The sequence below is a fragment of the Papaver somniferum genome, chromosome 2 (assembly GCF_003573695.1).
Source record: "Papaver somniferum cultivar HN1 chromosome 2, ASM357369v1, whole genome shotgun sequence".
In the NCBI taxonomy this organism is placed as follows: domain Eukaryota; kingdom Viridiplantae; phylum Streptophyta; class Magnoliopsida; order Ranunculales; family Papaveraceae; genus Papaver; species Papaver somniferum.
The window spans coordinates 55,297,860-55,369,948 of NC_039359.1; the positions used below are offsets into that span (position 1 = coordinate 55,297,860).

Here is a 72,089-nt window from a genome sequence, read left to right on the forward strand (position 1 = left end):
TAACATAGCAACAAGCTGGGAACCAACACCTTTTTGAATAGCAACACCTAGCCTATAGAAGAAAAAAAATTACCGACGCCACTACTAACATCATTACAAACTAGACAATTCTTCAATCTCTTAAAAAAACACAAAATATCATCACCTATTTCCTCCAACGTGGTAAAGATAGGACACCCAAACCTTATCCATACGAAACAAATTGATCTAAATATTTGTTACGTTTACGCGATATAGCGTTGGAAATAGCTTGTCCTGGGACAAAAGAGCGAATACCTTCATCTGTGAAAGATGAGACCCTTGTAACATCCATACAACCATCCTGACCATTTTCCCAGTTAAGAACAAGGATATCAGCAGGTCGTAAATCTCCATTATCATCAGAAAGAAGCCCAAGGGCGGCTTCCTTACGTACGGACATGCCAGCTTTGTAAAAGATGTCAACGATTACGTCCCGCACCAAGTCATGTCGAAACTTGATCCCAACATGCTTGGCACAATGAAGAGCATGATCACCAAAAATATCCATGTGTCTATTGCAGCTAGAGCATAGACTTCCATCGACAAACAAAGGGATACCCAGACGGTAACAAACTACAGCTCTAAAATTTCTTGGTCCAAGACATTGATTCAGGCCACTAATGGGTATGGTCACAAGGTAATCTTGAGAACGCTTAACACGGTTTCACTGCCAAAAAATGGAATCTCTAGCAGACATAGAAATTTTTTTGGGATTTGCTTCTTAACTGCGTCAAAATAAGTGACTTCCAGAGAGTGCATCGATGGAGGGACAGTATTATCAACGCAATAATTAAAAGGTAAACCACATACCTGGATGAAATTCTAAAGTGCCGCCTGATAAGAAGAACCTTTGTATGAAGAAAATAAGTTACCGAGAATCACCTTTTGAACCAAAACCGTTTGACTCTGAGAAGCTAGGTAACAATAGTTACTGATATCTTCCATAGTGTAAATGCCAAGGCCACCTTCCCAAAACCTGCCCCGTACCCAGTAATAAGTAACCGCAAATGCTGAAGTTATTATTTGGTGGTTCCAGCCAACGGAGATAGTTGTTATTCTGTGATTATTTGGTAGTGTTATGAAGGGCAGTTTATTATATTAGATGTCCACTTTAGTGGAACCCTATTACTTGAGAACCAAGTATGTAAACTCTGTAAATAGAGTTTTATACTTTTGTATTCCATACACATGAATATGAAACCTCTCTCTTTTTTTTCCCTATTTTATATCTCCTTCTTCTCGTTCTCCTTTCACGAGAAGTTATCATGCACGTTGTTATACCAACTGATCTATAAAACGGAGAAGATTCTCTATACTTATATCTAAATTTTTCTTTTAGTTTGATTTGATTCTTCTCTAATTTTTTATGCGACTAACTAAGTTTTTACTGGCTTATTTTAAGTATACGCCGTGAACTAATCTCGGCCTAGTGTTACATAATTACAGTGTCTTTAGTGGATGACATGGATTAAAGCGGTAACAATCACTTCATAAAAAAAAGAGAGAGAAAAAATAATTTTTTTGGAAAGTCTAGTTAGTCACCAACATCTTGTACGGTGATGGTTTCTTGTACATGCGCTGTATGATTTAGCTTTTAGCGTTTTATGCTTTGAATACAGTTGACGATAGATATCGTATATCTTTTTTTTCTAGTCTTTCTTTAACTTACATGGTAATTCCATTTTTCTAAGTATGGATTACCAAATATTTACGGCCATATTATTCTCATGTGGTGTATACGGGTGTTTCCGAAGTTCCATGGGCTATATATCATTGCGCAACAGGATACAATATCCATTATTAAAGGTTTCCTTTGAGTGCCCACAACTACGTTTATTTTTTTCCACGTTTAGTGATAACGATATAGATTTCTATCTCTTAAAAGATATCTTGATCTTGGCAATTTTCATGGATCTTCAAAGATATTGGGATCTTCTCAAATATTGAGAAATATTGTTTCTATTTCTTTTTACAAGAAACAAAGTACTAATTACTAAATGGATTTTCCATGGAACTAGTACTTAATGATGCTTCTCTTTATCTATGAGCATCATGATAAATTCATTTATGATGGATTTTATATATCTATGCAACCCCGACTATGTGAATACAATTATGGTTGTTCTGGAAGTTTTTTCCTTTTTATTTTCTTTTTGGTGCAACTAAAATCCATTGATTGGTCCTAAAAGATATAGTCCATATTTATCGGGGTGATCAACTTCGCCGAAAAGTTTGATCTCCTTTGTTCTCTAATTCTTTTCATGGAGAAAGAAAAAATAAATCCATCAAAAGATGGTGTATAGTTTCTATTCTCCTAATGAAATGTAATCACCAAAAGTTAGTGTTATGGAAATTTGGTTACCTTTACGGTTAATTTCATGCATGGTTGAAAACCTACGGCCAATTAATTCTGGTATTTTCGTCCATTCGATGAAGATCATGTTATTTAGAAACCAAAGTCAACACAAAATGGATTTTCCATATGCGATGACTAATGCGATATTTTTTTTCTTATTTGTCGATGCAATTTTGGTGTACCGTATAGACTAGTCGGGATTGTTTTTTCTCCATCATTTTTATAAGATGTGAGAAAATAACTTGTCATATTATCTAAATTATTTCCAATAAGGAGTGAATTTTTCAACCAATAATGGATTTTTGCTTCTTCCAAAATCGATAACGACAATGATATCTTCATTTTTACAGAAGAATCATATATGCTAATTGAATCATATTGCATTCCTGGGGGATATTAAGCAATATTTATTTTTTCTTCCTAATATTAGTCTCTCAAATTGGGACAGTTCAACTTGATGTTGAGATATAGTAGCACATGAAAGATCAATGGGTGCGTACCCGGCTTGTTAACCAATATTATAGTCCTTGTAGTGACTATATTCTATATTTATCTAATTTTATTTATTTTTATAAAGAAAGTGTCCATAATTTCATATCCCCTGGCCCTTGAAGTGACGAAATTACTGGAGATTTGTTTGCATATTTTTAATGCTTTTGGTCTTAACGTATCATTTTATTTTATTTTTATTTGTGTTCCGAAAGTAATCCATGGTTGGTGGAAAATATGTATGTCTATTAAGACTACAATTTTTTTTTATGTCAAAGACATATTTCATAATGAGTATATGTCTCGAATAAATCGGATAATACTTTACAAAATTTGAAGTTTTCATATATGAGATAAAAACAAAATTTCCACCATGATCTGGGGGAGAGCATACACTATTAGAAGCTTGTGTTAATTAACTTAAAAGTTATATCAATTTCTCTTACAACATGATCAAATCGAGAAAGGATATCACAAATAGTAGGTGTCACTACACCAAATTCATGGATTAGCAACATCTTATAAGTTGTTGCGAATTTTCAGTTGCGAATTCAAGTTGCAAAAATTTCGCAATTGTTTAGAACACTTACTAAACTCGCAACTGTTCGATTCTGTTGCGTTTTGCAACTAAACCATGTTGTACGCGTGCCAATAAACCGTGTGGATGCCTACACTTCTAAACAAATTTTCAACCCATCATGCGAAAGTCTAGTGTGCAAGATATTTTACCCTAATACTTTTGGGCGGGATATCTCTTTCCTTTCCCCTTCTTTTTTCCTTATACGTCCTCTTCTCCTCCACTCGTTCTCTATCTCTTTTTGTATCTCTTTCTTTACTCTCCCCTTTAAACTAGCTAGATCTAGAGTGAAGAAGATACTTCGTTTTTGCAATCATATTCTCACCCACTCACTGTGTAACTCTCTCTCACTTTACCCTCTGTTAGATTCATATGTTGTTTTTGATTTTCGTTTTACCTTTTCAATTGTTAGGTCTAACTTATATTTGGTGTACTGTTGCAGTTGGAAGAACTAGTCATCAGCATCAGCTAACAGCTAATCGTGATAATCTTAGGTATAAAGTTTCCTCTTTTTGTTCTTCTTTCAAATTGAAATTTAGGTCAGTTGAGATTTGGGTGTTTAGTAGTTGCTTGTATGTTAGATTTGGGTGTTTGATAGATGAAATCAGATGTTGCATGTGGTTTTATGTTAAGATGTTTTCAATTTGGGTGTTTGATAGATTTAGGTATTTGTTTATTTTCAATTTTGATTTGGATTTTTTTCAAAATAAGAAAAAAATCAAATAGAAACTAAGATGTATCAAGATAAATCTCTTTGAAATAGAAAACAAAATAAGATTAAAACCTTTCTTTAGGAATAGAACACTGAAAGTACCCTCTCTCTCTCTCTTTTTACTTTTTTTTTTCCATATTTGGGTGTTTGATTAATGAAATACAATAAGTGTTTTATGTTAAGGTGTTTTAGATTTGGATCTTGAATTATTTTCAATATGAAAAGGTCACATCGAAACTAACAAAATCATCAAGATGAAACTCTCTGAAATAGAAACAAAAGAAGAAGATTTTATAAAATGAAAGCACTAACCGAATCGAAACTAGGTGAAAGATTTTTCAATATTGTATCTTTGATATCTTGTAGTCAGTTACTAGGTATATGGTATTTTTTACAGTCTTAAGTATGTTGTGGTTATTTAGTCCTGGTGGTTATACATTGGCTACTTGTAGCTAACTCTATCGCATACATAAGACGATAGTTATTATGTTAACTATTAAGGCCTCGGCAACCCTTAATACCACTAGGGCTACTTAATTTAATCTTGTAAAATCTGTATCTTGAAGGGTGTCATGTCATTCATAAGCACGAAAGTGCGACGTATTTTCACCCATAAATACATTAGCTGGGACTCTTTTTATGACTAATAAACTTGTTTTAGTTGTTTTTGGAAGAATAAGCTCTTGTGGAGAATTGGCTCGAAAAACTGTAATTTGCACCCGGAGGACACATGTTATTCGAACTCTCGATGTAGGTTAAGGGGCACCTCAATTACTAAGGGGCGTCCAGTCGCTAAGGGCCACCTTCCTTACTATTTACACCCCATAAGACAAGTGCTAAAGGGACACCTATACAGGATTAAGGGGGAGTTCATCTTCAACAATTCAAATTTCAGTTTTGGCGGGAATTTTTGGCAGCAGCGAACCAGATTAGGGTTCGTGTTTTGGAGGTAATTTAATCAGATTCAATGGCTGAAACTCCATGGGATGACTGGATTAAACTCAACAAGGCTGGTAATGGTCTTTTTTTGGACCAGAATTGGCTAGAATAGTGGATTTAATGATTCAACAGATTCTTGGGTTTATCTTCTGGCGGAAACCCTGTTAACAATTTGGACAAGTTTGAGTAAGACTCGAGCGCTGGATTTGGTTGCTTCGGGCCTGTTTGGACAAAACATGGATGGTATATCTGATGGTTTCGATTCAGTTGGGATGGATACTCAAATTCGAACAAAACAGAGAGAGTTCAAACAAATTGGTTTCTGCGGTATTCCCTAGATTTGGTTTGCATGATTTCTACATGGATTCAGTTGCTGATTTGGTTTGCTATTATCCTGTTGCACTAAAACAGGACCGGTAAGTGACCTGGAATCGAAGAAAAAAGAAGATATCGTGTCCACATGATACAACATGGAAGGAAAGAATATCTAGTATTATTGGATTCTATTTCATTACGGAAGGATTTCGATATATCTTAAACAAGGAAAGATATCTTGAGACAACTCAGTCAACAGCGCACGAAGAGTATTCCCATTCCAAACTCGATCCGACAGGGTATGAGATATTCCCGTGTTTACTGTGTAAATGGCCTGTGACTGCACGTGTTTGACTCACTCTGTGACTTATTGGAGTTTGTTTTCTGCGAGAATAATTCGTGTAGAAGATATTTGACAGCAGCAGAAGCCGTGCAGAAGTAAAGAAGGAAAGAAAATCTCAAGTTTTTCCAAGAAAATAATGAGAATATATTTGCATTTAATCGGAGGATTTGAAGGTGTTATGAGTATAAATAGGCTTCACAGGATTCGTAGAAGTAACGTCGAGAGTTTGGGGTTGAGAGGAGAGCTCAGGAAGCAGAAATCACGAGTTGCAGAAACTCGGTTCATGCTGCTGCTGCTGAAGAACGCGAAGAACATGAAGAACAGACGTCCAGGAACCGTCGTTCTTCAACAGTGACAACGACAGGTCAGCGTGGGTCATAGGTATGGGTCTTAGAACCACAGCGACAATAGCACTTCTCTTTTATCGTTCTTCTGTGACGCTTCCTGTGGGTCGCACATTAGTTGTTTACACCATTTTATCTTCTTCTCTTCATTGTAAACACCATTTGAGCAATAAATAAATATTTTGAGCGTGTTTTTATCATGATGAGCTAAACCCAACACTGGGACGACGGAGGAGTGTGAATTTCATACAAGGGTAAATTTATTTTATTCTTTTTTATGACTTTTGCATTAATTTAAAATTGAAATATGATTTGAATTAATTGGTTGTTATTTAATTTGATGATGTATGCTTATCTTAGGTGTTTTGATACATCATGCTTAGGACTTACAATCGATGTTTTGAGAATCTATCTTGGAAAAATCAGAGTCCATGTTAATTTTATTGAGTTTTAAATTGTCAAAAAATATATGAATGAACCCTGTGTAGTGAATTCGGCCAAATCCTTAGTCTCAGTACCTCTCGCCCATTGTTAATATTTTTGTATATATATTTTTATTAAATCTAAAAATTCCATTTCCTTCACAAGTCTGAAACGAATCTCTTTACCACTATCACTACAACAATTCTGAAAATTCCATCAAATTTTGGCGCCGTTGCCGGGGATTTGTTTTTAGATTAATTTTTAGGTTTATTTTTTTTATTTTGTACAGTATTTTAATTTCATTTTAGATTTTATTTTTTTTTTCCTTTTTATGCGTTTCTTTTTGTATTTGTTTTCAGGGACTTTTTGATGATGATGACTTCTTCTGAGGAGACGTCATCTGCGATGACGCTGGCGGAATATATGCGTAGAAATTCAAATTATTAGGAAACCTCATCTGCGATGACGCTTGGTGAATATATGCATAGGCAACGGTATGGAGTTTTTGATCCACATGCGGTAAGTGAAGAATCTCTTGTAGAGATATACGAGAAGTATTATAAACAGACACCACCTAGTTTGGAACAAAGATTGAGAGTTCTTAAATGTAAAAGATTATTTGCTGATGATGATGATGAATCATGTAGTGACTCTCTGTCCCATACTGAATATACAGATGACCCTGTGGATGATTGTGCAGAGGATTTGCTTAATTCTTTAGATGAATCTATCTCGCAAAAACATTCACCCGACTTACAGGTAGTTTATAGACCCCTAGACTTCCAAAAATTACCTAATTTAGGGTTAGAATTGTGTGCTTCTAAAATTTTATTGGAGTAATTTGTATCTAAATACCCAGAGGAATTGCCTATTCCTAATACAGTGCATGAGTCAATTGATAATTCCCCAGTCTCAATAGAATCCCCATATTTTGTTCTTTACGCACTTCCTTGTGCAGTAAAAACATGGTTTAGGGGTAAATCTTTGTTTTTCATAGTTTCAGTGTCTCCGCATCGTTATAACATAAGTGTGAAGCTATCATTTACAAATGTTGTATTTTGGGCCGATCCCCAAATTTTCAGGTTGTTAATTTTTGGGGATCCTTTTTTGTACATTCCAGTAGGTGTATTTTATTTTCTTTTTATTTTTATATTTTCGTTTACTATTTTTCATCTTATGGATTTTCCATCTTAAATTTTGCATTGGATGACTCAATTATATTCAGGACAATGTAATGTTTAAGTGTGGGGAGTGGTTAACGTTTTACTTTTCTTTTTCAGGATTTTCCTTGCATTATATGACCAGCTGTATAGCGGGTCTCCAGAAAAAAAATAAAAAAATAAATAATAATAATAATGATCAGTTGTATATCGGGTCTATATAAAAAAAATGATTGTTAGGGTTATGACCAGCTGTGTAGCGGGTCTTTTCTTTGTTCTTGCATTATATGACCAGCTGTGTAGCGGGTCTCCAGAAAAAAAATAAAAAATAATAATAATGATCAGTTGTGTATCGGGTCTATATAAAAAAAAATGATTGTTAGGGTTATGACCAGCTGTGTAGCGGGTCTTTTCTTTGTTCTTGCATTATATGACCAGCTGAGTAGCGGGTCTTAAAAAAAAAATTATGACCAGCTGTGTAGCGGGTCTCTCTATGTCTCTTATTATATGACCAGCTGTGTAGCGGGTCAGTTTTCTGTTTTGCTCGAGGACTAGAAAAATGTAAGTGTGGGGGAATTTGATAAGCACGAAAGTGCGACGTTTTTTCACCCATAAATACATTAGCTGGGACTCTTTTTATCACCAATAAACTTGTTTTAGTTGTTTTTGGAAGAATAAGCTCTTGTGGAGAATTGGCTCGAAAAACTGTTATTTGCACCCGGAGGACACATGTTATTCGGACTCTCGATGTAGGTTAAGAGGCACCTCAATTACTAAGGGGCGTCCAGTCGCTAAGGGCCACCTTCCTTACTATTTACACCCCATAAGACAAGTGCTAAAGGGACCCCCATACAGGATTAAGGGGGAGTTCATCTTCAACAATTCAAATTTCAGTTTTGGCGGGAATTTTTGGCAGCAGCGAACCAGATTAGGGTTCGTGTTTTGGAGGAAATTTAATTAGATTCAATGGCTGAAACTTCATGGGATGACTGGATTAAACTCAACAGGGCTGGTAATGGTCTTCTTTTGGACCAGAATTAGCTAGAATAGTGGATTTAATGATTCAACAGATTTTCGGGTTTATCTTCCGGCGGAAACCCTGTTAACAATTTGGACAAGTTTGAGTAAGACTCGAGCGCTGCATTTGGTTGCTTCGGGCCTGTTTGGACAAAACATGGATGGTATATGTGATGGTTTCGATTCAGTTGGGATGGATACTCAAATTCGAACAAAACAGAGAGAGTTCAAACAAATAGGTTTCTGCGGTATTCCCTGGATTTGGTTTGCATGAGTTCTACATGGATTCAGTTGATGATTTGGTTTGCTATTATCCTGTTGCACTAAAACAGTACCGGTAAGTGACCTGGAATCGAAAAAAAGAAGAAGAAGATATCGTGTCCACACGATACAACAGGGAAGGAAAGAATATCGAGTATTATTGGATTCTATTTCATTACGGAAGGATTTCGATATATCTTAAACAAGGAAAGATATCTTGAGCCAACTCAGTCAACAGCGCACGAAGAGTATTCCCATTCCAAACTCGATCCGACAGGGTGTGAGATATTCACGTGTTTACTGTGTAAATGTCATGTGACTGCACGTGTTTGACTCACTCTGTGACTTATTGGAGTTTGTTTTCTGCGAGAATAATTTGTGTAGAAGATATTTGACAGCCGCAGAAGCCGTGCAGAAGTAAAGAAGGAAAGAAAATCTCAAGTTTTTCCAAGAGAAATAATGAGAAGATATTTGCATTTAATCGGAGGATTTGAAGGTGTTATGAGTATAAATAGGCTTCACAGGATTCGTAGAAGTAACGTCGAGAGTTTGGGGTTGATAGGAGAGCTCATGAAGCATAAATCACGAGTTGCAGACACACTCGGTTCTGCAACAGTGACAACGACAGGTCAGCGTGGGTCATAGGTGTGCTGAAGAACGCGAAAAACATGAAGAACGGACGTCCAAGAACCGTCGTTTTTCAACAGTGACAACGACAGGTCAGTGTGGGTCATAGGTGTGGGTATTAGAACCACAACGACAATAGCAATTCTCTTTTATCGTTCTTTTGTGACGCTTCCTGTGGGTCGCACATTAGCTGTTTACACCATTTTCTCTTCTTCTCTTCATTGTAAACACCATTTGAGCAATAAATAAATATTTTGAGCGTGTTTTTATCATGATGAGCTAAACCCAACACTGGGACGACGGAGGAGGGTGAATTTCATACACGGGTAAATTTATTTTGTTCCTTTTTATGACTTTTGCATTAATTTAAAATTTAAATATGATTTGAATTAATTGGTTGTTATTTAATTTGATGATGTATGCTTAGCTTAGGTGTTTTGATACATCATGCTTAGGACTTACAATCGATTTTTTGAGAATCTATCTTGGCAAAATCAGAGTCCATGTTAATTTTATTGAGTTTTAAATTATCAAAGAATATATGAATGAACCCTGTGTAGTGAATTCGGCCAAATCCTTAGTCCCAGTACCTCTCGCCCATTGTTAATATTTTTGTATATATATTTTTATTAAATCTAAAAATTCCATTAATTTCCTTCACAAGTCTGAAACGAATCTTTTTACCACTATCACTACAACAATTTTGAAAATTCCATCAGTCATCTGATATGGACAAGAGGTGGATGAATTGTGCCCGTAAGTTCAGAGAATACATAGAAGGTGTCAGGTCATTTATAATGTTTGTCAAGAATAATGGTGGTGGGAGTACGTTTTTTTCAGGCCCTTGTAAGCGTTGTATCAACTGTAATGGTTTAGTACCACTTGGTGAGATTTCCTTACATTTTCTCAAACATGGGATTGAATCTTCATACACAATGTGGCGTTTTCGTGGTGAATGATCTGTGGTAAAAGCACATAGGGGTAATACTTCAACAGAAGGGGTGGGTGTCAATGTAGAAGATGCATCTGATAATTTTGAACCTGTAGTCGATCCTTAAGTTAATACTACTACAACATTTGGTGAAAATGAGAATGTTCAAGAAGGTGTTGGCGTGAATGATGGAGATGGAGTAGATGAGAATGCTGTAACAAGTAGAGTAGATGAAAATGCTGGAACAAGCAGGAGTAAGAGAAGACAGTATCTGCATGAGTGTGCAAGACAACCGTTGTATGATTTATGTCCTAAAGGAAAAACAGCTTTGTATGCTTCTATATGTCTGAATAACATCAAGACCCAGTATGGAATTTCATATAACAGTGCAACCGCAGTCTTAGAATTGATGAAAAATTTGCTTCCTGAAGGAAACACGTTGCCGTGTAAGTTCCCTGAAATTAAGAAGATGATTCAAGAACTAGGTATGGATTATATGACGTATGATGCGTGCGTAAATGACTGCATATTATACTGTAAGGATATAAGTACATTGGTGAAGTGTCCTGTTTTTCAAGAACCAAGATATATAAAAGTTTTTAATGATGAGAAGAAACTTACCCAAGTTGCGCAAAAGACATTAAGAAATTTTCCAATAATTGAAAGGATGAGAAGGTTTTACAGTATACCATGGATAGCAGAGGCAATTCTTTTGCATTCTAAAGCACAGTCAGATATGAATGTGATGCGACATCCAGTTGATTCTGCAGCTTGGCGGTGTGCGGATAAGTTTTCTCCAGACGGCTTCAACCCGAATGGATTTTTTGGTCTGAATTATAGTTGTTGGCCGGAAATTCTCCAGCCTTACAACCTTGCTCCTTCGTACTGCATGTTGCGGGATTTCTCGATGTTGGCATTGTTGATATTAGGCCCAAGAGCACCAGGAAAGGATATAGATGTCTATTTAGAGCCATTGATAGATGAGATTAAGCAATTATGGAATTTAGGTGTTATAACATACGATGCCTTCGGTAAGACGAAATTTATGATGAAAGCGAGGTTGTTGTGGTTTATCCATGATTTTCTGGCTTTGGGTACGTTGTATGGATGTGTGACTCATGGGTATTATGCATTCCCAACTTGTGGATAATATATACAGTTGGTGAGTGGCTTCCGTTCAGCAACAAGATCTATTACTTGGGACATCGTAGGTGGCTGAATTATAGTTGTTGGCCGGTAATTATCCATCCTTACAACCTTGCTCCTTCGTACTGCATGTTTCTCGATGTTGGCATTGTTGATATCAGGCCCAAGAGCACCAGGCAAGGATATAGATGTCTATTTAGAGCCATTGATAGATGAGATGAAGCAATTATGGAATTTAGGTGCTATATCATACGATGCCTTCGGTAAGACGAAATTTATGATGAAAGCGAGGCTGTTGTGGTTTATCCATGATTTTATGGCTTTGGGTACGTTGTCTAGATGTGTGACTCATGGGTATTATGCATTCCCAACTTGTGGATAATATACAGTTGGTGAGTGGCTTTCGTTCAGCAACAATAGCTATTACATGGGACATCGTAGGTGGCTGCCAACAGAACACAAATATAGAGATGATAAACTGAATTTCGCTGGAGGGGCCGAACGCGGTACAAATCCATGGCCACTAACATGGAAGCAGGTTCAAGAGATGGTACATAATTTTAAATGCAGACAAGGGAAAGGAAAACAACAACCAGCAAAAAAACGTAAAAGAGGATCTGAATATCGTGTTGATGAAGAAGAAGAGGTATCTGAGAACTCTTTGTTTTCAAGAAGGTTCATTTTATATAATTTTCCAAACTGGAGTTCAAAATCTATTCGGCATTGCACTAATGTTATGCGTACGGAGAAAAATATAACATAGTATATTATAAATACTATAATGGGGAATAACAAGTCAAAGGATGGTCCTAATGCGTGCAAGGATTTGGAGGTTATGGGAATAAAAGGAAGTTATGGATGCAAACAGATGAAGTGACTGGTAAAACATCAATGGCATATGGAAGTTTTTCAATGACGAAAAAAGAGAAAGTTGCTTTTTGTACTATCTTGAAGAACTTGGAGGTCCCTTCAAATTTCTCTTCCAACATTTGCAACAACATCAGCATCAATCCTCCGGAGATAAGGAATCTGAAGTCTCATGATTAACATGTTTTTAATGTAACATATATTTCCTTTACTGGTTCATATCGCTACATCACTACCTAAAGATCTCCGAATTGCACTTTTGCGGATAAGTATATTTTTCAAAGTTCTATGTGCGAAGGTAATTAATAGAGAACATATCTTAAAAGCAAAATCAAGTCTGGTGTAAGCAATGTGTGTACTGGAAAAGCTTTTTCCGGATGAAGCTTTAATCCGCGGTTCGGTCAGATTTAGGTGGATGTACCCTTTTGAGAGGTAACTACCCAACTTACTTTGTTTTAAAATTTAAAATTTGAGAATTTGGCATTATTAAAATGCGATATTGAACACTAATTAAAAAATTTTCCACCGATTTTTACAGTTTAATGAAAGGTTTCAAAGGATTGGTGCGTAATAGAAGGTACATTGACAGGTGCATTGCAAGAGGCTATACGCTGCGAGAAGCTAGCTTATACTGTATGAAGGACATATCAGGAGATGGTGGTGGCACTCATAAACATATTCGACAGGCATTTATGACTGATTCTGTAGAGTTCGCTGATGAGATGCCGGTCAGTAATGTTAAGGACTTTCACCTGAACCAAGTGCAGCTTGAAAAAGATCGCAGATGGATACTTTCTAAGTTTGTTGGAATCAAAGACTGGCAAGGTTATAAAAAAATTAGTTTCACATCGTTGAGTTGATGTTGATAATTGGGGTCATTGGTCTAATATTGCTTAATTGTTATTTTTAGGAAATATGACTCCTATGTTAACCATGCCAAGTCTCATGCGTCCAACAAGACCCCAAATACTTATCATTTATGGTTACGCGACGAGGTAATGGAACACAATGTCTTTTGCAACTTATTGTGTATTTACAAAAATATAACCAAGTTACAATCTAAAGGTTCATAAGAATCATAACATTTTTCTAAACTTATTATGTACAAGTGATATTGTAATAAGGTAGGTATTTTGCTTATCTCATACTTGTTACGTCTTAGATGCAATCTTATCATGATCCATGGTTAAGAACTAGGATCGTCATGTGCATTATCTTTCACTACATCTCTCCGCATCTTTTAAAAGTTTATAAGTTGACATTGATAGTGTGGTGTTATCTCAGTTAATACAATATCAATTGAGATTTTTTAAAAGTTTATCAGTTGAAAGTTTGTCATTTTGTCCTACACATGGTAGTGTGTGTGAACCAACAATGTACTAGGGTTTAGATGGAACCAGTATTTCCCTTGAATTCTCAATCCTGGGTGCTTTTGTTGTCTTCTTTGTATTATAACCTAATATTATTTCGTTATATTGTTTTTCTCTTTTTCCTTCAGTATATTGACTTCTGAAAATATGTTTATGGTTTGTAGTAAAAACCTTGTATTGTTTTGGTTATTCAACTAACTTGAGCATGATCTTTTACAGTTGCTAGAAGCCAATGAAACTGATTCAATTCTCTGGCGACTCGTGCAAGGACCTCTCTTCAAGGCACAATTATATACAAAATACTAAGTCAATGGCTTTACTTTCTCCCCACAAGATTGTGATGCGAAGCGGGTATCTCAAAATATTGGTGTGTCAATGAAAGCTATTACAAGACAAAGAGCTAAGTCGACGGACACATATTACATCGAATCTGAAATAACCTATTATGGAGTCATTAAAGAGATTATCAATTTGAATTACTTGGATTTTGAAGAAAATGTTTTCTACTGTGATTGGGTCAGAGTTGAAGATAAAAATAATGGGTACTAAGTTGATGCAACCTCAAGTGTGATAAATGTTTACTTCTCCAAGATGAAAAGTATAAATAGAGTGGTTGATGAGCCGTTTATACTCTCATCTGAAGCATACCAAGGGTTCTACTCAACGTATCTTTCACATTAGGGATGGTCTGTGGTGTTACATTCATCTCATATGTTAACGTCCGCAGTAGATAAGCTTGAATCTTCGACAGTTTGTCAGTCAGCTCTTACTGATAATGAGAGTTTAGAAGATCTTATTTTTGTTGATTCTGTAGTTTAAATTGGAAAGACTGCGCTACACTTCAATCTTCCAATCTTTCTTATCTATCTTTAAATTAAACCCTCTTTTTTTGAATTGTTTGGTTTGATCACTTGTGCTATGTTAATACGTTATATTTATGTGGATAGTTTTATTCAATTGATGCTCTGTTTTAGCTTTTGTTTTCTACTGCGCGTTCTTAATCTTTTATATATGGTATTTTACACGTTATTATGGCAGCACCAGTGGAGGTCGACGAACATGGGCTACCCATTTCTGCCAACGAAACAAAACTCGGCCACGAGAAGGGTGCCTTGGTTCGTACCCATGTGCCTATTTCGTACGAAACTTATAGGAAAGTGCCTGAAAAGTACAAGGACTTTCGGAAAGAACTTAAGGTACAAAATCTACCTCATGACATGATTTCTTCTCATTATTTAGTTAACTTCAGTTGAGGGAGATATACGTTTAGGATGCCACTGATTAGATCTGTATTTTTAGTTGGCATTTGATTTACCTGAGATTTTCAAGACTATTATGGTGAAGGGGATGTCTGATACGTGGAGGAGATTTAAGTGTGAATTACGACAATACCATTATGATATTTGGAATACTTATCAAGAACGGAATGATAATACTCCTCCAAGCGTAAAGTCAGAGGATTGGATAAAATTCTGAGAACATGAGAACTATGCCGCTGTCCAAAGTAAAAGAGATGCTAAAAAGAGGAAAAGAGACTAATATGATTACTCCGATACCTCTGGTCGCAAGCCACATTGTTTGGTGAAAGCTGAACTGATAGGTATTTCATTTCAATGATGCAACTTACCTCTAACTTTTGTCAACAATGGTTGATTCATACTCATTGTATTTTTAAATATAGGAGGCGGCAAACCCTGAAGCAAAAAATCACTACCTCTGATGTGTGGATTAAAGCTCATTCACAGGAGGGTGGGGTGATTTTACCTAATGCGCAACCATACTATGTAAGTCAATTGGTTGAGAAGTTATATGTAGTCATATTTAACTGTATATATGCTAGCTAGTGATTAGTATTATAAGCAAGTGATTCTTATGCTCAGCACTATAGGAACAACTTATGAAAATGTTAGAGGACATCAAGGGAAAACTGGTAGCAGGTACTCCAGTAGAAAAATCTTGTGCAGTGACTCAATTTTTTGGGAAGTATTCAAGAGGACGGTTCGTGTTGTAGGTCTTGTTTCGCGTATGCAAGTTGATTTATCTGCTTCCGCTCGTGCTAAAGTAACTGAACTGAAGTCTAAAGATGGAGTTCTTACTAATAAGGTGGATGATTTAGGTTGCAAGGTGGGAGTTCTTATTGAAGGCTTGGGAACAATATGCCTTATAGTGAAGGATATTCAAGATGCAATGCCATCATCAGTTGTTTCCTCAAACATGTGTAGCAAACTTCACATGGTCAGGAATGTTCACTAGGTCATGTTGCTTCACCTCATTCAGGTTCAGTTGCTCACATAAATTCACCTAGCCATGCCATATCACCAGCTGCTGGCCCAAGTTCACCTAGCCATACCATATCACCAACTTTTGGACCAAGGTCACCTAGCCAGGACATATCACCAGCACGATCAGCAGTAGGGGGTATGCAGCAGTTTTTATTGATGAACATAGAGGATGAAATAGTTGCAACTGGTAAAGTTTGTTGTACTGGTGCGTCTGCACTTATAGCTCACGGCTCACCTGTACCTGCTACTCATTTGAAGGTGTTGATCGACGACATTCTCATGCCAGATGAACCAACTGTAAAAGCTAACAGGTTCACAGAGACTTTTAAAGATGTTGGAATCGGAGGATACGTGGTTCATCCAAAGAGGTCCATCAGTTATAATTAAGACGACTTCACTACTTTTTTGGAGATATGCTATGGAGTTCTTCATGGATATCTCAACTATCTTTTGCATCACATATATAAATGTCTAGCTAACACATGGCTTTAGTTTCTTTTTTTTTGGCTTCTGTTCACACTTTTTTGTATGTATGTTGGACACTCTAATATGCATACTCTTATGTTTTTTGTATGTATAATGAACACTCTAATATGCATACAGAAGAGTCTTATCCTATTGTGCTTAAGGAAGACTATTATGCAATTGCGCATAAGAGGTTTTAACTTTACCTAGGGACAACTGATCTTTTTGATATATGTATATGTGAACAGAACGGTTTATGAATCTATATTTACTTTTTATTGCCTGGTTTCTATTAATCGTATATATGTATGTGTGGGTGGTCTTTCTGTTGTATGTGATTGCGGAGATGGCTTCATTTAAAGTCAATTGAAGAAGTAGTAGTCACCCTAGGAAATATCAACCCCTGGTAAGTACTCCACTTGATTTCACTTATATTATTAGGTTTATGTTTGTGAAATCTGACCTTGATTTTATATTTACTTGCGAGGTCTTATACTTAATGTTCACTTTTGCTGATTGAGAAGTGCCCTGCAGTAGGATCACCATTAACTTGTGCTGGCATAATTTTTATTTACGTTTCTGAATTCTTTTTAGGAGTCATTTAACACAACTATCTCTACTGAAGAACTTATTTCTTTCTTTTGGATGTTTAAATAGTGGCCCAAGGTCCGATAATGAACAAGGAAAAATTCCCTGCTCACTGGTAAGTCTTATGATTTTCTTTTTTTTTTTTGGTTTCATATTATTCCACTTGATACAATTTTTAGGGTCCATTCCTTAGCATATCTGAGTTTTCCATATGACTTGAATAGTTTTTCTTCGTAATGCTGTCATGGATTGTATCTCATGAATGGAGGTTCATTCTGCAGGATGTAGAATGAAGTTGGATCTTCTGGATATGAGAAGAGCACTATTATAGTTTATATGATGGTAAGTTTTCTCTAATCATTGTTATATCTTCTGGTTAAAGTTGAGGATGTAGAATATGAGAAGAGCACTATTATAGTTTTCTCTAACCACTGTTGCATTGTTCAGTTTGTTATGTCTTAGACAAGACATAAGTTGTTGGTTGAATGCAGTGAGAGTTATAGTAGAAGTTAGATGAATTAGGAGAGGTATGAACTGTCACAGGTGGAGTAGAACGAGACATAAGAAGGAGAAAACTCAGACATAAGAAGGTATGAACTCAGACATAAGAAGGAGACATAAGAAGGAGAAAACATAAGAAGGAGATGTTGCATAGAACGAGAACTGGTTTTGTAGGTGGCGAGAATGTTGATATGTTGAATGTTATGAATTGCCTGAGTATTAAAATAATATTGTTATTGAATCTAGATGTGTCATGGATTATGTCTCATGAATGGAGGTTCATTCTGCAGGATGTAGAATGAAGTTGGATCTTCTGGATATGAGAAGAGCACTATTATAGTTTATCTGATGGTAAGTTTCTCTAATCACTGTTGCATTTTTTAGTTTGTTATGTCTTAAACAAAACATTCAAGTGTATCTTAATTTATCTATCGAATCATCTCTGCATTTAACTTAGTTTGAAATCAATCTTTCTCATTTCCCATAAGAAATGAACATAGTACTTATATCTGTTTTTTGTTGTCTAGACAGAGTATTTCAGCTGGACGATAACCAACTACTCCCTGCTCACTTGTATTCTCCTCTACCGAGATTTCATTCTTTGGTTGTTACTTGCCATTATTTTAGAAAAAACAACTTAGGAAATGACTCTATATGTATCTAGTTACATCCTTTCACAACTTAGGAACTGACTCTATATTTTGCGAGTTACATGCATTCACATTCTTTATGAACTGCTTATATTTTATGAACTGCTCATATATAAGAATTGAAAGATTTATTTGTTTAAACACCCAAATGGTGAGAGTGGTTTGCCGAAAAACTTGCATGGAAACTCTGGCATATACTGTTGCAGGAACCCTAATTTTAACCAGGTCAAAATTGACCTAGAACTATTTTTTTCAGGTTACAAAAATTTCGCAACTGCTTGGAACTGTTGCAAATTTTATACCGGAATTGTTATAGCCGGATCGGAAAATATTGTCCATTCTTTTAAAAAACTGGGTAAAAATTTCGTAACTGTTTGAAACTGTTGCTATGATTCATACAGTTTAAAGTTTCGCAACTGTTTGAAACTGTTGCGACCAGCTTGTTTCGCAACTATATCAAACTGTTACGAATTTTTGGCGTTGCAACTGTTGCGTAAAAAATTGCAACGGTAATGTAGTCGTTGCGAAAAACTGCAACATCGACTATCGCAACAGGGGATAACTGTTGTAACACCACTTTGCCATTGCCACTTACCGTTGCTAATCCCTAAATTTGGTGTAGTGTGTGAAATGTTTCATTTTACTTTTATATAAGTTTTTGCCTCTTGAAAGGAAAATCCAAGCACATGTAGCAAAAAGCAGTATTTAAGATAAGCTACAGATAGTACTTCAGTAGAGTCTATCGGCACAAGATCCACATTTTCATAGTTCATATCTCTTTATTGGAAGATGGGGAGATTATAATGCCTGCGGGGACTGGTACCAGTGTTTTTATGAAATTTTCAAGATATGCATACACTTGAGAATGTGGGATCCTTGTTAGTTAAAATTGTCGAATATTCATTTACTGAAAATATAAATGATGGTGGTTGTTAACCCCTATGCAGAGAAATATCGACATATGTGATTGCTTGAAAAACAGTCCAAATTAGATTGGATTAATTTCTCGATTAACGTGATTGTGGATCCAAGACTTAACACCTTAAAATTGCCAAGCCTATTAAGTACAACTTGGTGTAGTCATATTGCATCGTTGTACGAGAAATTTGTTCGTTGTAAAACGATTTGAGGGTTTATTTTTTCTTAAACCCTCAAATCGTGGTTGTCCTTATAGGATCCATATTGCATTCACACAATAAACGTGTTAGGGGAACATATTCTAATTTATAATCCTTGTAGCATTCAAATTATATTCAGGTTTAACAATCCTTTATGTGTTTTTAGAAATTTGGTACAAAACCACGAATCCAGATTAATTAGTTGATGATATCAGTTAATTATAGGTCTCTTGAGGAGTTCTTAAAAACACCAAAGATTTAGTAATATAAATTTCATTTTCTTTCTTAAATCTGCAGTTAGAATTATGCTAGCTTAAACCCGTCTTTGAGATAAACTAGAGTTATTGGTTTGATGCTTATCTTCTGTGAAACTCATATGGTTGAGTTAGCATCCATATTTACGTCAAAAGTTGTACTCTTTTCTCTTCGTTCAAGTTTTATCCTGTGTGGTTTTCGCGACAAGGTTATAACGAGGCAACATTTGACTGACATTTGTTTTATTTATTTATTTTGAAAATGTTGATATTTGTGCTCTTTTTCCTTTGTCCAAACTTTTCCCATTGGGTTTTACTAGAAAGGTTTAGTGAAGCAATTTAATTCAAATGGTGGTCATCCAAGGGAGATTCCTACCATTAACTAGGTCATTTTGTTATAAAAATCAACATAACCATCTCCTAGGAATTTGGATGTCCTTATGAACCACTTACGGTTTAATCACAAATACGCTTTTTCCCACGTATTATAGTATATTCATATCTTCTGCAAATAATTTCCGAGAAGCTAGCAATCCAAGACAAAAGTCCTCAATGTCTATAAAAGAAGCATGAAGTATCGATAACACTACTATTAAAGACTAACATGAAAGAAGACTTCATCAACTAGCATATTTCTCATGAAAGCATTGATATCTCCAGCTTTCAAGAAATTCGTTCATCGAAATTGAGAAGTCTCGACTCGAAGATTTGCGAGCCAAGATTTAATTCAAGTACTTATCAGGGGGAGCATGATAAGAAAAGGTATTTTACTGAAGAATCTCATTATACTCTTTTTCCTTCGTCAAGATTTTGTCCCATTGAGTTTTCCTATTCAAGGTTTTAACGAGGCAACATTTGTGTGTCCAACTCTGTTCTAAGTTTTCTCAATTGTATTCTTTTCCCTTCGATCAATTTTTGTCCATTTGGGTTTTCTTGAAAAGGTTTTAACAAGGAAATTAGTTTGGATACAGTGGTCATCTAGAGGTAATGTTATAAACGACAGTTTGTTATAAAGTGGAACCTATTACTTGGAACCAAGTATGTAAACTCTATAAATAGAGTCTTATACCTTTGTTGTTTTCTTTTATTTTTTTCTTGTTGGGTTTTTGGGTTAGGTATTTTAATATTTTATACTCCATCTGTCTTTTTTTTATCTGTCCTCTATTCTATTCTAGTTTGTCTATCTATTCGTTTCTGTTTATAGACATATTTTTTCATCAAACTATCAAATATACCCTTAATTTTTCATAGTTAGAAATCATTTTTAATATAAACCCAATCCAAAATATTAAACATGACATCCTTATATCAAGAAAAAAATATATTTAATATATTTCCTATTAATCTTCATTCTTTTTTTTTTAAAAATATTTAGTTCTAAATTATTGGGAAATATTCTTTTTTCCAGACACCTTATGACTATACATATTAGATTCCTAGTAAAGTTTCTTAAATTATTGGTAAAATATTTGTTTCCATCTTCTTTTAAAAGCTTTCAAAAATAACAAAATTCATCGGTAAATATTCTTTTATGTTATAAGGCCCATGGCCCATGGATGTGCGGTCCATTAGTATAATAGGGTTTAATCCTTTACTCTTATATAAATAGAATACTTACCTATGTAATGGGGTTTTTTCCCTTTTCTGGTTAATGAAAAGTTCTTCTCTCTTTTCTCTCTCTATTATTCTTATTCAAATATGTCATCAGCAACGAGCTCTACCCTGTTAAAAGTTTTTTTTTTCATTTCCCTAATCATACGTTCGTAGTACAATTTTGGAGATCCCATCTCAATACGTTCCATCGGTGCCTCTGTTCGTTTTTGTTTCTCTCCGATCAAACATCAAAAGAAACCTCCCTTGGATTTTGGTACTACTGTTTGGTTCTTTTATGTTTTTAATCAATTGGAAAGGAATGTCATCCTCAGAAGAGATTGAGTGTGTAGCTGATAGTGGCACCACACACACTATTTAAGAAATAGGAAATTATTTGTTGACTTAATTCCTTATAAATCCTCTATGACTACGATGATTGGATCATCACAAGTGATCATTGGGCGAGGTAATGCTCAATTTTTGTTTCCAGATGACACGATGATTAAAGTAACAGAAGCTCTATATGCACCAAGAGGTAACCGTACCTTGTTGAGATTCAAAGATATCCGTGCAAATGGTTATCACTTGGAAACTCACTGTGAAAATGGAATTGAATATATACATATTATCTCTAATACATGCGGAAGAAAACGCATTTTAGAGAAATTAATGAGTCACTATAGTGGTTTGTACACTACTACTATTCGGATCGAATCACATATTGTTACCAACGATGAACTGTTGAAAAAGTGACTTATACAAGATTTGGCACGACCACTTAGGGCACCCAGGTCGTGATATGATGATCCGTGTTTTAAAGAACTCACATGGGCATCCTTTCTTTCGAGTGAAAAGTAAAATGAGACAAAAGACAGTCATAATGCAAAGTAACAACGTTTGCCATCCACTGCCATCTAAAGAAAGTGATGATCAACCTCTCTCTCATTCTACTTCGTGGACTTTGTCAAAAGCACACCACTCATTTTGCAAAGCTTGTTCTTTAGCAAATAGAGGATAGAGACCATCATATGCTAAAGATACAAAAAAAAAAACATTCCATTTTTACAAAGAATACAAGGTGATATTTGTGGACCTATACATCCAGAGTGCGGATCATTCAGGTATTTTATGGTTTTGGTAGATGCTTCGACCCGTTGGTCACACGTTGCATTACTGTCCACAAGAAATGCTTCCTTTGCAAAGCTCCTAGCACAAATTATACGTTTGAGGGTTCACCACCCCGATTATCCATTCAAGTATATCATACCTGATAATGATGGAGAATTTACATCTAAAGGATTTGATGATTTTTGTATGTCTATCGGAATTGATGTAGAGCACCCTTTACCCCACGTACACACTCGAAATGGTCTTACAGAAGCTACCATCAAAAGGTTACAGATGATAGCTAGGGCATTGGTTATGCGTTCCAACCTTCCTATTACTGCCTGGGGGTACGCCGTATTGCATGCAACATTACTTATTCGCTTTAGACCTACTATTAGCCAACAATTTTCTGCATACCAGTTGGTAACTGGATATGAGCCTGATATTTCACATTTACACATTTTTGGTTGTGTTGTATACGTGCCTATTACGCCCCCACAGCGTACTAAGATGGGTCCCCAAACACGACTAAGTATTTATGTTGGATATGAATCCCCAAAAATTATCCGCTATTTGGAAACTTTGACAGGCTATCTCTTTACCGCTAGATTTGCGGACAGTCACTTTGATGAGGCAACCTTCCTGTCGTTAGGGGGAGGTATGGAAAAGGATTTCCTAAGGGAACAACAGGAATTTTCGTGGTGTGTCCCCACTTTGTGTCATCTTGATCCTCGCACCTCACAATGTCAAAGTAAAGTGCAATGAATTATTGATCTTCAAAATGTGACAAACTCAATGCCTGATGCATTCACTGATATTGCTAAAGTGAAAAGATCACACATACCAGCTGTAAACGTGCCTGCAAGGTTAGAAATCCCTAATACGGGAAAAGGCACCCTATATAGAGGTGTCAAACCTACACTTGGTGGAAGTGTAGCTGAGGCCGTGGCCCCCCAAAGGGAAAGGGAAGACCACTTAGTTCGATGGATACTCACCCAAGGAAGAAATTAGTGAGTAAGGCACAACCCGATCCATTTATTATCAATACAGATAATCCCTCTCATGAAATTGTCTCTCATTATAGTTATATCCATGAATCAATACTAGAGGACGCTCCGATGTTTGAAATGATTCCAGAGAACAAAGAAATCTCTATGGATTATGAGAGTGCATACGTGTTGATGGAAAGATCCTCCACACAGATTGATGATGCATTTGCATACACTGTTGCTCAAGATATCATTGAGCATGATGACATCGAACCACACTCTATTGCAGAATGTAAAAAAAGAGAAGACTTGCCTAAATGGGTAGTTGCAATCCAGGAAGAATTAAATTCACTGGAAAAAAGACGGGTATTTGGTGAGGTAGTGCTAACCCCACTAGGTGTAAAGCCCGTAGGTCATAAATGTGTATTTGTCAGAAAGCGTAATGAGAAGAATGAAGTCTTGAGGTATAAGGCTCGCCTTGTGGCGCAAGGTTTCTCACAATTCCCTGGAATTGATTATGAGGAAACATACTCTCCCGTAATGGACGTCATAACGTTTCGCTACTTAGTTAGCTTGGTAGATTCAGAAGGACTTGAAATGCAGCTTATGGATTTGGTTACAACATATCTCTATGGGGATCTAGATTCAGAGATATATATGAAAGTTCCTGATGGCCTTCCATTGCCCAAATCAAGTAACTCTAAACCACGGAGTGCGTTTTCGATTAAGTTGAGACGCTCACTTTACGGATTAAAGCAATCCAGGAGGATGTGGTATACCCGTCTAAGTGATTATTTGATTGGTAAGGGATATACAAATAACGAGTTATGCCCCTACGTATTTATAAAGAAAAAAGTTTTGTATTTGCAATTATAGCTGTATATGTTGATGATATGAACATAATAGGTACTTTTGATGAAATAAGAGAAACCGCAAGCTACCTGAAATCCGAATTTGAGATGAAAGATCTTGGGAAAAATCGGTTTTGTCTAGGATTTGAGCTAGAAAATCGAGCATGTGGAATACTAATCCACCAGTCTGCATATGTCCATAAGATACTCAGGCAATTCAATATGGACAAGGTGCATTCTGCTAGCACTAGATGTACAAAAGGATCCATTTCGTATGGCGAAGAGGTATTGAGAGATGAAATTCCCTACCTAAGTGAAATAGGCGCATTATTGTACTTAGAGCAATGTACTCGACCTGATATATCATTCTCAGTGAACTTGTTAGCTAGATATAATTCAGCGCCAACGCAGTGTCATTGGAATGGTATAAAGAATGTATTTAGATACCTTAAAGGAACCATTGACATGGGTCTATTTTATCCCTATGAGGACGAAAGGAGGATTGCTAAAGCAACCCCCTACACTGAAACCCCAAATAATGTTTTGGTTGGTTTTGCCGATGCTGGGTACCTCTCTGACCCACATAAAGATCGGTCTGAAACTAGTTATGTATTCACCATAGGGAACACAGCGATATCCTGGAGATCGACCAAGAAAACTCTTGTAGCTACCTCCACGAACCACTCAGAGACCATTTCCCTACATGAAGCGGTTCGTGAGTATAGATGGTTAAGGTCTATCATTACACATATTCGAGGGACTAGTGGTTTGAATTATACCACTGAAGAGCCAACATGCATTTATGAAGATAATGCAGCTTGTATCGAACAAATGAAGCAAGGATATATAAAGGGTGATAATACGAAACATATTTCACCAAAGTTCTTTTACAATCATCAACAACAGTGTCTCTTAAACATTCAAGTCAACAAAGTACCATCTGATGGGAATGTGGCAGACTTATTCACTAAGTCACTTCCTAAGTCCTTATTTTAAAAACACGTAAAGAGTATTGGACTAAGGAAATTGTCTGAACTCCCTTGATTGAAATGAGGGGGATATGGCGACATCAGGGGGAGTATCTAATGATATAATGTCGATATCAGGTGGAGTGTTTGTTGAACTCTTTTTCCCTTTACCGAGTTTATTTTTTCCCAATAGGTTTACTTACTCGGAAAGGTTTTTAATGAGACAACAACAACACCATGGTTATGATTCCCCGATTGAGGTTATCTTCTTCCCACATGGTTTTTATATTTTAGGTTTTTTCTGAAGAGAGGTGGCCAGCTTTATCAACACGTTGTACTCTTTTCCCTTCGTCAAAGTTTTGTCCCACTGGGTTTTCTTTTTCAAGGTTTTAATGAGGCAACACATCTGAAGTTCCGCTTTTGAACCGCACAAGGGGGAGTGTTATAGGGCCCATGGCCCATGGATGTGCGGTCCATTAGTATACTAGGGTTTAATCCTTTACTCTTGTATAAATAGAATACTTACCCATGTAATGGGGTTCCTTCCCTTTTCTGGTTAATGAAAAGTTCTTCTCTCTTTTCTCTCTCTATTATTCTTACTTTAATATTTTATATGTTATACATGTTATTTTTTATTGATAACCTAGCATTTAATAGAGGTAACCATGACATATTTTCAGGTCCCTTTAATATTTTAACTTAGACAAAGAAGAAAGATAAAAGAAGACGGAAGACTATTATTTTTCTCCCAAAGGTAACCAGATATATAATTAACTTTTACTCACTTAACGTCATATGTAGTATTGTTTTTTTATTATAAGGTGTCTGAAAAAACAAAAACTAAAGAAATCTGACTATTCTCGGGTAAGACATTCCCTGAATGTCCGCTACAAGATTATTAATTATTTCATCAGGTGGATTACGAAACCACTTCCTCTAAAAGTCTCTTAGTAGCTTTTCTTGACAAAATGTCAACAACAAGGTTTTAAAACTCGTGCGATCCAACTCGTGACTCGTACGATTCGCGTCATTTAATCTCAAATCGAGTTGAATCGTGCATCTGAAAAGAAACACCACATAATCGTATTTTTTTGCCTTTTCCTGAATCGTTGACCAAGTCAGCGTATTGGTTTCCACTGAAAATTCAGAAATTAATGTTAGTAAAAACTTAAACGTTGGAGAGAATCGAACCTGAATCCAGAGACGGAGGGAAATGGGAACAAATGGTCCCCAGCCCCCACTTGATTTTGAAATTTTTTGGTATAGGCTTACCATTTTTGTAATTTACGGATCTTGCAGGGGCAAATATGCTAAATAGAGTTGAATTTTCATTTCTACTGGGATCAATACTGTAAAACTAATATCAAATTAATAAAAGTACATCAAATATGTGACTTCAAAATAAAAATTCATCTAAATTTCTATGCTTAATGTAATTAAAATATTTTGTAACTTCAGTTTCTCTTAGTAAAAACTAAAAAGTAAATAAAATTGTCAAAAAATAATCGAGCCGCCTTTGGCCGCTTACACGCTATTATGCTCAGAAATTCACTATATGAATTCGCCCCCATTTGAGAAAATGTCTGGTTCCGTCACTGCCCAAATTCTCGAGCTTGTAGGTGAGCAGCCTTTACCACTGAACCATGTTGGCTGCTGGTGATTATGTTGAACGTATTTTCAATTTATAAGATCAAAGGTCAAAACTTATAAGTTTTTACCAAGCATTTTATTTTAGTTCAGTAATATTTATAAGCATACATATTAAAATATAGTGATTCAGTAATCAACCATGAATCTACATTTCACGATTCAATATATGATTCGATTCATAAAAATATAAAAACGATTTATGATTCGATTTATGATTTAAAAACCTTGGTCAATGACATAGTTAGATTCTCTATTTTGATGAACAAATACAAGATTTTCGCTCCCTCAACTCTGTGATGTCCTGGACAGGACCCTTGAGGTACCACGTAGGAGGGATTTCGCCTTTACGTAGTTGGATGGTATAGGTTGGATGGTATAGGTAGAGTACAGTTAACTTCAAGTTTCCTGACTCCCAATTGTATAGCAATTTGCAGACCATCTTTAACGGCCCAAACTTGGCGCACATTAAACACGTAGTAACTGTGTCAAATATTGAGGAAAAGAAAAAAAAAAAAAGGTGGGTCAAAAATCAAAATTTAAACAATTTCACAATAGAACGAGTTAAGAGTAAATAGGGGACCGGTTCGTCTTCTTCTCTCTCCACAAAGAAATACCAAATCACTCTCTAGTCTCTCGTATCTCTCCAACGAAGTAGAGATCTTAAAAATTTAATTATGAAGCACAAACAAGTCAAGAAGGATGATGAAGATGAGCAGACAAAGAAAGGTGTACATGGAACTGAAGAAGAACTAGCATGGTATTGGTAAGCCATGCCCTAATTCTTATTTTAATTTTTTTTTTCTTTTGAAATACTTTGATTAATGAATTATTAAGGATTGAAATATCAAATCTCACATGAATTCTTCATCTCATATTGATCGTGACAAACGATGAAGACACTTACCTACTTTCAGAACAATCGAACATTATTTAAAAATCGATAGTCGAGAGAATATATATTCTTTCCCGTACTTACTGGCATAAAATTTGTTCAGAAAGTGGACTTTTTCGAAAGAGATTTTAAAGGATAATATCAGTTACTAATTCATGTGTTCTACCAACTTCAATTGGCCACCATACATGTAAGACACTAAAAATATATTACACTTCCTTAGTGGCTGACAAGCAAATTAACATTGTTCCATTCCATAGATGGTCAGATACAGTTTCGTTCTAATTGGTCGGAGTATTTGAATGTTGTTATTACCCACGATCTAACTTCGTGAACATATCTACTGACCGATAATACAAATAATATTTAGGCGATGTAACGATTCTGTGTATCTTTGATAATATATTCAGAGTTTTCCTTGGAAGTGTTATATCCTCTTTATGCTTGATGTCCCTGTTGCATATTGAATGATAATATAGGAATTGAGTATTGTTGAGGGAATGCTACAATAATTCCTTTGAGCTACTTACCGAATCAAATCCAAGATAAAAAGCTGGCTGTGAATTGGTCACTTATGTCTTGGTATTGTGAGCATAGCATATTTGTGATAAACTAGAAATAAGTTGGTGGAATGCATGTCAACTCATGTATTTTAGTGAAATAAATTTATGTTGAATGGTTTCTTAATTTATCTGCTCAAGTAACAAATGAACTTCTACAATATTTAGAATTCAAATTTTTGAAACTCGTAACTGAGCTGCGTGGTTCAGTTTTTAGAGTTCCTAACATGGATGAACACCGTGTTAGCGGATCAGCTCGTGATATACCTAAAACAAAAAGAGATAGTAGGTCACTTAAGAGAGACGATCCACAAGATCCAGAACATAGTGATGGAGAAGGGGAAATTATTAAAACAGTTCCATTTCTCAAGCTATTTTGCTTTGCTGATCCTAAAGATAAAGTGTTAATAGCTGTAGGCACAATTGCAGCTTGTGCAAATGGAGCGACATTGTCCCTTATGACCGTTCTCCTGGGAGATATGATCGACTCTTTTGGAAAGAATCAAGGCACCAATGAAGTGGTGAAATAGGTTTCTAAGGTACGTTGCATGCATCTGCTGAATTTTTATTTTTATCAGTGTGGATAGACTGAAAAGGCTCAAAGAACTAAAAACATACATTTGAGAAGTTCACAGATTGTATGACCAATAAACATAATTAAGACTGACCAAAATTTTATTTGGAACTCCAGAAAAGAAAGCAAATGAAGTTCCATACCAAACTCGTAAGTCGTTGCATATACCCATCACTCCCTCTAAAACAAAGAAGCTAGGCAACCCCTTTAGCTATATAATAGTACAGAGACTTCATACTTTTAAGAAAAATTTCCATATACAAACTAAACTCTCCATTACACACCCCAAACCCCACTGATGATCAAAGAAGAAGAGTTTTCCAACTCACCATAGATTCCTGATAGTTATAATCCTCCAAGTAGATAACACAATGACACCTTGAAATACAAGTCCGCTTGATTATAAAGAAAATTTCTTCATGGATTGAGTTCTTTTCTCAAATACACGGCATTTCCTTTCCATCCATATGTGCCATGCTCCCGCTAGAAACAATGCATTGTTAGAAAGGGACATATCGATGACCCAAGCGACTCTAGAACTGAAATAGAGAACACGCATTTCATGTTGCACGGGGATAAAAATGTCGCCAAATCCCCCAGCGTACTTAAAATGGAAATTGAAGGTGTATGCTTTCTGCTATATAATTTTGGCATATGTATCACAGACCAAATTTATCATTTTGATATGTTCAGGTAGCACTAAATTTCACCTATTTGGCGGTGTTTGGCCTTGTGGTTTCATCCCTCCGTAAGTTTTTACGTCATTGTAGTTTATAATAGTAGGAAGTTCTGTAATCTCCGTATTGTTACAGGTAGAGGTAACTTTGAACTATTTGGCACTGAGAAAAACTATTAATTGTTGTTGTCAGAGGTGGGTTGTTGGATTGTCACTGGGGAGAGACAGGCTGCACGAATACGGAAGTTTTACTTGAAAACAATTTTGAGGCAAGATATTGCTTTCTTTGATACAGAAACAAATACAGGAGAAGTTATTGGAAGGATGTCAGGTGACACTGTTCTCATTCAAGATGCCATGGGCGAGAAGGTATACTTCTTTTGCTTAACCATACCTCAGTAGTCAGTACACAACCACATTTTTTTCTTGATTTTACACAGCAGTAATAATGTTACAGATGATTGTTGCCATATTATATCATTTGTAATCTCATCATGTCCATATTTTGTCATTCAAGGTTGGCGAGTTTCTTCAGCAGTTGGCAACATTGGTAGGAGGTTTCATAGTTGCATTCATCAAAGGCTGGCTTCTAACACTTGTCATGTTATCCACAATTCCTCCTCTTTTAATCTCTGGTGCAGCCATGTCAATTGTTATTGCCAAAATGGCATCTCGAGGACAAACAGCTTATTCACAAGCCGGTATTATAGTAGAACAAACGCTTGGTGCAATACGAACAGTGCGTAGTTATTTCTATTTTGGCTAAATCTTAAATTTTCATATGTTTCAGTTTACTATAAAAATACATCAAACATTCACAAGCTAAATTTATATACTTTCTGATGAGCCAGGGTATCGTTGTGTAGTTGTGTTTTTTTATGCATGTAGATGATTTGTTACAAGCCATAACTTCCATCTTGACTGCTAGAGATATAAAGAGTGTGTTGTTCAATAAATTTCTGGTACACTACAATAGTTTGAAATCCAGGAACAATATGCTGCAGTGCATGTATTGTGCCAAGGTAATCAACAAATTTCGTACTGTAAAATATGGCACATAATAAAGGTACAAGGTCAACAACACATGTACAAGATATAATACCCTAAGAAGCACAGTACTGCACACAATGAGGCACGGGTCAGCATGCTAAGGTTGGACATGTTTCATTTATATTTTTAAGTAGGCATGCATTGATACATTGAATGACCTTGATAGACAATATATGTGGAAGTAAATTCGTTATGTAATGCATGAATGTTATCTTTTCTTAAAACGAAAATCTCTGGTATACGCAAAAGCTATGAAAATGATCTGTGGCACACATTAATTGTGCACTATTGCGTCCAGCATTAGGTGGCAGTGGATCCAAATAAAATCTCCACCTTATTTACCATTACATTCTCGTGTTTACCTCAAAAGGGTTGTCATATCCACCCTTGGAGTTCCCATGCTGGCTGGGTGCATGAACACCTAGGTTGCTCTTAACATTCATCGCAATTGTTTTGAAAACTGATTAACTGAGGTACTATATGAAGATTAATATGTGAACTAACACGGAATATCACAGAAATTCGTGCGATATGTTGTGCCAAACTTTTGACGAAAAGCACTGCATAACATAACACACTTACTTTCATGCACAACATTGGCAGGCCTGGCGCTACCAGATGTATGTCGTGTCCCATCGAGGAAGTACTTCTACATGTTTATATATTGAGTTATCAACTGCTGCCACAACTTTTTAAAGATAACTGACAGTACTCTTATATAGGTCGCGTCATTTACTGGGGAGAAGCGAGCTATAGTTAAATACAATAAGTCACTAAAGATTGCTCAGAAAGCTGGTGTTCAAGAGGGCTTATTTTCTGGATTAGGTCTTGGTTCTGTTACGTTTGTTTCGTTCGGTTCGCATGCCCTGGCCATATGGTACGGTGCAAAGCTGATACTTGGTAAAGGATGTACTGGAGGAGATGTAATTAACGTTATAGTCTCCGTGTTAACGGGCTCCATGTAAGTTACTTTATGCATGTTTCATATGGAATTGATGCATAGTGATTAATTCTTCTGTTATTAATCTTACTTAGATCTATATGATTGTTTTAAAGAGAATACATATTTTGTGTGTATGTCAAGAACAAAATATAGACAAAGATTTACGCCAATGTACTCCGGAAAATTTCAGGTCTCTAGGGCAGGCAACTCCATACCTTGGTGCATTTTCCGCAGGAAAAGCTGCAGCCTACAAGATGTTTGAGACAATAAATAGGATAACAGAGATAGATGCATATGATACTTCCAAAGGAAAAACATTGGATAGCATACATGGAGATATTGAGTTAAAAGATGTCTGCTTTACATATCCTGCAAGACCAGATGAACAAATATTTATGGGCTCTGTCTACGCATATCAAGTGGCACGACCAACGCTTTAGTTGGGCAAAGTGGAAGTGGAAATTCAACAGTGATCAGTTTAATAGAAAGATTTTACGATCCACAAGCTGGCGAAATTCTTATCGATGGGGTAAATATCAAGGAGCTACAACTGAGATGGCTCCAGGAGAAAATTGGACTTGTCAGCCAAGAACCTGTGCTGTTCACTGCTAGCATTAAAGATAATATTGCTTACGGGAAGGATGGTTCAACTCTTCAAGAAATTAAAGTTGCTTCAGAGCTAGCAAATGCTGCCAAATTTATCGATAAACTGCCTGAGGTTCTCTTTGGATTTTTAATTTTTACATTAATATAAACTTTTTATGTGTGCAGACGTGTATTGAAAACTGACATCTACGATGGACTTGGTCATCAGGGTTTGGAAACTATGGTTGGTGAGCATGGAACCCACCTGTCAGGGGGACAGAAACAGAGAATTGCCATAGCTAGAGAAATATTAAAAAATCCACGAATTCTTCTTCTAGATGAAGCTACTAGCGCACTTGATGCAGAATCTGAAAGAATTGTACAAGAGGCACCGGATAGGGTGATGATTAGTCGAACAACTGTCATTGTTGTTGCTCATCGATTAAGCACAGTAAGGAACGCTGATGTGATTGCTGTCATTCAGGCAGGAAAGATTATTGAAAGTTGGTCAAAGCAAAACTTACTCATGTGTATAATTGTTTGTTTTAGCGAGATAAACGAGCTTTTATTAATGAGTTGCAATGTTTTTTATTTACCAGGTTCACACAATGAGCTTCTGAAAGACCCAGTAGGAGCTTACTCCCAGTTTATACAATTGCAAGATGCAAACAGTGAGTCAGGAAATGGTAAACAACAATCAGAATTCGCCCATCAACTTAGCAGGAATGCTAGTAGGCAATCTGAAATTTCGCGTCAACTTAGTAGGAATCCTAGGAAACACTCAGAATTCGCTCGAAATCTAAATAAGAATCCTAGTAGACACACGTCCCTTGGGGGATTGTTAAGTCGTGGAACATCTACGCGTGGAAATAGTGGTCACCACTCTTTTTCCATGGAATTAGGTTTCCCTTCAAGACAAAATATTGGAGATTTCTCTGCAGAAAACGACAACGATGATATCTTACCATCAACCAAGCAGTACAAAGATGTGCCCATTAGTCGCCTTGCCAAACCCAACAAGCCAGAGATCCCTATTTTGTTCCTAGGCGTTAAAACGTTCTTTCTACCTCCAGCTGAGCTTGAAAGGGATGCAAGGTTCTGGGAATTAATATGCATAGTCCTAGGTGTAGCATCATTAATTTTATCTCCGGCGAAAACATATTTGTTTGCAGTAGCAGGACACAAGTTAATAAACCGTGTACGTTCACTGTGTTTTGGGAAAGCTGTTCACATGGATATTGATTGGTTTGACGAGCCTGAGCACTCTAGCGATGTTATTGGTGCTAGGATTTCTGCAGATGCAGCAAGCATTCGAATTCTTGTTGGAGATTCACTTGCAATGTTAGTAGAGAACATAGCCACAGTTACTGCTGGTTTGGGCATTGCATTCCAGGCAAGCTGGAAATTGTCTTTAATTATCCTTGTTTTAATACCTTTAATAGGAGTGACTGGATGGGCTCAGATGAGGTTCATGAAAGGATTCAGTGCGGATGCAAAGGTTTGATATATTTATTACTAATTTGCAGGGAAAATAAAATCTAATATATCTATAGTTTGTTTGTTGTTTAACCATCTATCATATTTTCATGGTTGCAGAAAAAGTATGAGGAAGCAAGTCAAGTTGCTAGTGATGCACTGATGCTGTTGGGAGTATAAGGACTATAGCATTATTTTGTGCTGAAGAGAAGGTAATGAAACTATACCAAAGTAAGTGTGAAGGACCAGAGAAGGCAGGAATTAGGAAAGGGGTGGTTAGTGGATTGGTTTCGGGATTTCATTTTTCTTGATGTTCTCTGTCCATGCGGCTAGTTTTTATATTGGAGGAAGACTGGTTCAGGCTGGCCAAGCAACCTTCGGAGAGGTTTTTCGCGCATGTATTTTTTCCAACTCATCTTTAATATGGTCTCTTGATTACGCTCTCTTAATATGGTTCCTTGTTGTTGATGTGATTTTGATTTTTGGTCTTAGGTTTTCTTCGCTCTGATTTTTACTGCGGTCGGTTTGACTAGTTCAAGCTCAATGGCAGCGGACTCCAGCAAAGCCAAGCATGCAGCTGCATCTGTATTTGATATTCTTGACCAGCAACCTAAAATAGACATAAGCAATGACTCCGGAAGGACATTCACTACAAGAAAAGTTGGATTAAGCGAGCAGGCATTTTTGGTTGGAAAAGCCCATATTGAGTCGCTCTAACCCTTAGAGCGATTTAATTTGGCTCTCGCTCTCGAGTTGTTAAAGGTTGGATTTCTACAAGTCTAGAGCAGCTAGGCAATCGCTTTAGTAATCAAGCAACTATCATGTAGCGTCTTTTTTCTTAATTGCTTCATGTCTAAACCGACCTCCCTAGAGCAAGTAAAATAGTGATCGCTTTAAAGCTAGACCAACCAAAATACAGCAAGTAAAACGTTGATCACTTTATAGATAGACCAACCATAATAGAGCAAGTGAAACGCCGATCGCTTCATAGATAGACCAACCATAATAATAGAGCAAGTGAAATACCTGAAGTTGGTTGCTTATATTTTTGAGCTACCAAACTTTTTGCCGGTGCCGGAAGTATCTGGCTGATTTCGATTTAGATAATCCCAAATTGAAATTAAAATTAAAATTAAAATTAAAATTGATACTAAAACAAATTATGAACCAAATTAAAAACTGAATCAAGTTTTATGATATCACATAGATCATTTACATCATTTCTTAAAAAAAAGACAAGATCTGCTGTTTGTTACTACATAAGATCAGTTTTACGGAACTTCAACACCAAAAAAAATTAAAAATCTAACAACACTTTTGTTTTAGTAAAACCTTTCTAGCCCTTGGACACACCGACTGCACCAACACAACACCAGAGCCTGCAATACAACTGCCTAGCCATTGCTTCATGATTGGAAGGCCCCTTATCAAGGCCTCCACAATTGTTCCAAGTCCAGCCTACAAAAAATAATAATCATAAGAACTAAAAACAAGACAATGCAAGTAAAGATGGATAAAGTAACCAATGGGTTTCCAGGAAAATACTAATAAGAAGAAATGTGTCTCCATACTTTGGTTATAATGCAGTCACAAGCACCCATCCATTTCTCCATTTGGGTCTCGAATCATCTGATCTGTGGTGAACAAAGAAAACTGTTATTGACTCCAGTAAAATCATCTAAAATTGATTTTATCAAAAAACAATCCCACTTGACTACATAGTTAGATATACAGAACAAGTGAATTACCTATTACCTTTACTGGACTTTCCATAGTGATCTGTCCAATTGGTTTACCAAGTTCTGCACTGAATAGTGCTTCGCCGAGAGCTCTTGCAGTTTTCTTTACAGCCGAAAAAACGAGGGCCTGACGGGCAAACCAAACACGCGAATCTGGGAAGACTCTAGGCCATCAACCAATGCCCTCTTGGCAACCTCGTCCGAAGGGCAGTAGCATTGGTTGACACCAGTGTTGAACCTGAAACAAAAAAAGAATGATTGTATAAGCTCACAGATCATCCTCAAGCAAACTATGGTTCGTTCGTATTATGAATAAACTGATTCCATTTTTGTACATCAAAGGCATGGTCTAAAATATTCTTCTGATAAAATGATTCACTCATTTGAAAGTCAAGTTTGAATGATTGATCTGATAACGTGAAAGCAACATATGTACTAATTCACACTAATAAGAATAAGGAACTCACCATGTGCGATGGAAGGTGTTGAGATCTGTAATAACAGTAACAAAGACAACCTTCTTCTGAAGGCCCTGCCAATTAAGCTTCATGTAAGCTGCAATGGCTGCCATTCGTTCCTCCTCTCCACCAGTCTTCCTACAACAAAACAGTAAAGGTCAAACACATCTTCTTCACCCATACTGAAATAAGCACAACATCATTGCACAAATAAACACTAGCTCCCTTGGCAGTATCATTGTCCTAGAAGTGGTTATGTAACTAAGACTGAGTGGCATTATTGTCGTAACTCTTGAGCATGTAAGATTGGCAGGAAGAATCAACTACAAGTTGAAATTAGTAATAAAGAACTAAGAGAAAGAGAGAGACAGAGTGAGTTACCTAAATTCCTTTTTCTTAATTGTCGTTGCCTCGCAGTCATGTTTTCATGAGCCACAGCCTTTGAGAATTGGGAACTATATGTAGCCATGTGAAATCCTCACAATCATGTTTTCTGGAATCTCTTTGTTTAAGAAACTGTGAAGCTTACCGAGCATCTGTTGTAAGCTCAACAATTCAAGAAAAGTAAGCAAACCAACATAAAAGAGAGAAGAAAAATAAAAGTGAAGACTGGAGTCTGAGTTACCATGATTTCTATTCTATCCGCACAAGTAAACCATTTGTGCATTGAAGAATTCCTCTAGTTTAGATCGAAGATCCTAAAAGTGAGATGCATACAAGATAATCAGTCAGTATCATATCAAAGTAGTCTCAAAATTTAAAAGGAAGCAAGAGATATACCCTAAGTATGCCTAAATCAACTTGTAAGTCCTCCTGGATTCATGAATTTTAGAAATATGTCTACACAGAATTCAACTGTTTGTGTTCCAGCAGTTTCAACTGTTTCCACATCCTCTTCAGCCACAAAATTCGGCTACACCAATCCAATACACAACCAAAACAATCATAAGTTCAAAAATAAGAAATGATAAACAATCCCTAAGTCCAGTGAATAGAACTAGAAGTAAATATTGCAATAACTTAATCAAATTCAATCCAATGAAGCTCCAAATTCAATTATTAATCCTAGAAAGAGGTTACATACAACAAAATAAAACAAATTAGCTGACTTAATCCTAGAAAGTGGTTACAAATTCTATAACAAATTAGCTGACACAACAAGAAATTCAGCTGCAAGACTTTGATAACTTGCAATTCTAATACTTAAACGAGAAACAAAACCCTAGTTACAATTTCATATGGCCCCAAAACACAAAACAGGAAATTAAAGTTCCAATTTCAAGAAACCGCAAAAAATAATCACAAAGATCCACTTACAGAGATCCATAATGTGATTCCTGCAACTCGCAAAATCATCCACCACAATATCTGCACAAAAAAACCCAAACACACATTCAAACTCTAATTCAAACAAAAAATCAGCATCAATCAAAACAATAATAATCACCTAAAACTTAGCTTCTCTAATCTTCATTAAAACTCACACATCAATCACTAATTCTTCCTCATCATAATGTGTTCACCGAACCCACTTTAATTTCTCAATTTCTAACTCAATTACCGATTCACTGAGAAAACCCTAGTTCTCGATTCATAACAGGACTCAATCCTATTCTTCATAATTAGCAGAAACACCAACTCCTGCTTCTTTTATACATCCTCACAATATAAATTTCTTCAATCCATAACTCAATTTGACCTCTCAATTTTCAACTGAAGAAGAGCAGAAAAGAAGAACGAAAAAGAAGAAAGAATAAGAGAGAATAAGAAGAGAAAATGAGTTTCAAAGAAGCAGGTGAAGAGGGGGAGAGGAGACGGCGATGACGAGTAAAAGATGGGTTAAGTGAATTAGATTTTCTCAAGGAATGCCGCCGGTCATCGATCTATGGAGGAGACGAAGAGCAGAGAAGATGAAGATAGAGCAAAACAGATAGAGTTCGAGTGGTTGGGAGGGTTTGGTGGGTGAATGAAAGTGATGGACGGAGTTCGTTGGATCTAGCCATACGGATTGAGAAAAGAATCTGACGGTTGAGATTTTATTTGTGATGCTCATACGGATTGAGATGCATTTGTGTTTCTTTTGTGTTAATACGAACTCATGTTTTCGGTTTAATTATCAACCTTTAACATGAAAAAAAAATCCAAAAAAAATATAAATAAATTTAGAACATTATTTTCGACATTCTGATATAAAAAAATCCAAAAAATATATAAGAATGAATCGGGAAAACGAAAAATGAATTCGATAATTGGTGTGTTTCTTTGTGCTTTCTCTTTGTGTTTTTGTGCTTTCTCTTTGTGCTCCGGGTTTGAATTTCGACTAGTCATGAAGTAATTTTTACAAGTTATACAGGTCATGAAGTAGATTTAGTTCACACTGGTAAACTCAGGTTATAAGATTACTAGAGATGGACCACGAAATTCATGATGGCTCAGACTTCAAACTTAGCTGGATACATCATCAAAATCGATAAATATGAAGCTCAGTGTTGATTCGAAATCCAAATGTGGTATAACAACATATAAACTATGATCCAAGAACCTATGAGAGGTTTTCTGACTTCAAACTTAGCATGATACATCATCGAAATCGATAAATATGAAGTTTAGTGTAGATTCGAACTCCAAATATGGTATAACAACATACAAACTATGAGCCAAGAACCTCCGGGAGGATTTCTGACTTCAAACTTAGCATGATACACCATCGAAATCGATAAATATGAAGTTCTGTTTTGATTCGAACTTCAAATGTGGTATAACAACATACAAACTATGAGCCAAGAAGCTATGGGAGGGTTCTGACTTCAAACTTAGCATGATACATCATCTAAATCGATAAATATGAAGCTCACTGTTGATTCGAACTTCAAATGTGGTATAACGGAATACAAACTGTGAACCAAGAAGCTTCGGCAAGGTTCTGGCATATTGTACGCATACGATCGTAACCTGGCCGTGAGTGGAATACTATAAGTGCATCTACTTCGTATGAACGATGAATTCATCCATTTACAGGTAAGATTCCGTCGGAATATACCATGAAACGTTAAACAAACCATGTTCTTGAAGTCTTGAAGTAATATCAAAAGGGTATGCATATTGATACATACCTGTGAGCGTACGCGCTCTTGGAAGTTCTTTGAAGTCATATCGGAAGGGTATGCATACCCTGAAACGTTAAACAAATCATGTTCTGGTAAGGAATTGGTCGTTTTCTTGGGAAATTTTCCAAAAGATCAATTTTAAAGAAAACAGTTTGTGAACAAATAAATTGTTCTAACTGAGTCTCTATGGATTTAGAAAAAAACGGATTTTTATGGTTCATTGTTAGATTTAGAGTTCCGATACAGACATCGTGACTAATTAGAGGTCGGATAAGGCATATTTTGCTCCACTCTAACCTCTGGTATACATTCAGATCAATGGGATATGGAACAAAGCAAATTTTGTGCTTTATGGCTGGGTTTAGGTTTTCAGTATAGATATTCCGACCAATTAGAGACTGGACAAGATATATTTTGGTATATGTTGTTAGGTAGACATTCTGATCAACAGAACACGGAAACAAGCAATTTTTTTCGTTCATCAATAGATTTGGAGTTTCAGTATAGATATAAAATTTGTAAAATCTGACAATGATTAGCGCAGAATCAAGAATCACATGGACCCCCCCCCCCCCCCCCCCCCCCCCCAATGATCACAAATTTGTTCCGAGAATCTTTTTGTCCAATATCGACATGCTTCACTTTCTTTCGGATTCCGTCGGTTATTACAATTTTCTATCATTTCACCCGTTATCTATCAATCTTATCCAATATCGCTCGACTTCACTATATATTTTCTGGGATGGGTTTATATGGTTACCTATCGACTCAAGCCAAATTTCCATCGATTTCACTTACTTTTGTTTGTTATCTGTCATTATTACCTAATATCGATCGACCTTATTCATTTTCTCTCGAATTCCATCGATTTTCTTCAGTTATCTATCATTTCATCGAATGTCCATCGTCCTTAAACAATTTCACATGTTATCTAACAAATACAGCTCGACCCCCTTATATTTTTCATGGATTCCATGATACATATCGATTTAAACGGATTTTTCATTTGTAATCTGTCATCTTACCTTATGTCGGTCAGCATTACTCAATTTCTCCAGGATTTCATTGGTTTCTCCGGATATCATCAATGTAACCTAGTATCCGATGATATCAATCATTATCATCCGTATTTTACTACCCGATATCCGTTTTTTACTAATATCCACACATACTTAGGAATGGATCTGTATGATTTTAGCCCGGCCAATAGGAAAACCAAAGATTGTGTAATGAATTAGAGATGGATCTGTATGGTTTAAACATAGCCAATGAGAACCAAAGACTCAAATCAATTTGAAAGGGATCTGTATGATTTTAACGTGGCCAGTGGGAATCCAAAGACTCTAATCATGCGGATTACCAACTTGTCCGATAGAGGCAAAACTGCCGGCAAATATTCCGGGGGAATTTGATTTAGCGGGAATGTTGGCCCCTTGGTTCATTTTTTACCGTGAAAATATTTTGGAAACCCACTTACTTTAAAACTCAAAACTTGAAACCTTACAAATTAATTCCATTATTTTTCTCTTTCAGGAAACCATATCTTTCCCGACCATTCTTCTCCTCTTCCGGTTCCCGGCCATTTACTTTCTCTCTCCAGGGCTGCCTAACTTCCAGCAAGTTTTCTCGTACCGCTATCTCGCAATTAGTATCTCAAACGCTATTAAAAATTCCAAAATCCCGATTATGATGCTGGACTTGGTAGTCTCAGAGAGAATTGTTAGTTGACCCCTAACTTTTTTTGGATTGATTTGATCAAATACCATTAAAATCTCCAAAATCCAGGTTATGATGCCGGACTTCGTAGTATGAGAGAGATTGTTAATTGATACTATAAACTGGAAATTAAGACTGTGTATGCTCTATTCTACATTCCAAATTAGTTTCCTGACATTCCATATCTCCATTAACCATCGCTTATAACCTGTTTGAAAAAACTACTCTAAGAGATTTCTCTCGGGTTTGGTTAATACTAATATTGGGTTTTTCTTGAAATTGAACAACATTAATTTTATCTTGTAGTTTTGGCGTCGAATTCAACTTGAGCACGATTAGCAATACCTAATTTATAACTAATAAAGCTGGTGCAAGGATTACACACCACTTGCTTTCTCCTGAATCATAGCTCACATGATGAGTAATTGATGCAAACTGTCCGATAAATTATTTTTAGGTCTCTAGAACAAAATTGAAATCACATATGAAAACTTCAAAGACTGATCACTTCTCTTTTATGGGTGGTGTCTACAACCTGTTGGCTGATAAAGGAGGTTTAACCGACCATAGATTCTCTAGTTGGCAGTCTTTAGTCCCTCAAAGTAAATACCGGCACAAGCACTTCTGTGGTTGCTCTTGTTTACTTGATCAAAACATGGAGCGACCAAATACTTTTGATACTTGCTGAGAATAAGTTGATATTTAGTAAAAAGCAACCAAATTTTCGGGTGGTCGGAAATCTGGTTGCTTGACTGTTAAAGCAACCAAAACTTTGTGTTCTTGCTAAGATTTTGGTCGCTTAAGCTATGTTTTCTTGTAGTGATTGGAAGATGTAAGGGGTCAAATTGAGTTTCAGCTTGTTAGTTTTAAGTACCCAACAAGGCCAGATGTTCAAACATTCCGTGACTTGTGCTTGTCCATTCCTTAGGGAAAGGTATTGATTTATTCTTTAACTCGTTCCTAGGCTTTAATGTGTGATTTTCAATAGCATTCAGCAAATCTTCCGCATATTGAACTCGTGTTTTATACTTGTTGTGTACTTTTTTTACTACTTGATGCCTTCTCCCGTCCATTGTTCTTTTTACTAGTCTAATGATAGTTAATCTCATTTATTAGACAATAGCTCTGGTTGGAGAGAGTGGATGTGGTAAATCGACTGTAATATCAATGTTGCAACGATTCTATGATCCTGATTCGGGTCGGATTACATTGGACGGAGTCGAAATTCAAAAGTTTCAGGTCAGATGGTTGAGGCAACAAATGGGCTTAGTAAGTCAAGAACCCGTTTTGTTCAATGAAACAATCCGTGCCAACATTGGATGTGGAAATGTAGGTAATGCAACAGAACTAGAAACTTTAGCAGCAGCGGAGCAAGCGAATGCTCACAAATTTCATTAGTGGTGTAGTTGCAGGGTGTGGTTGTAGGAAATCCTGCAACCACACCCTTGATGAAATCTAAAGAACAACTCAAGTGATCATCAATTTGGATACAAAATTATGAGAACATTCATAAGAACATTCATTAGATCTTCAATTTGGATACAAGATTATGAGAAAGCTCTAACTTGGAGAACAAACAATCTTTCTCTCTCCTAAATTTCTTGTCTAAGCTTTCAAAAAGATCTCTCCCAATACATGGTCGCTGGGTCCCTTATATAGAGGTTTACATAGTGGATGATAGCTAATAAATCCCTTATTTCTGGATAAACTGTACGAGATTGTCTTCGCTCAGTCTTGAAGGTCATTATTTCGCATACATTATTGGTGTGCGGTATTTTGTATCTACAAGTGGTTTACAACAGGTTAACGCTAGAAATTTATGCAGATTCTTATGTGAGAATAAAACAATATGCGTGGCAATTGTTCATCTTTTTCTCTCTGTTTAAGGGTTATGATACAATGGTAGGTGTACGGGGGTGTACAATTGTCAGGTGGGCAAAAGCAGCGAATTGCAATAGCACGAGCCGTAATGAAAGCACCAAAGATTTTACTATTCGACGAGGCAACAAGTGCTCTTGACGCAGAATCCGTACGCGTAGTTCAGGCTGCATTAGACCGAATCATGGTGAACAGGACCACAATTGTGGTTGCCCATAGATTAACCACCATTAAGAACGCTGATGTGATAGCAGTTGTCAAAAACGGGGTTATCGCCGAGAAAGGAGATCATGATACACTAATGAATATTAAGAATGGAGCATAAGCATATGCATCTCTTGTAGCTCTTCACATGAGTGCTTTATAATATCTTTATTTTCTTTCATGTCTTTTTTTTTTCCTGTTCGCCAGTTCTTTCGTTTCTATTTTAGCTTGAATGCATTTGAGTGCTTTGCCTCCTGGTTAGCAATTTAGCACATAGGATTTTGAAACCAAGAATTTTAACGGGGTCTTAACTTGAACCCTGATTTTGGGCATACTGAAATCTTACTAGGCATACCGCATAAAGAAAAAAAAGGTTGTGAAATAGCAAAATCAGATTACCCCTTAACCCAAATTTTTTTTAATGGCAAATCTGCCCTTTACATATTACTGTTAGTAATATTGATTAGGGATTAAATATTTTGTTTAGTGATTAAGATAATTTTCAGAATTATAAAGGTTGTTTAGATGATTTTTTGGATCATGGTTCGGCGAAACAAGTTGAGGTTCGGCTCACATCTATGAGCCGAATCTACCAATTGATGAACGGTTCGGCTCACCGAATCTGTTTCCTGCATGCGCCGAACCTATAATTTTCAATTCCAACCCTTTTGGTAGACACTAGTTCGGCTTATATGAAAGTTTCATAGTAAGCCGAACAACATCCTGAATAGCCCGGAAAAAAAATAATTACTGGTTCGGCTTATATTTCGAAAATCGTATGAGCCGAACATCAATTTGTTATTTTTTGGGTTAAAATATTGTTATTGGTTCGGCACATATTGAGAATATCATAATAGCCGAACCTCGTAAATGTGCTAGGTTCGGCACATATTATGATTATCGAATACGCCGAACCCCTATGCGTCTCTATCTGTGACTAGGTTTGGATTGAAATTTCATGAAATTTCATGCTGAACTGTTCATATACACTTACAAGAAGCTTTTGTGAAGAACAGTTCGACTAAAAATGCAACTCAATTTTGAGCCGAACCCAACACTGTAACCGTCATTTAATCGATGAAAAACAGCAAATAGGAGATTGGGTTTGTAAAACTTACTTTCTTATCCTCATTTCCGGAGTTGGAGATGCAGTTGGTTCAATTTCTGGTTCAATTGGTGGTTGATTTTCAGTTTCTACACCTTCATCTTCAATTGGTTCTTCTTCTTCAATTGATGGATTAGAAGACGTTTTGGTTTGCCTAGTCTCTGCTTTTCTTTGTACGAGTCATTATGTGGTTGAGTTTAATCGATGATCAAATTTTTACGAATCGACAATTAATCACGATGATGAATTTTTTTTTCGCAGGAGGGGGAAGAGTTCAGCTAGAGGAGGAGGAAGAAGAAGAGATGTTAAGGGAAATTGATTTTGATTTTTGAGAAAACTGATTTTAGATTTTTGTATTAAGGGTATATAGGTAATTGAACTATCCATAGGGCACCCTTATAAGGTCACCCAAGATGGGACTATTATTTTGTATGCCTAGAAAGATTTAGGTATGCCCAAAATCAGGGTTCCTTAACTTTCAGAAGAACTATGTTGCACCAACTGTGAGCCCAATACATCATAATCAGAACCCAGCTTCAGAGCTGGACATTGTAATGAAATAGCAGAAGATTAGATGGGTATGATACCAAGTTGTACAAAGTGGCACTTATTTCAGAAAGAACGATTTTTTGGGACCATGGTTTTTTTGGGGGACCATGGTTTTATTTTGGGTAAAGACATTAGAAGTAAATCTAGGTCACCCCTTATCTAGATATTTATCTTAATACCTATATTACCCTACTGATTAATTTTGGGTAATGATTAGTTAGTGTAATGATTAGTGAGATGATTAAGTTAAAGATAATTAGTGAAATTAAAAAATCAGATGTTTTTTTTTAAAAAGAACTAGAATTATTGAGAGAGTAAAGTTAGAGAAGATGAAGAAGGAAAACATGAAAAACGATGGATTTTACCAACCACAACTGGAGGAAGGGTATTTGGGTACCCAGGTATGCTTCAAACTTAGATAATGTTGGTTGAATTGCTCAAAATTTTCAAAAAACTGTAAATTTTTAGAGTAGATTTGGGCTTGTTCGGTTACCTTATGTGAAGAACAGGTTACCGAACTCATCTGAAAGTGTAATTCGGTTACTTCTTCCACACACGCAGGTTACCGAACTCGCTCTTTAATGGAGGTTTTAGTCGTTCGGTAAACAGACATGTTACCGAACTTTGTTTATAGGATTTAAAGAGTAATGTTCGGTTGGTTCGCAAACTTTAACCCAACAGCATATCTAACCGAAATCCACATGTATGCAATTAGTGAAGAGTTCGGTTTGTCAAGATTTTTTGCGAACAAACCGAACAGAGTAGGCAAAGTTCGGTTAAATCATAACTCAACATAGTGGAAAAAATAACACAGTTCGGTTACATTGTTTTTTTTTTTGTTTTTTTTTTTATGGGTAGAGTTCGGTTACTAACTAGTTTTAGAATTATTGCGAACCAACCGAACACAATATATTGGTTTTAGATGAGGAGTTCGGTTAAAACTATTTTTTGCGAACCAACCGAACACAATATATTGGTTTTCAGTGAGGACTTCGGTTAAAACTTTTTTTTGCGAACCAAAAAATAAATTCGTGATAACCGAAGTGTTCTTCGTGTTCTTGGTTTCAGAATGTTCGGTTACAAAACTAGTTTTTTTTAACTATTCCTAACCGAACATGCCACTTTAACTTCAATTTAAACCATATTTTAATGATTTCTACTCAATTTACCCAATCATTTGATGATTTCTGCTCAATTTACCTTATCAAAAAATGAATTAAAAACGATTGATGGCTTTTTCAATCGAACGAGGAACGTCAAGGAAAGGGAGAAGAAGGAGAGAATTTTTTTTTTCAAAACTAAAAAATTTCGATTCCCCTCCAATTTTTGTTTTTGATTTTCATTTTGGTTAATAGAATCATTTAGATTAGATGTATATGATTAGATTTATATAGTTATTAGGTTAGTTTTAATTTAAATTAAAATAAAGGGTAAATGTGTATTTATCTAACTTTAGAACACCCCTTATAAATATGGGGAGGTTGGCCTAAAATAAAATCATGGTCCCCACAAAAAAACCATGGTCCCCAGAAAATGATTCTTTCACAAAAATTTCTCAGCTAGATGCGCCTTCCTGGGCCTACTTCTTTTTTTTCATGAACAATTCATAGTTTTGGCTCGTGCTCCAAATAAATAACTAGTCGACAAGAATATAGATACTTCATGCAAATACATGTAGAAATCTGATTAAATCCGAAAAAATCCAGTAGACTTAAATTGGCTGCTGAGAACCTTATAAAATGTACTCCTTCGGTTGCTGGAAAAGTGAAAGTTGCAGCACCATTGATTCATCTCATCATAGTGTATGTAGTTTTTTCCTAAAATTATCGGTTCGAGATTATTTCAAAAATTAAACTCTGTGACTCAAAGTTAAGTTGGTGCTAGAGTTTGCCTTCCTTTCTTTTCTGTTCGGCTATTCCTATAACTATTTGTTTATTCTTTGACTCGGTCACGTATTCTTCTCCCCAATCTGATCAGCTGGAGTTATCATGTTTCTGTCTTGTAGTCTTTTTTTTTTTAATCCGAGAATATAAAAAAACTAGTCTCGGTGAATATAAAACTAGCAATCATGTTGTTGTTTTTTCATTCTATCCGACGAATAAATACCCCTGGAAGGCCGGTTGTTGGTATGGAGAAGTCAACTAAATATAATATCTTACAACTTGGTACTTGTATAATTTAGAGAATACTGTAGTGAGCTAAAATTAATCCATTTATTGATTTTCTTATGCTAATGGCAAACGGTAACGAATTGGTCATATGGAATAATAATAATAACTAACTAATATATCCTGCTGAGAAATAACATGATGAGATACCATCGGGAAGATAATGTCTATTCTGTGGAATATTGTGGGCATATACCTGTTCGGATACTTCATTATGAGACTACTTTTAGTAAAAGATGAACACCACGGATCACGACATGAATGGAATAGAGCTGTCGTTTTCAGCATATCAATTATTAGAAGTACTTGTCCAACACGTTATTAGAAGTACTTGTCGAACACATTCTATTAAACAGTTGAAAAAGATAGTAATCATGTCTTTGTGTTATGTACCAGTTGTACCCTAACATATATCATAGACTTTTAAAACTTCCAGCCGGAAAGCTTGCTGATCTTTTGTATTCACGAAGGGTCGGGTGTCAGTCTCATGGTATTTGCCGCCGGAATCAAAATTTAAACCTTTTAAAAACTATTGAAATCCATTTTGGAAAAACTTATCCAACACAGAAATAATCTTAGCTAGACACACTCTCGTTCTAAATTGTGTTGGATGCAATAATCAAAAACAAGGAAAAATCAAATAAGCAAAAGTTATTGATACTTAGCTCCTTTATAATGGAAGTGATCGATTTGAGGAAACGTACGAGCTCCCCATATCTCTGCAACAACAACAAGGCAAAAGTTTGGAAAAACAGAGTGAGTCACGTGTTCAACACGTTGCCCTTAAGACATTAGCGCCCGGCTACACTCAAGAGTGATGCTATAGCTCTCACAGGACGGATATCTCCAGGATAAAACACCCTACTACACCTACTACTAGCATATGTAATAGATGCTCAACTTGAGCTTGACAACTCCGAAAAAACCATAAAGGAAAATCTCGAACACTTGAGAAAACAATATAAAATGATTTTTTCCCTTAGGGGTCCCTCTAAATATAGAGCAACCCCTTTCCCATAGATTTTACAAAAGTAGTGAATTTGTTTATATAATTGACAAATACAACTTAAGAAGAAAAACTCCCCGATGTGGGACTAAAAGGTTTATATAGTTTCTTAAAACTACTAAAAATTGGAAACTCCATAATGTGGGACTAATAAGCTTCATTCACAAAAGAAAATAGTAAATTATAATTTTTATTAAAACTTTAAAAAAATATTTTTTATTAATCGTTTTCCAACAATCCCCCCATGAATGAAAACTCAATGAAACATGAAAACGCAGATAGATCTTGGTAAATCAACATCCCAATCTCACGATCCAAACAGACTGATCGTGCAAGTGTTGAAATCACACTAGTCATTTCTACGTACTCTCCCTCACACAAAAGTGTGTTGACCCAGGGTCATACTATGGATTGCACAAATCATAATAGTATTGAGAGATTTCCTCTTTAGTTCTCACATGGTGAGACTATAGGTATCTTTCACCAAAGTGAAAAAGCATGAACTAGTGAACCCTTAGTGACCTTTAGGTCCTAAGTTCCAGTAATACCAAAACCATCAAAACGAAAATCACATAAAAAGCGCAGGAAATACCATTTTAGGCAGAGGTGTCCATGAGGTCTTGAACCTTTGCTTAGTGAGATATTACCGGAATTACTTGCTAGAGATAGTGAACTATGTCTTGAACTGCTAGCATTTGATGTAGTTTGCGATAACAACCACGGGTGATATCTCCAAGGTTGCTGCCAAGCTCGTGTCGTTTTGTCCAATTTGGCCCTGGACATATCATGTTTCTCAGAATGCTCTATAGAATCAAATCTCATATTATCATAGGAAGCGGCCCACTTCCTCATTCAGATAGGTGAGTTTCCATAAAGAGTGTTACTGCTACACCCCACTTCAATCTTAAATTGAAACTATAGAACTCATTAAGACTTCTTAAAAGTCATCCTTCACATGCAGTCACACTATCACGTCTACACCATATGGAAGGGACAGAGAATAAAATTCTCTGATAGTCTTCACCTTTACCCACCACAAATCAGTTGTCTCATTCGAAACCTTGATCTTGGGATCTCCAATCAGCAAGGTTGAGTATCCTTCATGGCAAGTTTAATTTATGAGCTTAAGCCCATTCCCCCTGGATGCATTTCTAACTATCTCTTGGGATAAAACTTTCGTCAAAGGTTGCGCGATATTCTCCTTGGACTTTAGCCAATCAATGGAAATAACGTCGATTGAGATTAGTTATTTTCAGTTTTAGCTATTATAGCTTGGCTAACACAATGTATAGATATAGCTGGCACATGCCTATGCCAGAGAGCAATGTCTTCTAAAAAGCATCTTAGGCACTCGGTCCCCTCTCGTGCTTTATCTAACTCAGTACTCTCAGATTCCATAATGAATTGAGGAATATATGTTTGTAAATCTTCCAAAAACAAACCCTCATGCTAGAGTGAAACATATCCACTCGTAGACTTATACTCCTCTGAGTCAACTATCCAGTTTACACCACAAAGTCCCTCAAGGACATCAAGATACCTTTCATAAATCAAATAAAAGGTAATAGTGTATTTTAGGTACCACAATACTCTACTCGGTGCATCTGAATGCTATTGATCTGTACTACAATTATATCTACTTAACTTACTCACAATATAGGAAATGTCTGGACTCTTACAGTTTATTAAATTCATCATACATACTATAACTCTTGAGTATTCAAGTTAAGATACTCCATTACCCATTTTTCTTGAGTCTACAAGAATAATCGTACGGAGTACAAGCAGGCTTACAATCACACTGATTGTATCTCTTAAGTACAAATTCAACATAATGAGAATGACTAAGACTACATATGTTAGATTATTTTCTAATACTCATCCCTAAGATTACATCAACGAGGCCTGTCTTAACATCCATCTGATATATCTCTAATTTGTTTATGACGGCAATAACAATTAGCATCTCAACGGAAGTAAAACTCGTCACATGTGAATAAGAATCAAGGAAATCTACACCTTCTTTTAGTTTATAGCCTTTAGCTACCAACTTAGCCTAATATTTTTCCACAGTTCCATATACCTAATGTTTCCTCTTAAAGACTCATTTACATCTCATGTTCTTACTCTCTGGAGGTAAACTAGAAACCTCCCAAGTCAGGTTCCGACGGACTGAGTCCATTTCACTAAATGAAGCTTCTTACCAGAATGGGGTTTCATTAGATATCAAGGCTTCTTTACAAGTGCAGGTCTTAGACTAAGCTAGGCATGTAATGAAGTAGGCTTCATAAAAGGCTCAAGTCTAATTGTTTTACTTCTCTTAGGCTCAACCTTAACTTCATCTTCCTTTAAGATAAGTTCTGACTATTTGAAAATAAATCTAGGGGATCAACAACACATCTCTAATGAGGTACAGGTTTAAGAATAAACATGTTCAAAGAACTCAGCATCCCTAGATTATGTAATAGTATTCACAACAAAGTCAGAGAAATCACACCAAAGTATGAAAAATCAGAACACACAACCAAAAATCTATATGTAGAAGTATACTCAGCATACCCTACATGAAGACACAATCAACATTTTTGGTTTCTATCTAGTTCTTTTAGGAAGAGGAATGACAATCTTAGTCAAATAACCCCACACTTTGACGCATTCATAAGAAGGACATCTACCTTTTCATAAATCATATGGAGTTTCATCTGATCCTTAAGGGTACTATATTCAGGATATACTAGTTAAGAGGACTGCCTTCCCCCACAAGGCCGCAGGTAATCCTGAACTAATCAACATGGTAATTATCATCTTCTTAAGGATACAGTTGTTATGTTCAAGGCTTCTAATTGGTTTTGAACTTCAAGTTTATTCATCTTAAGGCTTCTAAGGCATCATCCTTATCCATAAGAAAGTATACAAGATATTACCTCGTACAATCATCCACGAAAGTTATAAACCATCTTTTATCATAGTGGTTTTGGGTTGAACTCATGTCAACTAGGCCTAGATGAATTAATTCTAAGGGCATAGAATTACTCTGAACATTTGTGCTAAAAGATTTTATAGCATATTCATTTCACTTTTGTGTTCAAGATCCAAACTAAATTTGGGTACATAGCCTATGCTAGGCAGTTTATGCATTGACTTATAATTTTACGGTTCCAAGTCTACCATGCAAAACATTCAAAGACACAAAAAAAATCACAAGAATCAAATATGTTCACTTCATCGGATTTTCCTTTAAACTTATATAGACCCTAAGTCTTATAATTGTTGCCTAAAAAATCAATGCCCTTAGTTATAACAAGTTTTCCGCATTTAATTAAGATCTTCAATCTTTTACCATCTTCAAGAGAACAAGATACAAGATTCGTTCATATGCTCGGAACATGAAAACTTCATTCAGTGTGAAAATATTACAGATATGATCTTATGCTCGACCTTTCCCTTTTATGCAACCTCTGTCGCAGATGATTTACTCATATAGAGTTTCTCGACATCCCTTATCCTCTGATAAGAGGTGAACTTTAAAAAATTACAAAAGAAAAAAATAAATTATAATTTTTATTAAAACTTTAAAAAATTATTTTTTATTAATCTTTTTCCAACAAATTGTTCCTATCTTCATGATTCAGCTGGTTTGGGAGTGACACTGACATCCCGTTATACGGTGCTGCTGCGAGGTTGAAGTGTTCAATCTGCTCCTATCAATGGTAGTTAAGTTTATTATTTCCTCTTTATTTGTCTCTCCAGGAATATGCACTACCAAGATTTAAATACACCTAAGAAGTTCCCTCCAATCACTGATAATTCTACTTGTGGTCCAATGGACAGTCCCTAAACTCCTATTGAGTTCCCTGACTACACTTTCAATGTGCAATTTGCTGCGTTGTTAATTTTTTATCGACGTGCAAGTTTGATAGCCTCCAATATAGGCAACAATTGCTTCAGGTTTTTCCTCATCTTCATCATCTATTACAGGGATGCACCTGGATCCCTTGCAAGAGAGTGAAATACTACTTGGATTTGCAGGATTTTTTATCTTATAATCTTATAGTTGCAGTGGTCAATAACACCACTGCTATGAAACATAAATGGTGAAGAGAATAACAAAACTAACTGAAAATGGGGAAATGATTTTTTTTTGTAAGCAAAGGTCACGAGGAGAACGTTATTAAAATAAAGGCAATAAAAAAGAATGAGGGGCCTAGGCCAGAACCTCACAAGAAGAAGAGAGGGGAACGAAAAGAAAAGAAAAGAAAACAAAACAAAGTATAATCACCGAAATCTATACATAGATAGACTTTATATGTTCTTTCCTGAAAACTGAGCAGATAAACAAAGGCGGCTCATCCCACCATTGAGAACTTGTAGAAGCTCCCCATTTCGCCAACAAATCTGCCACACCATTACCCTCTCTATAAATATGGGAGTATCTGAATTGAATCGAAGATAAAAATCTTAAACAATTTTCCCAGTGAACTGCTAGTTTCCATGGCACCAACAAAGGATCTGAAAGCGCCCTAATGACATGCATCGAGTCACACTCAAACCATAAGCGAGACATTCTCCTAGTGCGAGCAATCCTGAATGCATGAATTGTTCCCCAAAATTCTGCATAAACCGAGTTATCAATTCCAATAAATTTCTCTAGACACCCAACAAGTAAACTGTTATGATTTCGAAATACAATTCCACAACCAGCAAGACCCGAATTACCAAGAGAACATCCATCTATATTGACCTTCAACCATCCATAGAGAGGGGGAGACCAGTTTACCTCAATGATCTTCCACCACGGGAAAAATATACATCTACAACTGGATATTTACAACACTTCGCTAAACATCGTATAAAGTCCTATGTTTTACAAATGGTTTCAAAGAAAGAGTTGTCGTATATCATTACTACCAACCCTTAGGAACAAGGGGTTGCGCTGAGAAAACAAACGACAACTCCTTTAGCAAAACAGTTGTGACAACATTTAGGTATAACAACTTTGTTCCATAAAGGTAGTGACTTAGCCTATCACAATTCTCACAAAAGTTGTTGAAGAACACCAAATATGATAATGAAAAATAGTGTTAGAGGGGATATTAGAACATGAACCTATTGGATGGAAGTCTAGCTCATCAACCAACCTTACAGTTCACAAATTTTGATTTTTTGTGTTTTTTATTAATAAAAAGGTATAACAACACTTATAAGTGTTTTTAAAGTAAAAATATAGAATGTTGGAAAAAATGAGGTTGGGGGGATTCGATCCTGAGCCTCAGGCATGGAAGTCTACACCACTAACCATACCTACACTATCACAGGTTCTGTCAAGTTTGTAGTTATTTAATACACTAACTTTATGACAACCCTTCATAAGAGTTGTAAAACAAAATGTAATGCTCAAAAATAATGCTCAGGTGACTGAGCCGCAAACAGCGTGAATCCTTCTCTGTGAACAATCACATACATTCTACAATGACAATGCATATCATTTCATATCTTTAGTTGATGAAAGTATGGGTTGAAACCTCAGATGCAATTTTAAGCATTGGCATCGCATAAGCCAACTACTTCTCAAACTGCTCTCCTATTGCTTGACAAATTCTGGCATATTCTGCAATCACAACAACTTCACCAAAGAGGTTAAGTTCAAATACGTAACTTCCCTTTCAAAAACATAACTCAAATTTCAAAACAATAAGTTCCAAAGTCTACACATATCCTCAGTAGATTACTGATCGATCTGGGTAACAGATCTTTGAGAAATTAATGGAGGAAGTAAGTCTTCAACTATGTGTAAGATTACTTGTTGGTGAAGAAATCTCCTGAAATGATGAAGTCGAGATCGATGTAGTTGAAAACGATAACAATAAATCGAGTTGTTGGAGTTGGATACGATTGAGGGGGAGATGGTGGTGATTTCAGTGAAGACGACGGAGGGGGGATGAAGTTGCATCTCTGTGAAGGAAAAAAATGTTTGAAATTGATAAGGAAAGAATAGATATGCTGGTAATATGGAAAATAGAAAAAAAAAATGGACGGATTTATATGGAAATCGATGGTTGTGATGACAGTTTTTCAACATCCCCTTCCATAACTCTTAAGAAAAGTCGGCGTAAGGATACGACAAATTTTTCTCACTTCTGCAGAATTTTTCTTACTTCTGCCAAAAAAATTTCACTTCAGCAAAAAACTATTTTGTTGTCTGGTTCTGCAAAAAAATTCTCAGTTATGCAAAAAAAAAAATGGCTAAATCACTAACTTAGGGTCATTGAGATTGGGTAGAAATATCCGAATACGTTTCCATGACCAAAATCACGAACCAGGAAGTTCGAAGTTATTGAGAATATTCCAATGGAATCTTACCCATAAATTGTTGGATTCATCTTTTTTGCGAACTTTCAGATTTATATAGTAGTCCGCTCCTGGCCAGGTTTCGATCTCAGAGCCATTTTTTTTCTCGAAGTTGACGAATTTGTGTGTGTTTACGGTTTCTGAGAATGTTCCCATGGAATCTTACCCGTGAATGGTTGGATTCATCGTTTTTGCGAACTGTCAGACTTATATAGTAGTCCGCTCATGGCGAGGTTTCGATCTCAGAGCTAGTTTCTTTCTCGAATTGACGAATTTGTGTGTGTTTAAAGTTCGGAAAATATTCCCATGGAATCTTACCCGTAAATGGTTGGATTCATCTTTTTTGCGAACTTTCATAATTATATAGTAGTCCGCTCCTGTCCAGGTCTCGATCTATATAGGAGCCAGTTTCTTTCTCGAAGTTGACAAATTTGTGTGTATTTAAGGTTTCTGAGAATATTTCGATGGAATCTTACTCGTAAATGGTTGGATTCACTAACTCTCATACTTATAGTAGTCCGCTCCTAGCCAGGTTTCGATCTCGGAACTAGTTTATTTCTCGAAGTTGACGAATTTGCGTGTTTTTAAGGTTTCAGAGAATACTCTCATGGAATCTTGATGTGGTTTATAGATAGTGGTAAAGGTGGTTCGATTCTCAGACTTGCGAAGGATAAAATATAGACTTAAATTCTAAAACTAAAATAGAAAACAAACTAAAAATTGTCACAAACTCAACCAAAGATGATATCAATATTAAAAGAACACTGAGGCTAAGATTCCACTATTTTCCAAGTTCAAAGTGATTTAATCCCAATAATTATATTTATGCAATTTTCTCGTTCAAGTTGATTCTAACTATTGCAACAAGTAGATTCTCAAAATAACAAGTGTAAAACCGAAGCATAGAACATCAAAAACCTAGGTCCAAGTATGCTCTATCAAAAGAAATAACAATTGCTTAACAAAAATCATTCAAACAATTTTCAACCAAGGCAAATAATTATAAAATAATTGCAAATAAATAAATAAAATAGGATATACCACTTCTTGTTGGAAAAATAGCTTCCTCTATCGCCTCAGCAATGGGGTTTAGCTCCTCATATTAATCACTTGCTCAAAATATTTGTTTATGGTTCAAAAGTTGATTAAAAGATGAAAAACTATAACACTGATTCTTTGCAACGATGTATTGGTGTTGCAAAACAAAAGACTGACTGTTACAAAGAAGTCACTGTAGCAGCGTTACGAATTTGAGACGTTGTTTTTATTTGCAATGCTTGTTCTTCAGCAGCAGCAGAAGAAACACGGGTTTTCCTGCAACTTGATCTTCTCAGCTCTGTAGTGTTACAAACTTCTCTGCGACTGCTCCAATGACTTTGTAACCTTCCCTGGAACTCGAACACACCTTTTATACTGCTCAGAAACCTAAAAATAGCGATTAATTCTCTCTTTTTCTTTTAGTGCAAGCCACGACAATAATATTCTCTGCCGATTTCCTTAAGCGTTTCTAAGACTTCCAAATCATCTGAAACTCTTCCTTAGATAGAATATCACCTTAGGAAACAATCTCACACCTTCAGTCTCCATGAAATTCCTAAAATAATTCCACAAAGTTTCCGTGTTCACTTCAACCTCTGTTTCCTTTTTTGGGATTATCCAGCCCAATTTGATCGATTCCAGCGCAGATACCAAGCCTGTTATGCTCAATCACGTCCAGCCCAACAAATTTCAGCGATTGAATCTCTCTAAAACACCTTCGAAATCAATCCCCAACTCTGGTTCGTCTGCAACATTTTTTCCCGCTAATTTCTGAGTTTAAAAACGATGAAGATGACCTCCCCCTATCCTGTGCTGGTCTCCCTTTAGCAGCTGCCTGGAAATGGATGCCCCTTAGTAATTGGTTACCCCTTATCCATTTGAGGGGTCCGAATAGCAATTGTCCTCCAGGGGTGCCCCGCGCAACTTTTCAAGCAGATTTTTCCAAAAATGTTTATTGGCCAAAAATACCTACACACACATAAAACACCATAATAAGTACAAAAATGAGCACTATCAATATATAGAATCGAGATAAATTAGACACAAAAATGAGTCTATCAAATACCCCCAAACCTATTATTTGCTAGTCCTCGAGCAAAATAAAATAAAATAAAATCCTAACTCACTGACGCAGGCATCGTCGATTGCATCCCTAGTGGCGGAGTGTTGTCTCCGGAGGGATTACAATAGGTATACCCACAAAACCTTTACTCCAGACCTTAGCTATCTATACAGAACCTTGGAAGGCACTAAAGAATCTCCTTGGTTGGCATACTTATTGACTGCAGGAGGAAGTACCCTGATGTGAAATTCCAATTGATGTACACGAGTTTGCACTCAAGCATACTAAAATTAATATAAAGTGACAGAGCTCTACTCAGATAGTTGCACTATGGACATCAATATTCGGAGTCAAACCAATCACATGGATAGATTAAGAGATGGATATAGAAAAACATAGATGGTTTTGATGTTTACTAAGTGAAAGGCGTTTCCCATATCTGTCTGAAGGCCTCCGCCAAAATGAACCTATCCTAATGGATTGAGATACTAGTCTGACTAATATCAACACACTGGCATATACAAGAGTACCAGTGGTCGATAACCTAATTCTAGGTCAACACAACTGGCATATACAAGGGTACCAGTGGTCGACTTTATTGAATTTTCTTTTTGGTCAAATGGTTCGGTCTCATTTTTTTTTTTTTTATCTCATTTTTTTTTTCAACTTTTTTTTTTTGGTATCTCAATCACTCTAATTCACCCTAGCATTGGTAACAACTTGAATCGTGGGCCCCACCTATCACTTAGAGAAACATAGTTTAAAAACAAAATAAAAATAGAAGTGAAAAGGACTCAACGAGATATGGTGAAACTATCATGTTATTTCTAACACCTGAGCTCTGTGCTTTTATGAATAGACTCTTCTAGATGTTGCCATCTAATCAGATTGGTTCCTCAACTCCTACAACCAAAATGTTCCCATCCATTTAGATTAGTTAGTGCTATCCTTAATATGCATAAATTTTTAGGCTCTGGAGTTTATTAATGCAACTAAAAAGTTTCTCCCATACCCCCAAACTTAAATCTAACATTGTCCTCAATGTTCTAAAGATGAAATTAAAAGCATGAACAAGGAGAAATTGTTACCATTAAAGCAAAAGAGTTAAGGAAAGATATTACCTTGTTGCATGAGATTGGGTTACCTCCCAAGAAGTGCTAAGTTTAAAGTCTTCAGCCAGACATCAAGTTTCATAAAATGGCTAGTTACCTTTTAAATCATATATCAGTAGTCGAAATAACTGTGGGTCATGAAAACCAAATAAAACTTCCACTAATATGAAACAACTTCACAGGATCATAAAAAATAACATAAGGAGCACAACCTCATTGAAAGTTTCTTGTAAGGCAATTGGATTTATTTGGGGTACCCAATTGGGCTTCATATGAGTGTCTTGGAAAACAGATTCATCCGAAAAACGGGACTTTAATAGCTGGATTTCCTCCTGGACAGTACCAGGAGGATCGGGGTGTGGAGTCTGAATAGACTCAAGTGATACCTCATAAGCACTAGGATCGAGTCCCAAGTTAGGGACTTCTACTGGGGATAATTGACGATCACTACCCCCAAACTTAGAATTTTGGGTGTCTCTAGATAGACTAGTCACAGTATTCCTAATTTCTAGATCATCAGGTTTCTGAAAAAGGTCAATTGCTTTCTCTGAGTTATAATCAGGTGGTTCATCCTCTAAATTCTTTTGAGGTATACTAGCTGTAGGACTTATATGTTTCATATCTTGTATGGTCAACCCTAGAGTTTTCTTATTGTCTTGAAGCATGATTTCTGGCCTGATGTCCTGATCTGATGTTATAATCACATGAAAAGTCTTATATGGCCTTAAGAATGTAGATTTAGGGTCCAACTTATGAGGCTCTTCTGAAAAAGGGATTAAGGTAGACTCAAAAGCTTGTAATGGTTCGAACCTAGCTTTCCATTTATCAGTATCTAACATAGGAATAGAATCCAACATAGCATTCACTTGTTCAATATTGCTATCTTTGTCGAAATCCATGTTAAAGTGGGCTAGACAACTCTCTAATGGATCTTCCGATGCGATATTTGGTAATGACTCCTGAACTAAGGTTCCTATCATGTTCACCTCTTCAATGCACGTGTCATCTAGCTCAGAATGTAGGTTATTGACATTAATAATATTTAACTCAATAGTAATATTACCAAAAGATAGATTCATAATACCATTTCGACAGTTTATGATCGCATTAGACGTAGCTAAAAATGGGCAACCTAAAATCACAGGTATATGGTTCTCTGGGTCAGGGACAGGTTGGGTATCTAAGACCACGAAATTCACAAGATAAATAAACTTTTCGACCTCAATAAGAACATCTTCTATCACACCATGAGGAATCTTGACAGACCTATCAGCTAACTGCAATGTTATCTTGGTAGGTTTCAATTCACCGAGCCCTAGCTTTAAGTACACATGGTATGGGAGTAAGTTCACACTGGCTCCTAAGTCAAGTAAAGCTTTGTGTACCCTGTGTTTTCCTATCGTACAAGCAATGGTAGGCGCACCTGGGTCTTTATATTTAGGAGTTGTGGGGTTCTGAATGATCGAACTTACATGACTAGCTAAAAAGGATTTTTTAGGGACACTAAGCTTTCTCTTTCGCGTACACATATCCTTAAGAAACTTGGCATAAGATGTAAGTTTCCTAATTGCTTCTAGTAACGGAAGGTTTATGGTAACTTTCCTAAAAACCTCCATTATGTCATTAAAGTTGGATTCACTCTTTGTTGGTATTAATAGCTGTGGAAATGGGGCTCTAGGCATAAAATAGGGACTCTCAGGAGCCGAATTGACATCATAAGAAACTTTATCAATCTCCCCAGCTATGGTTGGTCCTGAGGGGTGAACTACAGTATCCTCACTATCGGGCATGGTTACCTGATTGTCTACTACTCTGCCACTCCTAAGGGTTCTAACAGCATTCAATTGATTCGATGGTTTTGCACCTACTTCATGAACTCCTCTAGGATTGGGATTAGTCTGACTAGGGAACCTTCCGTTATCTCTCTCACTTAAGGTCTTAGCTATTTGGCCGACTTGAAGCTCTAACTTAGCAAAAGTCTGAGAATTAATTTGAAAGTTCTGTTTGGTTTCCTGTTGAAAACTAACTTGGATCTTTAATAACATGTCTTGGCTTTTTGCTAACATATCGTGGCTCTTTCTTAATATACTAAGAGATTCCTCTAAGCTCGTTATTTTATTCTATGAAGAGTTCTGAAACTGACCTGAAGAGTTCTTATCTGAAACAAAACCTGGGGGAGCATTAGAATTACTAAACTGACCTTGACTCTAGCCTTTAGACCACGAAAGGTTCGGATGGTTTCTCCAACCAGGATTATATGTTTCTGAATATGGGTCAAACTTATGACGGTTATCGAATCTAGTGTTATTATAGAGAGCATTGGCTTGCTCTTCATTATTCTGGCCTTCCTAAAAAGGCTCCAATCTACCACTAGTGTGACCCACTTCTAAAGCTTCTAACCTTTTCTTTATAGCAGCAATTTTGGCATCTGATTCAAAACTTCCTTCTACCCTATTAGCGTTTCCTCTGCCTAGAAGAATTGTTTTCTGGGGTACCCTATTACTTTCCCATTGTTGGGTCTTTTTGGCGAATTCATGCAAGTATGTCATCGCATCATCAACTGTTTGGTTTTCAAACCCACCTGTACACATGGACTCTACTGTAGTTGTGGTGGGATAATCTAAACCCTCATAAAAGATCTGAACTAACCTAACCTTTTCTAAACCATGATGATGACATTGGGATAATAAATCATTGAACCTTTCCAAAAACCTATACAAAGACTCTCCCTCTTGTTGCGAAAACGTGCAGATTTGCGTCTTAATAGACGATGTTTTGTGCCTAGGGAAAAACTTGTTCAAAAAGGCAGATGTAAGTTGTTCATATGTTTCAATTGATTCGGAAGCCAAACTATACAACCACAACTTGGCTTTATATTTTAAGGAAAAGAGGAATAACCTGAGTTTCAAAGCATCATCATCAAGGTTTCTAATTTTCAGGGTACTACAAATTTCCTCAAAGTCCCTAACATGGAAATATGGGTTTTCATTTTCTTTCCCTAAAAAGATTGGGAGAAACTGTAAGGTTCCAGGCTTAAGTTTATAATTTGCTTCAGTTTCAGGTAACGTGATACACGAGGGACGAGTAGTCCTAGTAGGGTTCAACAAAGCTTTCAAAGTTTCCATTTCTGGCGCTATTGGACTATCAGGGATTTTCTCCTCAAACGGACGTTCAAAAACGGAATTTTCAAGAATCGGACTTTCTAAATTGAGGTAATCAAGATGCTTATAACTACTAGGTTTCTCTTTAACAAATCTACCTAGGGCGTCTCTTTTACGTTCAGGCATGCAACAAAATAAGGTAGGGAATTCTATGCAATCGCAAAACAAGGCTGACTCAACCAAATCAAACCTAAATTTCTAGCAAACAAAAAGCATGATGGCTCCACTTAGATTGTTTCTATACCAGCTTCTATTATTTCGAAAAGGAACTCGTTACAATCTGAGGAAACCCCTCTGGAATCAATCCGAGTCAAAGTAAGTTGAATCGAGGCGAGGGAAGCTCAGTGGAGCTTTGATACCCAAGTCTTCACCGGTTACAAGGCGGCGCAGTCACGCATTCAACTCACAGAAACCATCAAGAACTTCGAAGTATGCTCAAAAGAGTAACCAATATTTTTCGAACGACTTTCCTATTAAGCTCGTTACCCTATAGGTCTCGTTCTAGTAAAAATTTTAGGCTTAGGTTCGCGTTTGGTTTCATTTTCCTAAGGAGGGCAAGAAGAGAACGGTGATGAAATCCGAAACCTTATCTTATATGTCCAGTCCTTGCCCTTTACTAGGAAATTAAAGCATCCGGTTTCAAGTCCTCATCATATATGCAAACGAAGGAATACAGTAAACCCGCTGACAGGGGATTCGCGGGTGTTTCGAAAAACTTACCTCCCGTACCAGACGGGCGAAGAACCGTTGAAGTCGACTCGGTCCACAACTCCTATGTCATGTACGAACCCGAGGGCCCGAGGCGATATCGTAATCACCGTCCTTCCCTACACACAGTTTGTATTTAAACCAACCCTTCCTTAGGGTTTAAAAATAATAATGTCCCAAAGTTCAATGTCCAAAGTGTCCAAAAAGAAAAGAAAAATTACAAAAATAACAAACCCTAATATAGTTCTCTCTTTTTTTTTTAATAAAAAAAATAAACAAAACCCTAAAAAAAAAATCTAAAAAGAAATTGTCTTCTTTTCCGTTCTTTTCGCTTTAATCTTTCGCTCCAAGTCTTTATGCTTTAAGATCCAGTCTTTACGAAATCACCAAACTCCTTGGCTCAGTTCTCTTTATGATCCAAAACCTGTATACAAAAGATAAATACCCAAAAACGTAAAAAAGAACAAAAATAATAAAAACCTAAAAATAAAAGAAAAATAAGTCTAAAACCCTAAAAGCAAATCCACGTCGGCGGCGCCAAAAATTGATGTGGTTTATAGATAGTGGTAAAAGTGGTTCGATTCTCAGACTTGCGAAGGATAAAATATAGACTTAAATTCTAAAACTAAAATAGAAAACACACTCAAAATTGTCACAAACTCAATCAAAGATGATATCAATATTAAAAGAACACCGGGGCTAAGATTCCACTATTTTCCAAGTTCAAAGTGATTTAATCCCGATAATTATATTTATGCAATTTTCTTGTTCAAGTTGATTCTAACTATTGCAACAAGTAGATTCTAAAAATAACAAGTGTAAAACCGAAGCATAGAACATCAAAAACCTATGTCCAAGTATGCTATATCAAAAAAAATAACAATTGCTTAACAAAAATCATTCAAACAATTTTCAACCAAGGCAAATAATCATAAAATAATTGAAAATAAATAAATAAAATAGGATATACCACTTCTTGTTGGAAAAATAGCTTCCTCTATCGCCTCAGCAATGGGGTTTAGCTCCTCATATTAATTACTTGCTCAAAATATTTGTTTATGGTTCAAAAGTTGATTAAAAGATGAAAAACTATCACACTGATTGTTTGCAACGGTGTATTGTTGTTGCAAAACAGAGGACTGACTGTTACAAAGAAATCATTGTAGCAGCGTTACGAATTTGAGACGTTGTTCTTATTTGCAACGCTTGTTCTTCAGCAGCAGCAACAGAAACACGGGTTTTCCTGCAACTTGATCTTCTCAGCTCTGTAGTGTTACAAACTTCTCTGCGACTGCTCCAATGACTTCGTAACTTTCCCTGGAACTCGAAAACACCTTTTATACTGCTCAGAAACCTAAAAATAGCGATTAATTCTTTTTTTTTCTTTTCGTGCAAGCCACGGCAATAATCTTCTCTGCCGATTTCCTTAAGCGTTTCTACGACTTCCAAATCATCCGAAACTCTTCCTTAGATAGAATATCACCTTAGGAAACAATCTCACACCTTTAGTCTCCCTGAAATTCCTAAAATAATTCCACAAAGTTCCCGTGTTCACTTCAACCTCTGTTTCTTTTTTTTTGGGATTATCCAACCCAATTTGATCGATTCCGGCGCACATACCAAGCCTGTTATGCTCAATCACGTCCAACCCAACAAATTTCAGCGATTGAATCTCTCTAAAACACCTTCGAAATTAATCCCCAACTCTGGTTCGTCTGCAACATTTTTTCCCGCCAATTTCTGAGTTTAAAAACGATGAAGATGACCTCCCCCTATCCTGTGCTGGTCTCCCTTTAGCAGCTGCCTGGAAATGGATGCCCCTTAGTAATTGGTTACCCCTTATCCATTTGAGGGGTCCGAATAGCAAGTGTCCTCCGGGGGTGCCCCGCGCAACTTTTCGAGCAGATTTTTCCAAAAATGTTTATTGGCCAAAAATACCTACACACACATAAAACACCATAATAAGTACAAAAATGAGCACTATCAATATATAGAATCGAGATAAGTTAGACACAAAAATGTGTCTATCAAATACCCCAAAACCTATTATTTGCTAGTCCTCGAGCAAAATAAAATAAAATAAAATCCTAACTCACTGACGCAGGCATCGTCGATTGCATCCCTAGTGGAGGAGTGTTGTCTCCGGAGGGATTACAATAGGTATACCCACAAAACCTTTACTCCAGACCTTAGCTATCTACACAGAACCTTGGAAGGCACTAAAGAATCTCCTTGGTTGGCATACTTATTGACTGCAGGAGGAAGTACCCTGATGCGAAATTCCAATTGATGTACACGAGTTTGCACTCAAGCATACTAAAATTCATATAAAGTGACAGAGCTCTACTCAGATAGTTGCACTATGGACATCAATATTCGGAGTAAAACCAATCACATGGATAGATTAAGATATAGAAAAACACACATGGTTTTGATGTTTACTAAGTGAACGGCGTTTCCCATATCTTTCTGAAGGCCTCCGCCAAAATGAACCTATCCTAATGGATTGAGATACTAGTCTGACTAATATCAACACACTGGCATATACAAGAGTACCAGTGGTCGATAACCTAATTCTAGGTCAACACAACTGGCATATAGAATCGAGATAAATTAGACACAAAAATGTGTCTATCAAATCTTACCCGTAAATGGTTGGATTCATCGTTTTTTTGAAGTTCAGACTTATATAGTAGTCTGCTCCTGGCCAGGTTTCGATCTGAGAGCCAGTTTCTTTCTCGAAGTTGATGAATTTGTGTGTGTTTAAGGTTTCAGAGAATATTCTCATGGAATCTTACCCGTAAGTTGTTGGATTCATCGTTTTTGCGAAGTTTCGGACTTATATTGTAGTCCGCTCCTAGCCAGGTTTCCATCTCAGAGCCAGTTTCTTTCTCGAAGTTGATGAATTTGTGTGTGTTTAAGGTTTTAAAGAATATTCTCATGGAATCTTACCCGTAAATGGTTGGATTCATCGTTTTTGCGAAGTTTCAGACTTATATAGTAGTCCGCTCTTGGCCAGGTTTCCATCTCAAAGCCAGTTTCTTTCTCGAAGTGGACGAATTTGTGTCTGTTGAAGGTTTCTGAGAATATTCCCATGGAATCTTACCCGTAAATGGTTGGATTCATCTTTTTTACGAACTCTCAGACTTATATAGTAGTCCGCTCCTGGCTAAGTTTCGATCTCGAAGCCAGTTTCTTTCTCGAAGTTGATGAATTTGTGTGTGTTTAAGGTTTCTGAGAATATTTTCATGGAATCTTACCCGTAAATGGTTCGATTCATCTTTTTTTGCGAACTCTCGGACTTATATAGTAGTCCGCTCCTTGCGAGGTTTCGATCTCGGAGCCAGTTTCTTTCTCGAATTGACGAATTTGTGTGTGTTTAAGGTTCGGAGAATATTCCCATGGAGTCTTACCCGTAAATGGTTGGATTCATCTTTCTTTGCGAACTTTCATACTTATATAGTAGTCCGCTCCTGGTCAGGTTTCGATCTATAGGAGCCAGTTTCTTTCTTGAAGTTGACAAATGTGTGTGTGTTTAAGGTTTCTTATAATATTCCGATGGAATCTTACCCGTAAATGGTTGGACTCATCGTTTTTGCGGACTCTCATACTTATAATAGTCCGCTCCTGGCTAGGTTTCGATCTCGGAGCCAGTTTACTTCTCCAAGTTGACGAAATTGTGTGTGTTTAAGGTTTCTGAGAATATTTCGATGGAATTTACCCGTAAATTGTTGGATTCACTAACTCTCATACTTATAGTAGGCCTCTCCTACCCAGGTTTAGATCTCAGAACTAGTTTATTTCTCGAAGTTGACGAATTTTTGTGTGTTTAAGGTTTCAGAGAATATTCTCATGGAATATTATCCGTAAATGGTTGGATTCATCGTTTTTGCGAAGTTTCAGACTTATATAGTAGTCCTCTCTTGGCCAGGTTTCGATCTCAGAGCCAGTTTCTTTATCGAAGTTGACGAATTTGTGTGTGTTTAAGGTTTCTCAGAATATTTCCATGGAAGTTTACCCGTAAATGATTGGGTTCATAGTTTTTGTGAACTTTCATACTTATATAGTAGTCCGCTCCTGGCCAGGTTTTGATCTATATAGGAGCCAGTTTGTTTCTCGAAGTTGACAAATTTGTGTGTGTTTAAGGTTTCTGAGAATATTTCCATGGAATCTTACCCGTAAATCGTTGGATTCATCTTTTTTGCGAACTCTCAGACTTATATAATAGTCCGCTCCTGGCCAGGTTTCAATCTCAGAGCCAGTTTCTTTCTCGAAGTTGACGAATTTGTGTGTGTTTAAGGTTTCTGAGAATATTTCCATGTAAGTTTACCCGTAGATAGTTGGATTCATAGTTTTTGTGAACTTTTATACTTATATAGTAGTCCGCTCCTGGCCAGGTTTCGATCTTTATAGGAGCCAGTTTCTTTCTCGAAGTTGACAAATTTGTGTGTGTTTAAGGTTTTTGAGAATATTCCGATGGAATCTTACCTGTAAATGGTTGGATTCATCGTTTTTGCGGACTCTCGTATTATAGTAGTCCGCTCCTGGCCAAGTTTCGATCTCGGAGCCAGTTTATTTCTCGAAGTTGACGAAATTGTATGTGTATAAGGTTTCTGAGAATATTTCGATGGAATCTTACCCGTAAATGGTTGGATTCAATTACTCTCATACTTATAGTAGTCCGCTCCTACCCAGGTTTCGATCTCGGAACTAGTTTATTTCTCGAAGTTGACGAATTTGTGTGTGTTTAAGGTTTCAGAGAATATTCTCATGGAATCTTACCCGTAAATGGTTGGATTCATCGTGTTTGCGAAGTTTCATACTTATGTAGTAGTCCGCTCCTTGCCAGGTTTCGATCTTAGAGCCAATTTCTTTCTCGAATTTGACGAATTTATGTGTGTTGAAGGTTTCTGAGAATATTCCCATTGAATCTTACCCGTAAATGGTTGGATTCATTTTTTTTACGAACTCTCAGACTTATATACTAGTCCGCTCCTGGCTAAGTTTCGATCTCGGAGCCAGTTTCTTTCTCGAAGTTGACGAATTTGTGTGTGTTTAAAGTTTCTGAGAATATTTCCATGGAATCTTACCCGTAAATGGTTGGATTCATCTTTTTTGCGAACTCTCAGACTTATATAGTAGTCCGCTCCTGGCCAGGTTTTTATCTCAGAGCCAGTTTCTTTCTCTAAGTTGACGAATTTCTGTGTGTTTAAGGTTTCTGAAAATATTTCCATGGAAGCTTACCCGTAAATGGTTGGATTCATCTTTTTTTCCAACTCTCGGACTTATATAGTAGTCCGCTCCTGGCGAGGTTTCGATCTCGGAGCCAGTTTCATTCTCGAATTGACGAATTTGTGTGTGTTTAAGGTTCGGAGAATATTCCCATGGAATCTTACCCGTAAATGGTTGGATTCATCTTTCTTTGCGAACTTTCATACTTATATAGTAGTCCGCTCCTGGCCAGGTTTCGATCTATAGGAGCCAGTTTCTTTCTTGAAGTTGACAAATGTGTGGGTGTTTAAGGTTTCTTATAATATTCCGATGGAATCTTACCCGTAAATGGTTGGTTCATCGTTTTTGCGGACACTCATACTTATAGTAGTCCGCTCCTGGCCAGGTTTCGATCTCGGAGCCAGTTTACTTCTCCAAGTTGACGAAATTGTGTGTGTTTAAGGTTTCTGAGAATATTTTCATGGAATCTTACCCGTAAATGGTTCGATTCATCTTTTTTTGTGAACTCTCGGACTTATATAGTAGTCCGCTCCTTGCGAGGTTTCGATCTCGGAGCCAGTTTCTTTCTCGAATTGACGAATTTGTGTGTGTTTAAGGTTCGGAGAATATTCCCATGGAATCTTACCCGTAAATGGTTGGATTCATCTTTCTTTGCGAACTTTCATACTTATATAGTAGTCCGCTCCTGGTCAGGTTTCGATCTATAGGAGCCAGTTTCTTTCTTGAAGTTGACAAATGTGTGTGTGTGTTTAAGGTTTCTTATAATATTCCGATGGAATCTTACCCGTAAATGGTTGGATTCATCGTTTTTGCGGACTCTCATACTTATAGTAGTCCGCTCCTGGCTAGGTTTCGATCTCGGAGCCAGTTTACTTATCCAAGTTGACGAAATTGTGTGTGTTTAAGGTTTCTGAGAATATTTCGATGGAATTTACCCGTAAATCGTTGGATTCACTAACTCTCATACTTATAGTAGGCCTCTCCTACCCAGGTTTAGATCTCGGAACTAGTTTATTTCTCGAAGTTGACGAATTTTTGTGTGTTTAAGGTTTCAGAGAATATTCTCATGGAATCTTATCCGTAAATGGTTGGATTCATCGTTTTTGCGAAGTTTCAGACTTATATAGTAGTCCTCTCCTGGCCAGGTTTCGATCTCAGAGCCAGTTTCTTTATCGAAGTTGACGAATTTGTATGTGTTTAAGGTTTCTCAGAATATTTCCATGGAAGTTTACCCGTAAATTATTGGGTTCTTAGTTTTTGATCTATATAGGAGCCAGTTTGTTTCTCGAAGTTGACAAATTTGTGTGTGTTTAAGGTTTCTGAGAATATTTCAATGGAATCTTACCCGTAAATCGTTGGATTCATTTTTTTTGCGAACTCTCAGACTTATATAATAGTCCGCTCCTGGCCAGGTTTCAATCTCACAGCCAGTTTCTTTCTCGAAGTTGACGAATTTGTGTGTGTTTAAGGTTTCTGAGAATATTTCCATGTAAGTTTACCCGTAAATAGTTGGATTCATAGTTTTTGTGAACTTTTATACTTATATAGTAGTCCGCTCCTGGCAAGGTTTCGATCTTTATAGGAGCCAATTTCTTTCTCGAAGTTGACAAATTTGTGTGTGTTTAAGGTTTTTGAGAATATTCCGATGGAATCTTACCTGTAAATGGTTGGATTCATCGTTTTTGCGGACTCTCATACTTATAGTAGTCCGCCCCTGGCCAAGTTTCGATCTCGGAGCCATTTTATTTCTCGAAGTTGACGAAATTGTATGTGTAAAAGGTTTCTGAGAATATTTCGATGGAATCTTACCCGTAAATGGTTGGATTCAATTACTATCATACTTATAGTAGTACGCTCCTACCCAGGTTTCGATCTCGGAACTAGTTTATTTCTCGAAGTTGACGAATTTGTGTGTGTTTAAGGTTTCAGAGAATATTCTCATGCAATATTTCCCGTAAATGGTTAGATTCATCGTTTTTGCGAAGTTTCATACTTATGTAGTAGTCCGCTCCTGGCCAGGTTTCGATCTTAGAGCCAATATCTTTCTGGAAGTTGACGAATTTGTGTGTGTTGAAGGTTTCTGAGAATATTCCCATTGAATCTTACCCGTAAATGGTTGGATTCATCTTTTTTACGAACTCTCAGACTTATATAGTAGTCCGCTCCTGGCTAAGTTTCGATCTCGGAGCCAGTTTCTTTCTCGAAGTTGACGAATTTGTGTGTGTTTAAGGTTTCTGAGAATATTTCCATGGAATCTTACCCGTAAATGGTTGGATTCATCTTTTTTGCGAACTCTTATACTTATATAGTAGTCCGCTCCTGGCCAGGTTTCTATCTCAGAGCCAGTTTCTTTCTCTAAGTTGACGAATTTCTGTGTGTTTAAGGTTTCTGAAAATATTTCCATGGAAGTTTACCCGTAAATGGTTGGATTCATCTTTTTTTCTAACTCTCGGACTTATCTAGTAGTCCGCTCCTGACGAGGTTTCGATCTCGGAGCCAGTTTCATTCTCGAATTGACGAATTTGTGTGTGTTTAAGGTTCGGAGAATATTCCCATGGAATCTTACCCGTAAATGGTTGGATTCATCTTTCTTTGCGAACTTTCATACTTATATAGTAGTCCGCTCCTGGCCAGGTTTCGATCTATAGGAGCCAGTTTCTTTCTTGAAGTTGACAAATGTGTGGGTGTTTAAGATTTCTTATAATATTCCGATGGAATCTTACCCGTAAATGGTTGGTTCATCGTTTTTGCGGACTCTCATACTTATAGTAGTCCGCTCCTGGCCAGGTTTCGATCTCGGAGCCAGTTTACTTCTCCAAGTTGACGAAATTGTGTGTGTTTAAGGTTTCTGAGAATATTTTGATGGAATTTACCCGTAAATCGTTGGATTCACTAAATCTCATACTTATGTAGTAGTCCGCTCCTGGCCAGGTTTCGATCTTAGAGCCAATTTCTTTCTCGAAGTTGACGAATTTGTGTGTGTTGAAGGTTTCTGAGAATATTCCCATTGAATCTTGCCCGTAAATGGTTGGATTCATCTTTTTTACGAACTCTCAGACTTATATACTAGTCCGCTGCTGGCTAAGTTTCGATCTCGGAGCCAGTTTCTTTCTCGAAGTTGACGAATTTGTGTGTGTTTAAAGTTTCTGAGAATATTTTCATGGAATCTTACCCGTAAATGGTTGGATTCATCTTTTTTGCGAACTCTCAGACTTATATAGTAGTCCGCTCCTGGCCAGGTTTCTATCTCAGAGCCAGTTTCTTTCTCTAAGTTGACGAATTTCTGTGTGTTTAAGGTTTCTGAAAATATTTCCATGGAAGCTTACCCGTAAATGGTTGGATTCATCTTTTTTTCCAACTCTCGGATTTATATAGTAGTCCGCTCCTGGCGAGGTTTCGATCTCGGAGCCAGTTTCATTCTCGAATTGACGAATTTGTGTGTGTTTAAGGTTCGGAGAATATTCCCATGGAACCTTACCCGTAAATGGTTGGATTCATCTTTCTTTGCGAACTTTCATACTTATATAGTAGTCCGCTCCTGGCGAGGTTTCGATCTATAGGAGCCAGTTTCTTTCTTGAAGTTGACAAATGTGTGGGTGTTTAAGGTTTCTTATAATATTCCGATGGAATCTTACCCGTAAATGGTTGGTTCATCGTTTTTGCGGACACTCATACTTATAGTAGTCCGCTCCTGGCCAGGTTTCGATCTCGGAGCCAGTTTACTTCTCCAAGTTGACGAAATTGTGTGTGTTTAAGGTTTCTGAGAATATTTTCATGGAATCTTACCCGTAAATGGTTCGATTCATCTTTTTTTGTGAACTCTCGGACTTATATAGTAGTCCGCTCCTTGCGAGGTTTCGATCTCGGAGCCAGTTTCTTTCTCGAATTGACGAATTTGTGTGTGTTTAAGGTTCGGAGAATATTCCCATGGAATCTTACCCGTAAATGGTTGGATTCATCTTTCTTTCCGAACTTTCATACTTATATAGTAGTCCGCTCCTGGTCAGGTTTCGATCTATAGGAGCCAGTTTCTTTCTTGAAGTTGACAAATGTGTGTGTGTGTTTAAGGTTTCTTATAATATTCCGATGGAATCTTACCCGTAAATGGTTGGATTCATCGTTTTTGCGGACTCTCATACTTATAGTAGTCCGCTCCTGGCTAGGTTTCGATCTCGGAGCCAGTTTACTTATCCAAGTTGACGAAATTGTGTGTGTTTCAGGTTTCTGAGAATATTTCGATGGAATTTACCCGTAAATCGTTGGATTCACTAACTCTCATACTTATAGTAGGCCTCTCCTACCCAGGTTTAGATCTCGGAACTAGTTTATTTCTCGAAGTTGACGAATTTTTGTGTGTTTAAGGTTTCAGAGAATATTCTCATGGAATCTTATCCGTAAATGGTTGGATTCATCGTTTTTGCGAAGTTTCAGACTTATATAGTAGTCCTCTCCTGGCCAGGTTTCGATCTCAGAGCCAGTTTCTTTATCGAAGTTGACGAATTTGTATGTGTTTAAGGTTTCTCAGAATATTTCCATGGAAGTTTACCCGTAAATTATTGGGTTCATAGTTTTTGATCTATATAGGAGCCAGTTTGTTTCTCGAAGTTGACAAATTTGTGTGTGTTTAAGGTTTCTGAGAATATTTCAATGGAATCTTACCCGTAAATCGTTGGATTCATTTTTTTTGCGAACTCTCAGACTTATATAATAGTCCGCTCCTGGCCAGGTTTCAATCTCACAGCCAGTTTCTTTCTCGAAGTTGACGAATTTGTGTGTGTTTAAGGTTTCTGAGAATATTTCCATGTAAGTTTACCCGTAAATAGTTGGATTCATAGTTTTTGTGAACTTTTATACTTATATAGTAGTCCGCTCCTGGCAAGGTTTCGATCTTTATAGGAGCCAATTTCTTTCTCGAAGTTGACAAATTTGTGTGTGTTTAAGGTTTTTGAGAATATTCCGATGGAATCTTACCTGTAAATGGTTGGATTCATCGTTTTTGCGGACTCTCATACTTATAGTAGTCCGCCCCTGGCCAAGTTTCGATCTCGGAGCCAGTTTATTTCTCGAAGTTGACGAAATTGTATGTGTAAAAGGTTTCTGAGAATATTTCGATGGAATCTTACCCGTAAATGGTTGGATTCAATTACTATCATACTTATAGTAGTACGCTCCTACCCAGGTTTCGATCTCGGAACTAGTTTATTTCTCGAAGTTGACGAATTTGTGTGTGTTTAAGGTTTCAGAGAATATTCTCATGCAATATTTCCCGTAAATGGTTAGATTCATCGTTTTTGCGAAGTTTCATACTTATGTAGTAGTCCGCTCCTGGCCAGGTTTCGATCTTAGAGCCAATATCTTTCTGGAAGTTGACGAATTTGTGTGTGTTGAAGGTTTCTGAGAATATTCCCATTGAATCTTACCCGTAAATGGTTGGATTCATCTTTTTTACGAACTCTCAGACTTATATAGTAGTCCGCTCCTGGCTAAGTTTCGATCTCGGAGCCAGTTTCTTTCTCGAAGTTGACGAATTTGTGTGTGTTTAAGGTTTCTGAGAATATTTCCATGGAATCTTACCCGTAAATGGTTGGATTCATCTTTTTTGCGAACTCTTATACTTATATAGTAGTCCGCTCCTGGCCAGGTTTCTATCTCAGAGCCAGTTTCTTTCTCTAAGTTGACGAATTTCTGTGTGTTTAAGGTTTCTGAAAATATTTCCATGGAAGTTTACCCGTAAATGGTTGGATTCATCTTTTTTTCTAACTCTCGGACTTATCTAGTAGTCCGCTCCTGACGAGGTTTCGATCTCGGAGCCAGTTTCATTCTCGAA

At 36.6% G+C, this 72,089-nt stretch overlaps 1 protein-coding gene, 1 long non-coding RNA gene and 1 pseudogene across 2 annotated transcripts; 1 reads left to right on the forward strand and 2 right to left on the reverse strand.

The window, feature by feature from the left end:
• Nucleotides 1–27,542: 27,542 nt before the first annotated feature.
• LOC113351068 lies at nucleotides 27,543–42,935 on the forward strand (annotated as a pseudogene).
• On the reverse strand, nucleotides 35,455–36,128 carry LOC113347704 (monogalactosyldiacylglycerol synthase 3, chloroplastic-like). The gene is made up of 2 exons (XM_026591378.1): nucleotides 35,877–36,128; nucleotides 35,455–35,647 (listed from the first exon to the last, which is right to left on the reverse strand). Exons 1-2 carry the CDS (start codon nucleotides 35,978–35,980, stop codon nucleotides 35,515–35,517), a joined length of 237 nt encoding a protein of 78 aa, XP_026447163.1. The 5' UTR covers nucleotides 35,981–36,128; the 3' UTR covers nucleotides 35,455–35,514.
• On the reverse strand, nucleotides 36,653–37,435 carry LOC113347705. Its single transcript, XR_003359192.1, has 3 exons — nucleotides 37,315–37,435; nucleotides 37,185–37,235; nucleotides 36,653–36,780 (listed from the first exon to the last, which is right to left on the reverse strand). It is a non-coding gene; the product is annotated as an uncharacterized LOC113347705 (long non-coding RNA).
• Nucleotides 42,936–72,089: the final 29,154 nt, after the last annotated feature.

What these genes read in the sequence shown, in the direction of transcription:
- LOC113347704 (XM_026591378.1), bottom strand. Translation starts at nt 35,980, where the DNA reads ATGGCAGCCATTGCAGCTTACATGAAGCTTAATTGGCAGGGCCTTCAG. An exon ending in AACACCTTCCATCGCACATG is followed by an intron (nt 35,648 to 35,876) that starts GTGAGTTCCTTA and finishes TTTTTGTTTCAG; the next exon opens with GTTCAACACTGGTGTCAACC.